Source organism: Gopherus flavomarginatus, chromosome 9, assembly GCF_025201925.1.
Source record: "Gopherus flavomarginatus isolate rGopFla2 chromosome 9, rGopFla2.mat.asm, whole genome shotgun sequence".
NCBI classification, from domain to species: domain Eukaryota; kingdom Metazoa; phylum Chordata; order Testudines; family Testudinidae; genus Gopherus; species Gopherus flavomarginatus.
This window is the reverse complement of record NC_066625.1, coordinates 24,951,753-25,023,841: the sequence shown is the minus strand read 5'-3', so window position 1 is coordinate 25,023,841 and position 72,089 is coordinate 24,951,753. Positions and strand designations below refer to the sequence as shown.

Genomic DNA, 72,089 nt, shown 5'->3' with positions numbered 1-72,089 from the left:
AGCCAGGATTTAAAAGGCTTGGAGCTCCCTTCAGCGGCAGGAGCTCTTGGCCCTTTAAATCCCTGCCCCAGCCCCACAAAGCTCAGGGTTCCCTGCAGCATCCAGAGCCCCGGGCCCTTTAATTTGCCCCTGAGCTACTTCTGCAGCTGGGAGGCCCTGGTTGATTTAAAGGCCCTGGGTCTCCCAGCCACAACTGGTACCCTAGGGTCTTTAAATCTTGAGGCCATGCCCCTTCTGGATGAGGCCACGCTCCTTCCAGATGAGGCCACGCCCCTTCAGGACTCCGGCAGTACCGGTAAGTCCTGTAAGTTACTTTCACTCCTGGTTATATGCCTCTAACTTGACAGAAGGGTCCGTGGAGAGACTGAGAGATAACAGGTGAAGCTGAAACAGGGGGTAACAGTAAAAAACCAGACACTAGCAGTATTAGCTTAAATGACTCTTTATATGAATATCAAATAAAATGTCTTTCCTAGCACATACTCTACCTAAAATGTGCTACATTTCCTCTAGTTTTACTTAAATCTCAATTGGATGATGACTGTTTAACTCATTCCAATTCTCATCTGTATTTAAAACAGGCAGGTTATTTCTTCCAGGGACTCATTGTAGATTCTGTTCAGTAACTTATAAAAAGCTTGGTTAGTAATGAGTCACCTTTTTCATATCACTCAATGTAGAGGCAAACGGGGACAGGAATTTGGTTAAAAATACTGTCCTAGGTCAGGATAGAAGAATATGAAAATTTCCTATAATGCATATTATCTGTGATCTGCCTGTAATGCTTTTTTTATCTCAGTTTCAGAGACGTTGACTTCATATCCTTTTTATAGGGTTCAGCGATCATGGTAATTATATTGTATATAGCACTGCCAGTAATCTGTGAGCCACATTAGACATTTGAATGCGCAAAGTAAGGGGTTGCTGAATGGGTTCCTGTACACTGTAAATTTAAGTGGTGCCCTTTCTGATACTAAGACTTTCTTCTTTAATTAATGCTAAACTGTTTGTGAAAACACATTTCCACAGAAGCTCAGAAAAGCAAAGTTCTTGGTAATTGTTGATAGGCCAAGTGAAACAACTCTTATATTTAACTCAATAACATTTTTCTATCTGTCTGTCTGCAATGGCATTTCTCTGTAACACAATAATTTTGAACACTGCATCCAATCAACTCCAAAATTTCAGGGACTGTTTTCGGCATCAGTGGGCAGAGCTCTATTTATGTAAGCGCCTGGGAGTAGGATTCTCTCTCATTATGGGTTTGTATCGCATCTAGCAAACTGGAGTCCAGATGTCTATTGAGGCATGTGGGTGTTACTATAATACAAATAAGCAATAAGACAAATAGGTTTCTGAATACACTTATACTTTGGGGGAAACTCAGGAATGGATCCAAATTTTGCACTTTGATTCCATCTCTCAAATATTTTTACTAGAGGGTTGCCCACTTCATTGCTTGTTGTATGTTGAGCTTTATACTCATTGAGAGAGCAGCATGTGAAGGGGCTGCCTGTGATATCTGTAGGCAGCAGCAGCAGCAGGGGGCACCAGACAAATTCCTCTGCCTGCAGTATCACAGTGGCATTCAGTGAATCTGAGTTTCCTCTCACTTACACCATGGAAATCAAGTACACATGAGAGACAGTCCTTGCCCCTCAGAATTTACAGTCTAAGGAGACAGGATAGACACAGTGTAGAAGAAAGGATGTGTTGTTATTCACACTTTACAGATGAGGATTTGAGGCATAGACACATTACTGTAAAGCACTTAGCCATATATGTATTTTTTAATCAATTTAACATTACAATTAATGGACTTTAAGCATGTGCTTAAAATTAACCATGTGCATTACTGTTTTGTTGAATAAGGATGCACTTAGAAAAGCACTTATGCCTGAAATTAAGTGATTTTCCAAAGGTCACACAAGAAGTTTGTGACAGGGCCTAGAACATTTCCATATTTTGCTTTTAATTGGAATGAATGTTTCAGCATTCCTGAATTGAAACATTTTGTTTAGGTTTGCCAAACAGAATTGAAACTGTTCTTTTCACTCAGTTCAACATTAAACCGTTTCTGCCTGAGGTACCATGGTGCCACATGAAATGTGTAGTTCTGGTTCCTCAAGTTCCCATTCTCTTCAGTGAGGTGGTCTCCCCTGCCAGACCACCGCTCCCATGATGTACCATAGTCATTCAGCCAGATGTCCAATCCTCAAAACATTTAGAAAGAAAAATTCCAACCAGCTCTCCTTAATTATGACCAATATTATTTGTTTATTGCAGTGGTCTACAGCCAAGTTGGAGAAATGGTGAGCTTTATTCAAGTAAATAACAAGCCAAGTAAATAAAACAATGCTAACATCAGGGTGCTAGATCCTTTAACATAAGCCATGAGGAAAGCCACTTGGGACAAACATAGAAATGTTGATAGTTCCCCTAGAATGTCCAAGTGAGGAAGAAGTCCATACCATCAAATACCCCAATGAGCGAGTAGTGGTTCTACAGGCAAAATTTAATCTGCTCCATGAAGTGACATAAGAATGGACACAGGAAAATGTTGGCATTTCCTACTGTCAAAAATGTTGTATTGGTTTATAGTGGGTCACATCATGTTAAATCACATCGCATGTTGTACTGCATCCCTTCACAGAGCATCAACGATTTAACAGAATTTTCTGATACCTGCTATTAGCCAGCATTTGAAGAGACCATCATCCTGCCATGGCGGATTTTTTATTGTTTATGGTAATTAATATATAAATATAAAAGAACAGGTAGTTCTGAATCATTGCCCTGACATTTGCTTTTCAGTTGTCCCATAAAATCTGGATTCAAGCTCTAGACAATTCCAGCTTTCTGAACCCTCGAATATCCAAATAGCTGAGTTTAAATTTATAGCTGTCCGAATATGCAACATTCATACAAAATCCAACTGTTTTTATATAACCCATATTTTACAGATGATTCAGATGCCCTCCCAATACTGTGTAAAACTCAAATTTCACTATGTAGCCTCCTTTTCAAAGAGTTTAAGATAGAGACAAGGAGTTATGGATTACTTGCTTTGTTCTCTCTGGAATAGTGGCTCACATCAGGTCAAAACCTGGCCTTAATTTAATAATTGGCTATATTTTCTAACGCTTTCAAGTGTTAAAAGTACTGACATTTCTGAAAGTTCATCTCCAGTGCATCCAAATATATGTTGAATTGTTGGTGAGGCTTCAGAGCAAAATTACTGCATTTAAAATTCCAGTTCAGAATTCTGATCATCATTACTCTGCTAGTGATGGGTGAATTTCAAAATGTTCATTGGTATGCTTTGCAAAGGCCCTGAAAATTTTTGTATGTTTAACCAAACTTACTGAGAAGCTTTTGTGGTCTGCATCCAACGCTTCCCCATTCCTATTATCTGCTATAGCTGATAATCTGCACCCAATGAACTCAGGTTTCTCTGTCTTTCTTGGGTTCTAGTCAGCAACTGACAGAGGTAATGCAGTACACATTGTTTCCGTCCTCTGATTCTGAAGGAAACTCGTGAGGTTAGATCTGTATCTAACACTGCAGAGACTGCCGGAGGCCCCAAGATGTAATCCAGTGAAACAGACAATGTGGAGGTCCTAGAATGGGATTAGAGGAATGCTTATATCAACTGATGATGACTTAACTACTAGTTTAGGTTGGATTTGGTTAGAGAAAGGGATGGATTTGGGAGTGGTTCCTAGTTTGTTTGTTTTTTGTTTTGGTAAACTGCTTTGCCTGTCCACATATATTACAAAGTCATTTTTGTTTTTCAGTCTCACTCATCTATTTTATTAACAGATAGCAGGGGTAGCAGAGCAATGTGCCTAGCACAAAGGGGTCCTGGTCTATGACTAGGGGCCATAGGTGCTGTGGTAAATACTAATAATAATTAATTACTTTTCAAAACAAAGCAACATAAAGTAGTTGACCTGCTAGCTGGGAAACAGTGTCAGAAATGGCTTGTATGTTGCCAAAGGCTGTGTAATATGAAATTAAATTATGTCTGTGAGATCACAAGTTTGGATCCGGACAGTGACAAAAAGATGTTTTATCATTTAATCTATTGAGATCTAATTCTTCCTCATTGTAACATATTTTTTTGATACAGGACATACTTCAGCTGTGAATTTCATTTAAGGGAGAACATTTAATTCTATTGCTCTGATTTTAGTAATAGTGGAGCAAACCACAACTCTTCTGTCAAACAATCATTTAGAATCTCTCAAAAAAAGGAAGCCCAGGTTTTCACACTTGCACTGAACTTATGTGGGGTCAGAGTCAAGTGAAAAAATAGTGCATCTGAGGTTGACATCTTGCACACATTAAAAATAAAGGAGAAGAAGAAGAGGATTTTCTTGTTCTGTGTCAGGTATTTTGGAGTGGGAGGAGAAAAGTAGAGATATTAGAGAAGAGGAGAGTGAATGGGAGGGTAGCACCGGAGCTGGAAGGAAAAGAGGGATTAAAATGAAATGATAGCACCAAATTTAAATAGATGGCAATTATAGGTACAAGCAGTGCTGGGGTGAAGAGGTGAGAAAAACTTGACCCTAACTTCTTGTCCCTAAATTAGATGCCTCTGCTGTTGATGAGATATGGTATGGTACTGCCAGTCATCATGAGACCGGATAAGGATGGCTAGCAGTATGGTTTACTGGCTGTATATTTGTATTGCAACTCTCTGGATGGAATGGAAGACCTGTTCATTATGTGATTATGATCTCCTATAGTGGCTAGAGAGCTATAGGAGCCAGAACAATTATTCCTACTACAGCAAATGGAGATTCTCTTTTGGTATAAATGGTATAGACCTGTGTTTCAGAAGATGAAGATTCTGAGTGTGTCTTCTGCCATGATAGAATACAGAATAGTAATTTGTGTGTATATTAATGTGTGATGTTGCTCTCTAGTGGCTGCCCAAATGATATGGAACCTTCAACTGCTCTCAATTAAGTCTGTTCTCCTTTAGTTCAAGTGATAGAGGCCTGTGTTTCTTGAGTTGATGGGCTGGACTAAGGTATAGGTGCTATAGGGCCATGCCTAGGGCTCCAGCTTCTGAAATCATATGATTACATCAAAATCTAATATTTCATTTTTGGTTAGATTTTGTTTCTAGCACCTGTGGCCACAAAGAAATTCTTGAAAATCTGATTTAAGTGTAAGTGACAAAGTCGTATCTGCCACCTGCCGGAGTCTACAGACAGTCTGAAACAATAGGCCTAAGAGGGGGAAACTGTCCCATTCATGTCTGTTGGGGCAATTCAAACACCCACTGACCAATGCCCTTGCAGAAGTGTCTCTGTGTGGCAGGAAGAGAGGGCAGCAGGCCTGACTAGGAGATATACCCAGTTGCTGAGTTAACTAGAGGGACCCCTCCCCCACTCTGCTGCAGCTCTACCTTTTTGAGTCAGAGATGTGATCCTGCTGCTGACCCTGAGGGGAGGATTTCCCTTCTGCTGCTTCCAGGGGGATGGAGGGCCTCTTGTCATCACCCTTGCCTCTCTGGAGCCCCTGCTAGTACACAGCTGTTGAGCCATACAGGGGCACAGCTATGTGGTTTGTCTGTTGTGGGGGGCATAGGACCTTTCGTTGCCTTAATCTGGCCTTGATCCTGGCTTCATGTGTGATATATAGAATAGTTACTAAGCTTGTTGTGATGGGGTGTCTACCCTGCATGAGGCCTGAGTAGGTAAAAAGGGCCATTTAATGCTGTGACAGGCTGGAGAAGAGTCAAGGCTGATGAGGCCTGAGGGCTGGTGAAGCCCACTGGGGGAGGATCTGGGATAGGCATAAAGAGAGGAAGTTGGTGAACTCTATAGTTTCTTCCTAGAGAGGAGGGGGAGTTGGCAAGAGATGATGAGGAGTCCTAGGGGGGAGAATAAGTCCTGGGATCCAGCCTGGGAAAACAGAGTCTGGGAAGAATCTGGGAGGGGGTGAAATAGCCTTGGGGAGCAGAGGAAGCTCCACCAAGGGTAAATCTGGGGGAGGGGTGGTGGGCAGCAGAAGATAGGAAGGAGACCACAGCAACAAGGTCAGAGCTTGACTAGACTCTGGTTGCTGGGCATCGAGTCCTTGGGATGGAACTCAGAGCAGTGGGCAGGCTTAGATTCCCTTACCAGCCACTGGGGAAGTGGCACAATCTGGGCACTAGAATGGAAGACTGCCTGAGACTGATTGTCCAGTAAGACTTGGATACTCCGAAAGGGGAAAACTACATAGTCACCTGGCAGGAGGGCTAATCCACAAAAAAGACAGCATCCTGACTCTCAGAAAGGGGCTGCAGCAGACAGAAGGGGACATCAAACTGGGCAGAGCTATTCCCCAGATGCAGCCAAGGAGGGGTGCCCCAGTTGTGAATAGAGAACCCCATGATGTTTGTCCACAGCCCATAGTTCGTATTACACTGTCTATAGCAGGGTGGACCCCTGCTCCTGACCTGAAGGGGTAAAAACAGTCCTGGGAGGGGGCTATGGTTGGAGAAAGCAGCTTTTAGGCTGGGCTGATTGGAGGCAGGGCCGGCTCTAGCAATTTCGCCGCCCCAACCACGACGGCATGCCACGGGGGGTGCTCTGCCACTTGCCGGTCCTGCGGCTCCGGTGGACCTCCCACAGGGTTTCTGCAGGAGGTCCACCAGAGCCGCGGGACCTGCGGACCATCTGCAGCCATGCCTGCGGCAGCTCCACCAGAGCCGCCTGCCACCCTCCCAGCAGCTGGCAGAGTGCCTCCGGCGGCGTGCCGCCCCAAGCATGAGCTTGGCGCGCTGTGGCCTGGAGCCGGCCCTGATTGGACGAAATGGCTGCAGCTGGGGCCACGCCCCAAACAGACTCAGCTGGCCCTATAAAGGCAGAGAAGCCAGGGGCAGACAGAACTCTTCATCTGCTGTAGAGAGAGAAGGGCCTGGCTGCAGGAAGCTAGACACAGGGTATCTGAGCAGAGCCGGGCTGGAGAAAGGCAGAGGAGCTAGGGAGCTCCAGCCTGGAAAGCCCCAGGCTGTGGCCTAGCATTGGGATAAAAGGTACTGGGGGTTGCAGAGGGCAGCCCAGGGGTAGGCCAAGGCAGCAGGTCCAAACCCTCCTTGCCAGTGATGAGTAGGCTGATACTGCAGTCTGCCCCAGGGTGCGGCGGCTAGACAATGACTGGCAGTAGCCATATACTGAGGTGAGGTGGGGATAGTGGGTGGGGGTTCCCAAGGGAGGGGAGACCCTAAGACTGAGAGGGTTACTGCCAGGGGGCAGCACCCCTTGTAAAAGGACACCTGGGTCCAGGGAGGGGCACGGGAGCCAGAGAACAGGTGGATCTCTGGCCTGCAGAGGGCTCTCCAGAGGTGGAACAAACTAATTCCCAGGAGTCACCAGCAGGAGGCGCCGCAGGGCTGAGTCCGCACATCTACACTGTCCTTGATTTAGCATGTGTACAGCTTAACTTGTATCTGAAGAATCTGTTTGTGTCAGTGGTTATGTTACAACAGCAGAACAATTATGTAGGTAAACAGCAAATATTGCAAAAGGCTTGCAAAAGTTTACAGGAGTGAAGCATTCCCTCTAGAACTCTATTTCTAGTTTCTGGGATGATGGACAAAATGCATTTTGTCCTCTGCAAAGCATAATGAGTTCACAAATGCTGACAAAATAAAGTTTGCCTAGAAGTGAGTAAATTGCAAATCACAAATCCTCTCTGCTGCCTATAGTTTTGCATGACTTTACGTTGTCACAAAGGATGGCCTACTCTGGAACTTGACCAGGCATCCTGAGCAGTTTGTTAAATCAATAATTACTGTCTAAATAGGAACCGGAGTAAAATCAGTGGGACTTTCAATGCTGCTTTGAAATTCATTTTCAGTGGCATGGAAGTGTTGCTTAAAGTTAAATTCTCTCCATGGTTAGTAGTGCTGCAATTAGGAGATTAAAATGTTAAAAATAAAAACAAATGACCCCTCACAGTATGAGCTGTTCCTTATAAGAAATAAGTCATTAATAATTATATCTATATCTATATTGAGAGAGAGAGAGAGAGAGAGAGAGAGAGAGAGAGACCTTTTCACCAGTACATTTCACAGCACTTTACAAAGGCACTAAGTATAGCATTATTCTATTTTCCATGTAGGAGTGTCAAGGAGAGTCTTGTGTCCATGCATGTGCCAGTCAGATCTTTTACCTCTTGGTTGTGATCAGGAGGATGTTTGTATATATAGCAAACATCACAGGACTATGGCATGAACACTACCATGTATCAGTAAATGAGTTTATTGCTACTATAATACTATGGTGGCAATGCAAGATTTCCTAATGTACTGATCTTGTAGATTTTCTCCCTCAAGCTGTGATTTTTTAAAATCAGAATTAATAAAACAAGCAGTTTTGGTATAGCTTGGTACTTGGACGGGAGATCTCTAAGTAATGGCTTAGAGCTGCAGGAAGTGGCAAAGGTGGTTCAATACATAGTATTCTTCCTTCTGAGGCCTGGTATAACTTCAAACTTATGTTGACATAGCTTCAGCGCTCAGGGGTGTGAAAAATCCACATCCCTGCGGGTTGCTGTTATGCCAACATAAACCCCCAGCGGGGAGACAGCTAGGTTGATGGGAAAATGTTTCTGTCATCCTAGCTCCCATCACTTAAGGAGAAGGAATTACTGCAGCAAAGGAAAAACCCTTTTTGATGCTGTAGTGTGAGTCTACCTGCAGGATTACAGCGGCATGGCTATTGCAAGGTAGCTGTGTAGTTGTCACCCCCATAACATAAACAACCCTGGAAGGAGTATGGTATCAGTGCAGCTGCTCTGTGGCAGAAGTGGGCATTGTGCTGGTGGTGGTACCATCTTTCAGATGAGAAGTGAGAGTAGTCCTGATCATTTGGGGGCATTCAAAATCACATGGCACGTCTTATGGAGGCATTAACCAGGTTAAGGTCATCTTGGGCAATAACAGTATGTTCTATCTACCTAAGTGATTCCTGTGATTTCAGTGTGACGTGGTATATTTAATTCCCTTTTTACAGTGTTGTCACGTGCTGTTTAAAGCATTGCCATGCTTCAGTCCAGAAGTGGCTGCATTTTACTAGCAGACAAAGTGGCTAGTATGTTTTATGAGTACCTAAGAGAGAGATTTTGTATAATCTGTTAGTAAAATCTGCTTTGGGATTCATTTGGATGATAGGCACTATATAAATGAAAGATTATCTTTAGGCTTCATCATAGTTGGGTAATCCTTAGAGATACAATGGTGAGATGTCTAGTTATTTGCCAAATTACTGCAGAATATTACTTGATGTGATTACCTAATTATCAGTTACACAATTCTTGCATAGAAGAAAAATATATTATCACTACCCCTTAGCCTCCTCCATGACATCAAATTCCAAGCACTAAATCACTGAATTAATTTGTAATTTTGTTTAACAATTTCATATACTTACAAATTATATTCATAATCCCAGTGCTGAAATTAAAGGACGGAGAACATGAGCTATTCTAAGGGAACAAGGGATTCTTCCTTTCTAACTCTGCTTTCCTTTATTCTCATTAATCTTTGCCATCTCCTCGTAGATCTGCTGTACAAGAGCACTTCAATTGCAGTGGAGGATAACTAGCAGGAAATATGTTTTTAATAGGAAAGACCCAAAGTTGCTGCTCATCTTAAACAAGTGGAATGGTGTCTAGAAAAGAGTGACTCGGGATCAATCACTGGACTCGAATGGAGAGGCTGTTGATCTGCTGGATGACCTTGGGCAAACCATTTAACTTCCTTGTTAAATTTAGTTTCTCTATCTGGGAAATGGGAATATATTTCCCTGACTTTGTAAAGTGCGTTGAGAACTTCAAATGACAAATACTGTGTAAGAGCTAGGTTTTACTATGACATAATCTAGGTCAATACTGCCTGGGACTGAGGAGGAAAACTACATCACTACAAGTCAACCTGTGTATCTAAAAGGTAAAGATTGTGTGTGAGTGCTCCATACCTTTGGTCCACTCCTGTCCTTTGTCTCTGATGATCTGTACTGCCCAAATCTCAGCAAAACACTTATCCAGAGCAGGGAGCAGTGACTTTGTCCTCCTAACGCAGGATCAAAAATCAACTTGGAAAAAGCTCAGGCATTAACTAGGCCAACAAGCAAAACTTCACAAACTGTCAAATGTGAAAGAGGACAGAAATAGACAGCATTCCGAATGGGTTCTCAAAGCTACAAGCAATAACCTCCTAGGAAAATCCTGCAGTGATCTGATTTTCCCTAGAGTTGTGTGGGGAGTACAGGTAAATGCAGAATTCAACTCTATGCATCTAGTGATGTAATAATAAGAAATAATTAATCACAACTGTGATGGGGCAAGGCCAGATGGCTACAGTAAAGTAGTAAGGAACAGGTATGTTAGCCCCAGGCTAAACAAATCCCTGGTACCATGGTAACCAAATGGCAATTGCTCCAGGTTAATCAAGACACCTGGGGCCAATTAAGATCTTTCTAGAAGGCAGTGGAGATAGCTACTTTGATTGGGACACCTGAAGTCAATCAAGGGCTGTCTGGAACTAGTTAAAAGCCTCCCAGTTAGTCAGGGAACACTTGGAGAAAGCACAGGAGACCCAATGAACCCATTATAACCACCAAGCAAAGCTTCGACAGTTCCAACCAGGGGATCGAGTAATGGTCCTGGTCCCCACAGCAGAAAGCAAGATGTTGGCCCAGTGGCAAAGACTTTATGAAGTGATTGAAGCCGTGGGAGAGGTAAACTATAAGGTGCGGCAGCCAGGCCGCAGGAAACGAGAGCAAATTTACCACATCAATCTTCTAAAACCTTGGCATGATCGAGAGGCATGCTTAATCACCCAGGAGACCCTTCCCCAGGAGGATAACTTACACGAACAGGTGAGGATATTACCCGACTTGATGCCAATCCAAAAGATTGAGGCAGCCGACATAGACTCATAGACTCATAGGTCAGAAGGGACCAATATGATCATCTAGTCTGACCTCGTGCACAAGGCATGATTAATCTCAACCGAGATGTGTTCTCTACAAAACCGGGGCGGACGACTCAGACCGATCTCCCTATCCTCATGATCCCCGAAGCCAAGGTAACACTGAGACCCTGCTGAATCCCAGCAGCCAAAAGAGAAGAAATCAAGGCTGAAGTAAAGAAAATGTTTGAATTAGGTGTTATTGAAGAATCCTACGGTCAGTGGTGCAGTCCAATCGTTCTAGTGCCTAAACCTGACGGTACCACAAGATTCTGTAATGACTTTCGCCGACTGAATGAAGTATCATAATTCGATGCATACCGCATACCATGCATCAACGAACTGGTTGACCGACTGGGTAGTGCCTGATTCTTGACTACACTGGATCTGACAAAAGGGTATTGGCAGATTCCCCTGGCCAAAGAAGCTAAAGAAAAGGCAGACAGGCTATTCCAGTACATCGTCCTCCCTTTTGGGTTATATGGGGCCCCAGCCACATTCCAGTGCCTCATGGATAAGCTGCTGCCCCCCCATACTAGTTATGCAGCCACATACCTAGATGATGTCATCTAGGGCCGGCTCTAGCAATTTCGCTGCCCCAAGCACGGCGGCACACCGCGGGGGGTGCTCTGCCGCTCGCCGGTCCCACGGCTCCGGTGGACCTCCCACAGGCGTGCCTGCGGGTGCTCCACCGGATCCGCGGGACCAGTGGACCTTCCGCAGGGACGCCTGCAGGAGGTCCACTGGAGCTGCAGGACCAGCGGACCCTCCGCAGGCATGCCTGTGGGAGGTCCACCAGAGCTGCCTGCCACCCTCCTGGCAACCGGCAGAGTGCCCCCCGCGGTGTACCGCCCCAAGCACGTGCTTGATGCTCTGTGGCCTGGAGCTGGCCCTGATGTCATCATCCATACACCAGACTGGGGAACCCACTTGGAGAAAGTTGAGGCAGTGCTACGCACCTTAAGGTGGGCTGGCCTCTCCGCTAATCCCACTAAATGCACTATAGGACTAGCAGATGCTAGGTACCTGGGATATATTGTAGGAAGGGGTATAGTGAAACCCCAAACTAAGAAGCTAGAGGTGATTCAAAACTGGCCCAGGCTGACCCGAAAGAAGCAGGCCCGTGCGTTCCTAGACGTGGTAGGCTACTACCGAAGTTTTATTCCCCACTTCGCCATTAGGGCAAGTCCTCTAATGGACCTGGTGAAGGTCTGAGGTCCAGACATGGTGAAATGGACCGATGCAGCGGAGGGGGCATTCATAGACCTTTGTACGGCCCTCTGTAATGACCCCATACTCATAGCCCCGGACTTTACCAAATAATTTATTTTACAAACAGATACTTCCAAGGTGGGGTTGGGGGCCGTTCTGTCGCAGATGATTGGAGAAGAAGAACACTCGATCCTCTGCCTGAGCAGAAAGCTACTCCCAAGAGAACAGAAGTATGCAGTAGTCTAGAGAAAATGCCTTGCAGTCAAATGGGCCATGGAGACACTGCGTTATTACCTCTTAGGCAAGCGATTTACTGTTGTGACGGATCATGCACCCCTACAGTGGATGCAGAGAAATAAGGAAAAGAATGCAAGGGTCACCAGGTGGTTCTTATCCCTCCAACCATTCCAGTTCCGCATATGGCACAGGGCTGGATGCCACCAAGGCAACACTGATGGTCTATCACGAGCACACTGCCTGGCATCCCAAGTTGCCCAACCCTATGGTGTTGAGCGGGGGAGTTGGGGGAGATATGTGATTAGGCAAGGCCAGGTGGCTACAGTAAAGTAGTAAGGAACAGGTATGTTAGCCCCAGGCTAAACAAATCCCTGGTACCATGGTAACCAAATGGCAGTTGCTCCAGGTTAATCAAGACACCTGGGGCCAATTAAGATCTTTCTAGAAGGCAGTGGAGATAGCTACATTGATTGGGACACCTGAAGCCAATCAAGGGCTGTCTGGAACTAGTTAAAAGCCTCCTAGTTAGTCAGTGAGGGGGGCATGTGAGGAGCTGGGAGCAAGATGCGCAAGGAGCTGAGAGTGAGAAGGTGAGGGTGTGCTGCTGGAGGATTGAGGAGTACAAGCATTATCAGACACCAGGAGGAAGGTCTTGTGGTGAGGATAAAGAAGGTGTTTGGAGGAGGCCATGGGGAAGTAGCCCAGGGAGTGTAGCTGTCATGCAGCTGTTACAGGAGGCACTATAGACAGCTGCAAACTGCAGGGTCCTGGGTTGGAACCTGGAGTAGAGGGTGGGCCTGGGTTCCCCCGAAACTCCTCTAGCAATTTCGCCACCCCAAGCATGGCGGCACACCGCAGGGGGCGCTCTGCTGCTTGCTGGTCCCGCGGCTCCCGTGGACCTCCCACAGGCGTGCCTGCAGATGCTCCACCGGATCCGCGGGTCCTGATCAGACACAGGAGGAGTTGACCCAGACTGTGGGTTCCAAGAGAGGGGAAGATCACTGAGGTGAGCAAATCCGCCAATAAGTGAAGGACCCACCAAGGTAGAGGAGGAACTTTATCACACAGCCTATTCTTACAGCATCTAGAAATCATGTTCAGTATGTGGCAGTGGCAATCTTACTCATTCTTGTCAATGACCATGACACTTTCTCTTGAGTCCTGCTTCCCGTCAGTGCATGGTGCTACAGGAAGTCTTAAAATTCCTGTAAATCTCACAGGAGTGCTCTACTCCCCTTCCCCTGAACATATACAGGCAATGAATGTTTCTAGAGTTTGTCAAAGGTGCCTTTCCTGGCTAGCACAATTCACTTTACAGGGAGGATAATCCTCAGAAGCCAGGATTTTTGAATGGCAAAGCCTGACAGACCCACTAGCAGAGCAGAGCTAATGAATCCTGCCTGACCTAATCTTCCATAACTCAGTTATCTGTTTCAATAGTAATAACATTCCTCAATATTCTGATTTTAACAGAACATGCAAGAAAGATTCCTCACGTGTGTTGCTATACTGATTGTTGCATTAATAGGCTTTTTTACCTAAAGACCTTTTAAAAAAAATGGGAATCATCCTGTTTTAAAAAGTGCCTTGACACAAAATAAAAAAAAGATACATAAAAAAATCACAGAAGTGGATCTTAGGGTCCCTCTAGTACCTCCCCCCCAAAATCATTTGCTGTGCCCTTAATGTGAATCCTTAGAGTCCATAAATGTCTTAGAATTGCAAGAGGGAAAAAAAAGATGAAATGCTGACGGATTTTCTTTTGACTCTTTAATGAAGCTAATAGGCTCCTAAGAAGCATTTGGTAAGGTGGAGGAAAAAAAACATACACACACTATAAAAAGCCTTTTTAAGTCTAACTTTTAAAGTGTTTCTCCCTGAGGTACACAGCAATTTCCTCTCTTCAGATTGTGAGAAGGCCATCAGTAAATTAAAGAAGACTAGTAAAAAGAGCTAAACCTAGCAAACAAGCACACTCAAAATATAGTGAATCCTAGCTACCACTGATACAGTAGGCCTCAGTTTACATCTACAAGATTGTACAGCAGCTCCACAGCAGTATAATGGTCTTTTGTGGTCACACATGGCTATGTCACATCTTGAGTGCTATCAGTAAAAATCTCCTTGACTTGCTAATATGTGCCTTGGCTTGTTGTCTGTTTTGCCCATGTCAACTAGGATCTTCTGTTGTTGATCATGATTGGGGGTAAGGGGAATGCTTATAACCCTTGCATAATGACAGGTTTCAGAGTAGCAGCCGTGTTAGTCTGTATCCACAAAAAGAACAGGAGTATTTGTGGCACCTTATAGACTAACAAATGTATTTGAGCATAAGCTTTTGTGGGCTACAGCCCACTTCATCGGATGCATGCAGTGGAAAATACAGTAGGAAGATAGATAGATATATATATATATATACACAAAGAGAACATGAAACAATGGGTGTTACCATACACACTGTAAGGAAAGTGATCAGTTACGGTGAGCTATTTTTTCTAGTGAATATGAATAAGACTTGAAAAACACATAGGGATCATATGATGCCACCAACACTACCTACAAATCCACTGAAGAAACAAGAAATTTCCTGGATTGCTAAGAACTGATCTCCATAGGTAGACCACTTCCCTAGAGTATATATCAACAAGGATATTTGTATGACCTTCATTACCATAATACCTGAGCAAATTACAGACCTCAGTAGGTTTTATCTTCACAACACTTCTCTGAGGCAGGCATCTATTATCCCCATTTTACAGATGGGGAACCGAGGAACAGCATAGACTAAACTTACCTCGAATGACACAACAACTAACTGTCAGAGACAAGACCACAGGTTCTGAGCCCTAATCTAGTGCCCTATCCTTTGCTGTATCTTTTACTGTGAAATTTTCTTAAGCTATAGCTTAAATAGCTCTTCCTTCTTGGTCCTTACCATCTGATGTATTTATAGAGAGCAATCCTATCCTCTCAAAGAAGCAAAGAAAACTGAGGGCCAGCAATGGCAGATCTTCTGGGACTTTTTCTGTCATCCATGAGTTCGCAAATAATATTGCCAGTGGCTCCAAGATTTCTTCACTAATTCCTTCAGCACCCCGGGTAAATAGCATCAGGCCCTGCTGACTAGAACTCATTCAAATTAGTCAGAAGATCTGACGTATTCTTCACTTATCCTAATCTGCATCCCTTCTCCTTTATGGTCTATGATAACTTTGCTAGTCATCGGGTCACATGTTATTTGTTGTATTAAAACTGAAGCAAAGTGTGCATAGAGCAGCTCTGTCTTCCTATTATCTTCAGTTACCAACTCATCTTCTCCATTGAGCAGCAGAACTTTCCCTAAGCTTTCTTTTTTGTCTGACATAATTGTGGAACCCCTTTTTGTTGTCTCTAACATTTCTTGCCAGTTGTAACTCATTCCTTGCTTTGGCTTTCCTGATTTTGTCCCTACATGCTTGTGCCATTCCCCTGTATACTTCTTTAGTGACATGCCTGTCCATCCAGCCCCTGTTTGCATCTGGCTGTTAGATGGCTAAAATATTGGTCTCCTGTGGCTCTTCTTATCTTTCCTCTGTGTCTGAATAGCTTGATGTTGAGCTCCCTAGTATTACATCTTTTAAGAACTGCCAGGTCCCTTTGATTCCTTTTCTTACTAATTGGTTTCTCCATAGGACCTCGCCTACTATTTCTCTGAGCTGGTTGAAATCTGCCTTTTTGAAGTCCAGTGTCCTTGCTTTGCTGTTGTTATGTCTGTCCTCCTTTCCTTAGGATCTTGAATTCTGTCAGATCATGATCACTTCCTCTCAAGTTCTTGACCACCTTTGCATTAGCAACTAATTCATCCCTGTTGGTCAAAACCAGATCCAAAATGGATTGCCCTCCAGTTGTTTCCTCCACTTCCTGAATCAGAAAGTTGTTCCTTTGTCCCTTTACACATGATAAGAACTTGCAGGACATATTATTGTTTGCTGTATTCATCTTCCAACAGATATCAGGGAAGTTAAAATCCCTTATTCATATTATTTCGTGTGTTAGCTAATCTTGTTAGCTTCTTGAAGAATGCCTCATACACTTCCTCCTCTTGATTTGGTGATCTATAATAGACCACCATAACATCACTACTATTCTTTTCCCTTTTTATCCTCATTCAAGTACTCTCAGTAGGTCTTCCACTCACTTCCTCTTGGACCTTGGAGCAAGTGTATACCTTCTTGACATATAGCACAACTCTTCCTCCTTTTGTCCCATATCTATCTTGGTTATCCAACCAAGTCTCTGTAATGCCAGTTAAATCATAATTTTCTTCATATACCATGACTTCCAGTTCATCCTGCTTGTTCCCCATACTGTGTGTGTAACCCTCAAGGTGCTTACTCAGGTTCATGGGGCTCTGTGTACATTTAACTAAGGGAGAAGCACGCTGTCCCTGGGAGAAAGGGGGCAGACGCAGAGTCTGGTAGACCACCAAGAGTGGGAGAGACTATTTAGAATGACAGAGCCCTTGTTGGCTTGGCGGAGGATTGCAGCAAAGGGAAGGAGGGGGCAAAGTCAAATGATTGACAAGGGAAAGTCATGGAAGAAGAGCTAGCCTGACCAATAGGAAGTGAGATGCCCTCCCCTCAGTGCCCTGGAGGAGACCGAAGCCATTTTGGGAGTTGTCTGGTGCTAACCACAGAAAGGGCAGGGCTGGCTGTGTGGGGAGCTGGTGAATCCCAGGCCTGCATGCAGGGTTTCCCCTGAGAACTGGTCTGAGGGGACCTGGAAGCAAGATCCCCTAGCTTAGCCCTTTCCCTCTCATAGGTGACTCCCAATTTAAAGAGCTTTGTTGGAAAAACATTCCCCAGCCAGGCTGAGTTAGTGCCTTGGCTCCCTAGTGAAAATCAGTCACCACATGACAAGCTCTGCTCTGGCTGCTAGTCCAGGGCTGCCCACCTATTGAGAGTGTATCTGCGCAGTAGGGTAGCAAAATAAAGTTAGGATTTTTACTATAGTTTTGTAACCTGCACCCTGAGCTCTGCACCCCTTTGTGGTGAAGGGAAATCCTGAAATCAGAGGTGGCCTGACTCCTACACAAAGAGGATGCCTGCCAGCAGCAATCATCATCCCCTCTGAAGTGAGTGAGGAGTCCACAGTCATCTCTGAACCTGAGGCTTATTCACACAGTTGTGAGTGCACCATCTTTTAGTTAGCTAGTTCGGGAGATTGTTTGGGAGACCTCCTATTCCCTGAATTGTGTCCTCAAGCCACGGGATAAGGGTTTGGAGATTTTTATTATCTGCTGCCTACTAAACTTGTGAATCTTCTGGGCTGTACTGAACCCAGTCAGCCAAGATGCTAACTGAAGCACAGAAAACATTGTGGTTACAGGTAATCAAGAGCCCCTACAAAGTGTACCAACAGTACACTAATTTTCACGTTTGCCATATCAGGTCATGTGACTGGGGAAATTCATGGGTATTATCGATGTGGGCACTGGCGACCTTTAGAATAATGTTTTACCCTGTTATGTTGTATATTTACCTCATGTTTAATATAATTACTGTCTTGAATATATTGTATGTGTTTGTGTTATTTCCTGGGATAGTCTCCAACTATCTAGAAAGTAAGCAGAGGTTGCCCTGTGCTTAGAATTTTCCTCCCAAGCTGCCCTAGTGACCCTGCCAGGAAGGAGAAAAGGGGGTAAAGGCACCGCCAAATAAATTCATATGGGAAGAAAATAAAGAAGTCACACCCTGCTGAGTGGGAAGCAGGATCCATATGAACCCAGACCTGTCCATCAAAACCCATCAGAAGACTGGCGCTAAAGGAGGTAACTGGATGTTTAGGGGGAACTACATTTGCATTCTTATACAGGCCTTGAAGATATTTTGCACACTGCCTTGTTTTTCTTCTTGCCTCTTAATGTAGTTGTGGTTTCTAGTACTTTATCCAGAATTTAGCCTCTTCCCCTTGTCTTCATTACTTGAGTCTAGATGTACATTGGCTGGATTTTTGTCACCATCCCCCACAAGACCTAGTTTAAAGCTCTCCTTATCAGGTTAGCCAGACAAGGTCCAAAGATGTTCTTCTCAATATTTGATAGATGGAGTCCATCCCAGCATAGTAATCCCCTTTCCTGAAACATCTGCTCATTGTTGAAGGAGCCAAAGCTCTCTCACCGACACCACCTGTGTAGCCATGCATTTACTTCAACAGTTCTATGGTCCGTGCCTGGGCCTTTTCCTTCATCAGGGAGCAAGGACAAGAAGACCACTTGTGCCCCAAACTCTTTTATCCTTCTTCCCAGACCAAATAGTTTGCAGTGATCTGCTCAAAGTCATTCTTGGCAGTATCATTGATGTCCAAGTAGATAAGTAGGAAGGGGTAGCGGTTCGAGGGCTTGATGAGTCTCTTAAGACTCTCAGTTGCATCCTGAATTCTAGCTCCAGGCAAGCAGCACACTTCTCAGGATTCCTGAGGAGGACAGCAGATGGATGTCTCCATCTCCTTCGGAGGGAGTCCCAGACCACCACCATCCTCCTCCTCCTCTTGGGAGTCCTGGTCATTCTTAGGATAGTGCATCCCATGCTTTTTGACAGGGTCCCCTTCTGATCTCTTCCCTCAGATGACTCCTCCAAAGCATTCTCAGCAGTAGTACCTTTGCCAAAAGCCTGAAATACATATACACAAACATTGGGCAGAAATGGAAATGACTGGAAACAACTGTACAGAAAAATCATCTTTAGAAATTGAGGCCAACAAAGAAATAATTGTAAGCATATCATTACAGAATGAGAATAGATGTCTGTGCATTTGTTATTTCAGCTATTTTAATCACACTTCTTATCCACCTCACCACTAGGTGGCAGCATAGCAATACACATCATTGCTGCTCTAAAAATACAAAAATTACAGCATTAGAAGCTCTTGAAGTAGTAGTTTACTGTTTATAAATATATTAATTTAAATTAGTATTCCACTTCTTTCATTAATACCTCAGCACTATTTGCAAATATTTTCATTCATTTGTTTCAATTTCACAGAAGTTAAAATGTTCCTATACTGTATCAGTAAAACTAGAGTAGTTATGAATAAGCTAGAGGGGAAATTTTCCCCCATCTCAGCAATTTAGATTTAAACTAAGAAGTTCTAAGAAGTGGATATATTGTTCTACCTTTTTCTTGTCTTTCTCTGAGTCTGCTTCAGTTATCTTTATATCTAGTTTCTTTATCTCATGGCATTGAAACTTACTTTCCCTTTTGGATGTATAGACCTTGCATGAACAATGAAAGAAAACAGAAGTAAAGAAACAAAGTTTAACAATGGACAAAGCATAAATTCACAAGTGGCCTTTTAAATAATATGTAGCTAGTAGATAAAGGATTTGTAAGAAGAAGAGTAATGTATGATAAGCTTGCAGCTGCAGCTATGCTTACTGGCACAATTTCTGGTGGATGGACAGTTTATGATCTATATAGGGATTGGTTCACAAAATCCAAGCCAATCATAAATCATGTGATACAAGGTAGAATGCAATGTGCATGTGTTAGTCTGTTTTAGAATATGTATATAATCTGATTTATAGTTATATATATTAGTTTTGTGATGCACCCAAACCGCAGTTGCCAGCTTTCATGCAGTAAATAAGCACCCTGACTTTCACAATAAGCCAAAAATCAAGCTAATTCCATTTCAAAACAAGGCCAAAACAAGCCAGTCCCCAAGAATCCCAACACTCTATGTGATTAGATCTCCCGGCCTGCAGTCTAGGCTTGTGGTGGACCTGTTGTGCACCCTCAACTTTCTCCCCCACTTGCCCCTGCTTGCTCCTTGCCCCTGCTTGACCTCCCTAGCCCCTGCCAATCAAAAAAAAAGAAGCAACAAGCTACAAGCCAAACAAGCTGCAAGCCAAAAACTTACCAACAAGCAACTCACAAGTCAATTAAGCCAAAAACAAGCCCAATTTCTGTGTTTTTTTTTCCCTGCAGGTTTGGCATGTCTGACCCTAACCCATCCCCTGTACCTGAGTCTGAGTTCATCCTTTGCTGGTGATTTTTCAGTGTAGTCTCCAAAATCTTGTATCTTGCTATTTTCTTTCCTCTTAAAAAAAATATATCAGTCCACAAGCAAAATTTTTACTTCAGGTCTTTCAATTATGTATGGAAGTGTATGGTAGAAGGATGCTGTATGCATCCTACTACCTGGTTTCTATTTACTATCTGAGTGACTTTGAACATGGACGGAATCACCAGGAAACAGAATCTTCCAAAACACCTCTGAAGATCTGTTGGACTGTAAGGCATCTTGTGGTTCTATCTGTTTGACTTTATTTGAGCCTTGATTTTTAGGCCATTGCAGATGAGGGGAATTCAGCAGATATACTGTACTTCAAGTAATTTTTCTAAACATAACTGACAAGTTTCCACATCAGGGATTAATGAGTGAGGTAAACAGTAGTGAATAATAAAACTGAAAACTGGTTTAGGATCAGACATCCAGGTTGCTATGCATGACAGCACTTTCAATTTTGAACATTAGATAGGAGTAGAACACCCTAGGGATTATTTTTGGGATTCTTTTTCCTTTTTTCCCCTCTCTTCTTTCACTTTACAACGAGGTACCTTATACAATATGTATATGTGTTTATATATTTGAATCCCATTTCACAAGAAGTTTGACTCCTTTGGTACAGAGGAAAGGTAAAGACAGCCATGCACCAGGCTCAGTGTCAAACAACTATAAATATGCAATGACTAGCATCCCCACTCAGAGTCAGGAAATCAGTATAAATCTGCTAGATGACAAAACAGGAGCCTCAGAAAATCCCGTGCCAAAATCACTGTATTTGTGACCAAACAAGCTCTGTCACTTCAGGGGAAATAGAACGCTGTAGTATGAAACAGTTAATTAAAAATCTGCTTAATTCTGTTTCTTACCTACATTAGCGAAAAGTGACAGGGTGTCCCTTTTGCATTAGATCTTGGATTAATTAATGTCACTGGTTCTATCTCAGCAGTCGGTCCTATGAAATAGCTGCTTTTTCCTGTACCATCCAAATTCAGAATACCCAGACTTATTTTCTAGCCCCATTATATATAGATATAACGGAGCAGCTCGGAGGCCCAGAGTACTCCAGGGAGACAGCACCATAACCCTGAAATCTAGATGTGCACAATATTGCAGCTATTTAAGAAGCCAGTCAGACTGTGTGTGTAATATTTGGCTCCCAACCGGTGACTTATACATAACTTGAATGAGTGTTTGCTTCTCTGAACTGGCTTTGAAAGTTAGGTACCTTTATCAATAGCATTCATCACAATTCAGACCTATTACGACTTTGTTTCAGGTGATGAATGGGATTTTATGGTTACTCTGAGCTCCTTTCTGTGGTGGAAAGATGCTAATAAAGTCTATAAAGGAGAAAAGTTTTAAGTCACAGCAAATGTGCACAGCTCTTATTACTTCCGTAAATGAACTAGAAAAATGTCTCATTTTGCGACCCTGCTTAGGGTATAGGGTGCTTCTCAACATTGGGAAGGATGACCCATATAAATGATGCATTGTTTTTAAAGCCAAAACATGGTTTGGGTGCTCTTAGAGTAATAATAGAAACTGCTCTTTCACTGAACATGGCATGACTTAGTGCACATAAGTTATAACCTATTGTGAGTCTGGAGAACATCTTCAGTTACTCTCATTGATGGCGCTGATATGAAAAATCACAATTTGATCCACCATATTTACTCTTTGTCACAAGAGAGAACAGACGAAGGCCCAGGTGTTTCTCACAGGTGCAGTGAATTCCCTACTCTATCTCCTCGTTTTTCAAGAAGAACTAGAAGGTGGTTTAAGGTGATTTTTGCCGGCAGACTGATGTGACATTATCACTCTTGTGTCAGTTTCTGCTGTAAGCCAAAGAGGTGATAGGTGGGGGAATGAGCATATTCCTCTGAAGGTCTCCACTGGCTTATTAACAGCTTTGATTCCCTCAAGGGGAAGGCTTGTGTGCTTTCAGAATGATAATGTGCTAAAACCTTGAAGAAAGCAGATTTTCTGTAGCCAATTCAAGTGCACATTTTAGGCACTGTCCAGCTTTGTAACAGTTCAGTAAGGGACTGATTAAAGAAAATCAAGATGGATAGCAATCTCCCATAAAAAATCAGAAATGCCACATCTTTTGATGCTCATTATTTCCAACTGCGAAGGAAATTATATTTGATGTAAATCTGTTGACTTTTTAAATGTAAAGCTATTGGACTCTGAGGACGGAGGAGGGGAAGTTTGACACTGAAAGAGCCATTTTTATGAGTTGCAGGAACAGGTATTACTGGCAGAAAGAATGAAGAAAGCTAATGTGAGGTGCCATTAAAGCTGTGTGAGCAAAGGCCTCTTTTAAATATCACTAGGGTCAAATTTCCATACTCTAAACAAAGCCCAATAAATGCCTGAGGGACACACAGAGTCTTCCTCCTCAGTCCAACGTTAGTTGGGATTTCAGGAGCAGCGGATGCGTCTTCCAGCACCATGAATACATCTCAGTGCCAAAGATGGCGCAAGGATTGTCCCTTGAGAAATTAGGCCATGGTTAATTTAGATAATTTGGGAGGCTTATAAAAGTTTTTGCCTGATGCAGCCAAATTGAAATTTGCCTTGTTGGGAGGGTGGAGAGGGGGCAAGGGAGATAAGAATCAGTCAAATTTTTTATCAAAACTTTTTTTCTTAATTAAAAATGGGGTTTTTTTCTGCCAAAACTTCCATTTCATTCAAAATGTTGCAGTTAATTGAAAACCTGGAAATTAAAAAAAAAGTCTTTTGAATTTTCTCACAGAAAATACATTCCCTTTCCCGAATAACTCAATACTCCGTATTCTCTGCTGATCATGTCCTGTATGTTTCTATCTTTGGAGACTTATGTTTAAGAAGAGGACATTACATGTCCCCTCTTTATTTACAGCCAAAAGAAACTTGTCTTCGGTTCTTCCTTGGATCAAGCATTGAATCAGAAAATCTTCCAACTTTTTTCAAACATACTTATGCTTATTAATTTTGCAAAGATTGTGAACACTATTCAAAAAGGCATTATGTAAACTTTCCTTCATCAAGTGCAGATATCATCTGTTGAGAATCTAATAACCATTCCTGGACAAGTTCAAAGCCATGTTAGTTAAGATTACTTTATGTAATAAATCTTAAAGATCAATTTATATTGAAATAGTTGAGTTAAATTTGATCACTTATAGTACATACTGCTTTCAATTCAATAATGAATTGTTACAGGTGCTATTTGACATTCTAATAAAAGTTATGGCTTAGTTGCTAGTTTTTTATGCTGATGTAAAATAGACTCAGTATCACACTGCTCATTATAGTACATTGTTATTTTCTTTTAAAGTGCTGAGCTTTGAGTATTGTACCTCATGCCTAAAAATAATTCAGTTCATTCAAAAAGAGATTTGAACAATTAGAAATCTAAGATATATGTGTCTTAAAATTGTTTTCTTTCACTACTTTCTTCCCTTTGCATACAGAAATAAACATATAACATCAAAATCAAAACAGTCTATTTACTTTGGTCACTTTGGAATCTGCCATGGAGCTTGGACACGAGTTTTTTCCTTGGCTCCCCCATTAATGGCATCTAAGTACCTTTCCTCTAGAAATCAAATACATACCATTACTCTACACTTGGATTCTGTTGACCCAAGACCACTCTAAACCTCAAGTAGTCTCAAACAGCAATAAGAAATGCTGTTTGCATACCACCAAGTCAAAACATGCTTCGTATTTTATATTTCAAATCCTATTTCAGGCCAGTAAAATTCAGCAACATGAGAATCTATGAGTTGTAAAATAACCACACAGCATGTGTAATTCCTAGTCATGCAGTAGTTTCTCATTTCAATCACATTTCTGATTACTTCAGGCCTGTTATATATGTGACTTAGAATTAAAAAGTAGAAGTCTTGCTATCAACCCTGCAGCATCGCTGAAAAACCATGGCAGATAAGATATACAATATCTTGTTCACTTTCAAATGTATGCCATGCTTATAACTCTGAATCCGATCAGGAACTGGTGGTTTACTTCTTGCTAATGCTGGGTAGTCTTTTTCTTTCTCTGATATTAATTTTCAGTGTTGAGGGGGAAAATCTACTATTAGAAATGGAAGCTCAGCCAAATTTCTGGTAATTGAAATTAAAACGACAAGATAAGAGATTTGGGAACAATCTATCTGAAGTCTCCATTAACTGATAGCCCACCTAGTGCTAAATTACAAATGCCTCTGGAAGCAAACTGAGTGCTTGCATTGTAACCAGGGCTGTAATCAGTAACAATGAATTTCAGATGAACTTAGTGCAAGGCACTTATCTGGATCATTTATTTATTTATAGATCCACATAACCTTATAGAGCCCATACATAGTAGGTTTCAGAAGCAGGGCGGGCTGGAGAATGATAAATCTGTTTCATGACAAGTTTCCAGGTTTAGACATTTGTTTTCATTTCCTATTGGAAGGAAAATAAAACCTTTTAAATATTTTCATGAAGTGGAGTTGCATTGGAAAGTCCTTTTCTGATCAAAAAGGTCAGGTTTTCTATTGCAAAGTGGCTGGAGAGTCAATCCTGGACTCCAGAAACCTTCCAGTTGAAAATATCATTGCAATTCATATCTGTATGAAATGTTTTGGCTTCAACAAAATAACTTATTGAGATGCAAAATCCTTTAGTCAAAAATGTTCCAAGTGGCTCTATTCAGAACTATTGTAGATGATGACGGTTTGCAGAACATAGAATAGCTAGTGAAGATAAATCAATTTTTATATCATTATGTGGTGCTAAAACAATAATATGAGCCTAGAAGGCCAAGGGAATAATTAGCATCTGTTTAGAAAAAAACAGGACACTAGTCTCAAATGTTACCTCTCACTGTCACCGATGAGCAATGTTGGCTAGCAGCATTTGTCCTGCTATAAGAGAAGAAGAGGGTGCTGTCTGGTTTTTAATGTGAAATGCAGGACATCATCTGCAATCCAGTTCACGGGCCACAATCCCAGGGAAATCAAAGTCTGGACTTGAACATGTGGTTCTCCCTTGAAAAGTGGTACTAGATCTGGCTCTGTAGGGTTCCATATCCATATGACTCATGGATTTCTATATCAAATTTGCTCAGTTTGCAGGTAAAATTTTGCCAGCCCCACAAGCTCATCCTGGACTCTGACTAGCATGCTGGGTTCTTCCTATCTTGTGCATTATCACCAGTAAATATAGACTGCAGATCAAGTTATGGCTTCACCTACACTGACTCATCCCCAATGTCTTCTAATGACAATTCTGGAAAAACTCACTGAAGGCTAGTGGTTTTGTTGCGTCAGTGTCCTGAGATAACTACAACAGTGGTCATGGAGTCAGTGGATACTGACTGCTGTTATATGTCATCCCTAATTTGTCACAGTCATATGTTCTACTTAGAATACTGTTTGAGGACAGTCTGAAATGGAACTGACAAGAGAAAAGCTTGACAAAAATAGTTTCTATAGGAGCACTGAAATTGAAATATGTGTAGATTAGCAAAGAGGTTACAATCTCAGCCAATCTAGTATCCTGTGAATTACAAGATGTCCTTCTGTGAGATGATCAAACAGTGGTATATACTTCTAAAGTCCTGAATAACATGATGGTTGGGACAGTGTAAAATGTTTGCAGATTTCCAGAAATCATAGACTATCAGGGTTGGAAGGGACCTCAGCAGGTCATCTAGTCCAACCTCCTGCTCAAAACAGGACTAATCCCCAGACAGATTTTTGCCCCAGATCCCTAAATGGCCCCCTCAAGGATTGAGCTCACAACCCTGGGTCTAGCAGGCCAATGCTCAAGCCACTGAGCTATCCCTTCCCCCTGCCTGAGTGAACTTATTTTTGCAGATATATGTGACTTATTACATGACATGTCCCCTTTGAATTTTGGTTTTGAAAACTTTTTCTGCTTGAGCATACATTTTTACAAAAGCAGCAAAGAATCCTGTGGCACCTTATTGACTAACAGACGCTTTGGAGCATGAGCTTTCGTGGATGAATACTCACTTCGTCAGATGCATGTAGTGGAAAATTTCCACTACGTGCATCTGACGAAATGGGTATTTACCCATGAAAGCTCATGCTCCAAAACATCTGTTAGTCTATAAGGTGCCATAGGATTCTTTGCTGCTTTTACAGATCCAGACTAACACGGCTACCCCTCTGATACTTGACATTTTTACAAAGATTTTAAAAAACTATAAAGGGCGACATTTTGCCATTTCTCCATACAAACACAAAGGCAATCCTAGAAGGAAGGATACCAGACTATATGGTCTGAGTCTGCTAAGGAAACTCCTGTTGTATGTATTGCTTTACGCTCTTATCAGTGCAAATTACTGAGACTTGGAGATTTCCTGAAGCTCCTTTAAAAATAATTCTCGTATCATTTGCTTTGTTTTGAAAAGCACTCAAATCAGTGCAAAGATGTCTTGAGCCATGGATGTGAAGGATAAGTAATGGATCTCACACACACCTCAGTATGTGAGATGTACTGAAGCCAAGACATTGTTTTTAGAAAGTTTTTCATAAATATTTCAGAGCCAGTTGAATGCAGACTATGAATTATACAAACTGGCTAGGTAGTGCTATAAAAATCAAATACACGTTCAGAAAAATGGCAGAAATACCCAGACCCCTTTCTGTCGTTTGCATGTTAATATTCTCTCCAATATTGTATACAGGTCAATGCCAAATAGCTAATGAATCTTAATGTCATCTCAGTAGGCTAGTTCTAAATCTTCTAGTTGTTTGAATGTGGAGTTGGGGGACTTTTTCAATGGGTGAAATTTTAGGTCTGTCAACCTTGACAGTGTTTTTAAACAAATCAACATTTTAAGAACTCTGACATATTATTAAGGGTCAGTGAATTCTGTTCCCAGGTGGTGAATGGTGTGTGCTTGGGAATTGAAAAGAAGCAGTAACAATAATAATTTGTATATTATGTAGTTGTCACCATGTCAGTCCCAAGATATTAGAGACAGAAGATGGGTGAAGAAATATAATGTATTGGACCAACTTCTATTGGTGAGAGAGAGAAGCTTTTGTGCCACACAGAGCTCTTCTTCAGGTCTGGAAAACGTACTCTGAACATCACAGCTAAATACAAGATGGAACAAATAGTTTAGGACAAGTAGTTAACACACATTTTAAGGGACCATTTAAGGTAGAGTGATCCATTAATACCTTTGCAGTCATAGAACAAAAGGGAAATTAGTTGTTCAGATTATTATAATAAGCCATAAATCCAGTGTCTCTGTTCAGTCCATGAATTTTAGTGTCTAGCAGAGTTGCAAAGTTAAGCTTCCGGGCTTGTCTTTTGAAGGTGTTGTGCAGGTTTCCTTTTTAGAATGAGGACTGATAGGTCAGATACAGAGGGATCATTTTGTGCAAAGTGTTCATCCACAAGTGATGGGTGTTTTTGTCTTTTATCATTTTCCTGTGAGAGTTCATTTGAGAGTATAGAGATTGTCTGCTTTCACCCACATAGTTGTTATTGGGGCAATTAGGGCACTGGATGAGGTACACCACATGTTGTGATTGGCATATGTAGGACCCATGGAACTTGAAAGGTGTGTTGTGGGGAATGTTGATCATTGTAGCAATGGAGATATGTCTGCAGGTTTTGCATCTGTTCTTGCAGGGTCTGGTGTTGCACCATCATCAAATGCATATGTTTCCAGCTGCTTATCCACTGTGACCCTCAAATCTTTTACAAAGTTATTGCTTCCCAGGTTAGAGTCCCCCATCCTATAAGTATGGCCTGCAGTCTTTGTGCCTAGATATTTACAGTTAGTCATATTAAAAGGCATATTATTTGCTTGTGCCCGGTTTACCAGACAATCTGGATTGCTTGGAATCAGTGACAGGGCCTCGTCATTATTTACCACACCTCAAACTTTGGGTCATCTGCAAACTCTGTAATGATGATTTTATGTTTTCTTCCAGGTTAATGATAGAAATGTTAAATTACCAAAGGGCTGACAACCGATGCCTGCGGGATCCCACTGGAAACGCATCTACTTGATGACGATGCCACCTTTTACAGTTATATTTTGAGACCTATCCATTTAATGGGTGCCATGTTAATTTTCTATCATTCTAAGTTTTTTAATCAAAGTATCATACCGTACCAGATCATATTCCTTACAGAAGTCTCAATATATTGTGTCAGTACTGTTACCTTTAGCAACCAAACTAGTAACCTCATCAAAAAAGGTATGCAGTTAGTTTGATGGGATCCATTTTCCATAAACCTAAATTGGCTTGCATTAATTATGTTGCCCCCTTTTAGTTCTTTATTAATTGAGTCCCATATCAGCTGCTCTATTATCTTGCCTGAGATTTATGTCAGGCTGACAGGCCTGTAATTGCCCTGGTAATCCGGTTGACTTTTTTTTTTTTTTTTTTAAATGATACAATGTTAGCGTTCTTTCAGACTTTTGGCACCTCCCCAGATATAAAACTATCATAACAGCCCCCTGGCTTCCTAACGGCTGCCATACTCCAGTTGTAGGAATGAGAGGTTACTTGAAGAATGATGATTTTGAGATTAAAATACTAGATTGGGACTAACAAAATATGTGTTCATTTTCTAGTTTTGCCAAAATCTTTGTGCAATTTTTAGTTGAATCATTTAATCTCTTGGTGCCTCAGTTCCTTGTCTGTTGATAATTCTATATTTCACAGTGTTATGAAACTAAATTCATTAATAGATGTGAGTCATTCATATACTACATTGATAGTTACCGTGTAAGTAGCTAGATAGGCTTTCTGTTCACATGAAAGCAGTTTGCTATTCAAGTGCTAATCATAAAACATAACAAAAGAAAAATGTGCATAACATTTAGCAAACTGTGATTAATGTTATTTTTAAATTTGCATCTACAGTTATACACATGGAAATCATTGTCAACATAATATATTAGATTGATTCTTAAAATATTTTTATTACCTTACACATCATCATACAATTCTTCTGGTCCTTGTAAGAGAAGAAGAAATGCAAAGATTGAGAGCCCAGAGATAACAGGGTAATGAACAAAAGAAGCAGTGGAATCCTTTGCTGCTGATCCTTCTAAAAAACTGAGGTCTAGCTTTTTGCTTCTAAAGGTTTTAAACCCACTTTTCTGCCAGAAGATCATTAGTAGCACCATCTCCAGCTGCAAGTTGAAGCTCAGAAAGCTTTAAAGCTCTGCTTTTAAATTAGTCCTGGAATACCATGTCAATTCTGTAGAGAAACACAGGGAACTATTTCTGCCAGAACAGGAATGAAAAGGACAAAATAGTTTATAGGGAGTGGAAGGGGCTTGTACAGGACTCCTAGAAACCGTTGCAGTGAGAGAGCTACTTAGCTCAGGCAATAATGAAATACTCAGGTACCCAAAACATTGTCATCTAGACAAGGCCAGTGGGACAGATCCAAAGTCCAGTGAAGTCAAAGGGGGTATTTTTGTTGACTTTGATGGCTATTGGCTCACAAGCCGATTAGGAGTGACTTGAATAGGAAATTATACTTCACTGAATGATTGGTATTTACAAGTGACGCCACTCTAAGGAGTTTGGTGTCAAGGCACTATGTGTATTCTCAAGTAATGTACAGCCAAATTTTCAAAAGTGTTCATTGAATTTAGGAATTCCAGCTACTGAGTTGCTTAACTTAAGACCTCTATGACTTGCTTGTCAGAGCTATTGAGAACTTGTGCTTTCCTAGGACCTGTGAGCGGCAAAGGTGGACTTCCCCATACAAGGTTGTGTACTTTCATGAAATATAACATGGAATCTGGCTGCAAATATAAAATACCATCAGTTAGTTGAAACAGATTAAATCTCAGAGAAACCAAGTTCCATTAAGAGAAGGTGGGACTGACAATGGACATTTGTGTATGCTGTTTATCTTGAACAGTGAGGCGTGCAGTATAAGAACTATTTGGTGGAAGTTCATACTGCAAGAACAGAAATAAAGGAAAATAAGAAGCGTAATATACAGTGATCTTTGACCAAAACAGAATAAGTAACCTTCAAAACACAGATCCTTTTTGTATTTTATTCTCAGGCTTAAAGCTTCAGTGGTGTAATTATTACTTTGATTTCTGATAGGGATTCTATTTTTCTCTTGCGATGTTTACGGCGCCATCAGATCTAATTATTTCTGTCTCTTCTGCAGTGCTTTTACGGAGGGAAGGAGCACTACCACATATATCTTTTCAAGAGACTAGAGATGAAGAAATAACAGTTGGTTTATAATGGTTTCCTATCTTCCTGGCATTCAGGCTCCTAAATTTCAAGACAAATTAATATATATAATTGGGTCATAAAGAATAATAAGGAAAAGTTTGTGTTTCATTTTCTTAGATCAGAGCACTTTGGACTCTCTTATCATTTATTATTTATTTTAATTAGTTCTAATTGCTGTGACAATTTGCATTTTAATAGATACCCAGATGGTTAAGAGAAAAACTCTTCCAGTGCCATAATCACTCTATTTCTAGAGATTTGAAATTCAGCTTATTGCAAACATTATCCCAGCTGTGTATGTTGAGACCCGCACAGCTACTGGCATTCAGATTTCTTTGCAACTTAGATTTTTCCTCAAGGTGCAGTAAACTATTCACTCCATTGGAAAACAGTCCCTCAGCACTATTGTTCTCCCAAAGGCTCACTTCCCTGCCAATTTAAAATGACTCTTCCTAAATATGGCTAGTTCAAGACTTTTATTAATCCTGTCACACTGAGCTCAAATGTTTAATTCAGTATCTCTGTTAAAACATAACTGTTGGGCTGTCTTTGTAATCTCTCCAGTGGCTACTGCAATCCTTTGGAGAGTTTGTGTTTGTCCTCTGTGCCTGATCCCTAGAGGATATGAATCTGTTGCATCTTCAGCTAGGGAGCCTTAGCTCTTGAGCTCAAGCTGTAGTATCTGATGCTTTTGTCTCCGGAGGTCCCAGAATGTGTCAGTCAAGATGTCAGCCATCACCCTACTACAGTCTGTGATGCTGAAGATAGTTTAAATGTCCCCTTCTCGTTATGAATAGGAGTCTTTGTGTTGACTACAGCTGTCTGGAGTCAGATCTTATAGTCTCCTCCCAACTCTTCTACTTGGACTAGGGAACTTTACCCCCAGGGAAAGAGGGCAAACACAAATTGTGATTGAACCGATAGAAATTCTATAAAGTCCACCATTACCCACATCTCCCATGCATGGAACGTGGGTCCCCAGATGTACTACCATTGCCCACTAGCATTACAAATCTTACAGGTTTCTAGGTCTAATTCATTGGTGCAGCCCCAGAATGTCATTCTTTTACAAAAAATTATATTGGAGTCTGGAGGAAATTCCTACACTCAGAAGTCCATTAAAACTCCAGAGGGGGAGAGATCTCTAACCCTTCTGTTGCATCCACTGGAAGATGGGATGTCACAAGGGAGGGGGTGGATATTAGAGTCCTGTTTAGGCAAAAAAGCAGTGATTAAAAATGGTTTAGTTACCATCAGAATATAAGGGAAGAAATATTCTGAGATTACAAATTAACAACTGAAAATACAAGCACCATTTGTATTAAATATATTATAAATTATAAATAAATTATATTTAATATCCAGCAGCTCTTCATCAGGATATTTCAGTGACTGCAGTAAATCTTTCCATATGAGCTAGAGATCACCTCCCTCTCTCATCTTTTTATGCAAGACTAATATGGAGAGAACTCTGCATCAGTAATTTCCAGAGGAGCAGGAGGCAGTCGGTCTCTCCTAAAAGGCATCATAACATGGCTTTTCCTTATCACCCTCCTTTTTGGCTGTGATGGAGAAGTCCCTATGTTCAAGGGAGTGCAGGGAGAGTAGATATACTTGGCTCTAGTCACCATCTATCTCCAGAAGAACTATATTTGTGGCTAAGAGATGACAAAGGAAGGACAAGGTCAATATATAAAATATTTGAAAGGGGAAACATCTAAGGACACAGCGAACTAATTTCATGTGGGACTTAGTGTTATAGCTGGGAATAGTGGGTTGAAATTGGGAGAGATAAATTTAACCTGAATATCAGCAAAAACTTCTTGACATTGTGACCTGTTAGTCTGTGGAATAGATGATAGAATCAAGCAGATATTTGATGGAAGCCTCAACATTTGGGACACTTAACACTAGACTGCACAAAAGAATAGAAAATAGTTTATAGAATGCAATCCTTAATGAAAGGGAGAATAAGAAGTCTCTGTTTTTAACTTCCATGGCTAATTAATGTACAGCTATTTCTACCTAATTAAAATATTATTAAAAGAACTGTCATAATAGCTCCATTTTGCAAAATAAATGCATAAATAAAAAATACAGGAATGATTTTACAAGTAAGAGAAATAAACTAAACTAATGTAATGGACTATATGATGGAATAATAGACAGACTGATGTATCTCCACTGATAAGGGTTGAGTTACGCCAGTGATACATTTGCTCATTATGTAACAAGAAAATTTTGTTACTCTTCAGCATCACATAGTTAAACATCTGTTCCACTTTCTGCTTTGTAGGAAATAATTAAATGAAAAATATGAGACAGACATCAAGACTAACAAAAGGGACAATCAACATAATAATTCTGAAAAATAAGAAACAACTAAAGACTGGAATTGTAGAATGCCTCAGCAATACAAAGGAGATAAAATCGCAAGCATATGCTATACCAAAGACTTGAAGCATTGGCCAGTGTGCAACTTCTCCATTCTTTTTTCTAAAGGATATCTCACCCAGATGTTCTTTTCTTATTATTCACATTTAGAATACCCACTGATGTGCCTATGAAAAGACCCAAAACTGGTATAAGAATTAGTAACATAGGATAAATTAAGTTCTTAAATAAGAAGTTTTTCAATAGAAAAAGTACACACAATAAACAAAATATCTACCCCAAAACTTAAGACTTTCAAGTGATTCCAGAAAAAAAACAACACTATGTAATGGGTCAGATTCTCAGATGGTGTAAATTAGAGTAACTTTTGATGAAATCAGTGGAGCTACACTGATTTATACCAGTTAAAGATCTGGCCTGATATAGTCAAATAAGCAAACAAGTGCTTTAATGACTACTACACAAATATTTTATTTGTTCCTGCACTGAAAATCTAACTGAGATTATCCGGCAACTTCCTCCAGTGATAGCAAAGAACAGTCTGGATCTCCATTAACAACTAAATCAGGACCTATTCCTAATCCCATTTAAATAAAAGACTGCCATTAATGTCAGTGGGTTTTGATCAATCCCTTAACCATGCAGCTGCAAAGAGCAACACATTGGAACAACTTGTTAATGACAGGCCTGCTCATTACCCCAAGATCCAACTGTGGAGAGGATCTTCTGTGCATGGAGTTCTCCTTTCCACACTGAAAGGGGAGTCCTCAGACACCTTCAAGCATTCTCATCTTTCTGCAAGTCTCAGGGAGGTGTGTGTGGGGGTGGGGGGGGAGAAGAAGTGAGTGAGCCAGGGAACGTGAGGTGGAACAGAAGTGGGAAAACCAGAACCAAATGCAGTGACTATTAATAACCCATTCTGGCATTTCAGGATCGGTCAGATACAAGGGATACATGCCTCCTTTTGCTACATCTATCCCCATACAATGAGGCAGAACAGTGCAAAGCTAATTAACTGCCATTATTTTCAATATACAGAATAATGTTTGTATACACATATAATATTATAGAAACATAAAATAGGGTTTGGGTGTATTCAGAGTTCCAGGAATTCTGCAGTTGGTCTTGTTGGTTCTTGTTATTATGGTATGGTATAGGAGAAACTCACACCATGTAAGTGAAATGTGTTGTGGATTTCTATTGTTTTTCCTGAAGAAACTGGTATTAGAAGTCTTTTGGAATTAGAGGCCAATTTTATGAATGTCCTATACGTAATGAGGATCCTGTGACTGATAGTGATTTTCTTGGCCAATAGTGAAGTCAATCTCTCTAAAAATAATTTATTTCAACAATAGAATTATAATTCTTTCCTTTCCTCATTTTAAAATGCCATTATTTATGCCATTGCACGGTGACATTTCCTCAGCTATTATGTATAATAATATTTTCTCTACTGTTAAATTAAATTAGTTCAGCAGCACTGAAATATATAACACATGAAAACCAATAGCATTATTGGAAAAAATATAGCCCATAGTTGAGTAATTCTTTTTTAAGTGATTTGTCATTCAAATGCTTTGGCTGTTGAAATTTTAAAAGGCAAGTCTACTGTGATTAAAATAATAAAGGTGGCACTCATGCCATTCTCTGTCCTTCCCTCTGAGTGCTCCAGCAGACATGTTATTTAACTGTCGGCCTTCTCAATTAAGTCAAGAAAGAATCCCAGCATAAGAACACTTGAGCCCTAAATCTTCAGTACAGACATCTTTACATTCCATTGACCCTGAGACTGGAAAGTTGATTCAGACCTGGTGCAACTTTGAGTACCCCACCCCAGCCCAGGACTGTTCTTAATGGCACCCAGCTGCCTATGATTCCAGTAGCCCATTCCAGCAGCTATGGCTTGCCAGAGAACAGCAGTCATGATGCAATGTTCCCTTTTGCCTAGCCATGTCTCCTACACCAGAGAGCTGTGAGGGGACAGTGTTGCATTGATCTGGCATAGCTGGCTCCACCCCACCTAAGGATTGCTCCATGCCAGAAGAACCAGAGAATCAGACCCAGGAACATCAATATGTAGAAGAGGTCAATGGGTCAGAGTCCTAGAGTAATCGAATAAGGGTCTCCACATGGAACATTTGACTTCCTTTTTACTGCACCATATTTATTGCTAACAGATGCTGAATCTTTGAGATCTGATGTGATTACATTTATGTCCTATTGTAGTTCTCTTCTAAAATGCTCTCTTTGGATGGAAAATATAGACGTTGTTAACCATTTTGGCTGGGGCTATTGGAGTCCTGGTGCTGTGTAACACCAATCTCTTTCATAATGTAAACATCTAATGAAAGATTGCTCATGAGGATCGCGTTGACTGCCAAAAGGTTAAAAATTATGAATGGAACAGTTAAGGAGAAGTTCTACCTATAGATCAATGAACATGGGAGAAACCTGCTTGCCAGTAACAACAAGATGGGTATTTATGATCTTCTTTACACAAATGTCCTTGTCCTTGACTCCCAGGGCTGTGATTTAGCCTCATGACAAGCTTTCTCTTCAGAAATGTACCCTCATGTGGTCTGTCAGGGTGGGGCATAGAGATGAAGGCTGAGATTTTCTCAAGGAATCAGATGCCTTGTCTATACGCACACTAAATCAGTTTGGAAACCTATCATAAACATATTGCTATTCTTGATATTCTATACTACTCTGTGTGATAGTGCTCTGACGGTTGTAAGAACCCAGCTGATGTTACAGTTGTATCCTCAAAATCAAAATATCTGAAAGAGGTATATTTGTTTAGTTGAAGCACCATTAATAATAATCTAATTTCATTATTCCACATCCATGTAAAATTTGTCATCTTATGCACACACAAGCAAATGGTCATCTCATGTTACATATACCATACACAATCACAGCATATTGTACATATTGGGTCAGATAGTCAGCATATGAGATGGGCATTGGTATCAATAGAGTTTGCCAGTTTGAAACAGTGGATGATCTGGACCATCTGGAAGTATCTCTGTGGTTCATAAGAAGTCCCAGAATATTTTACCAACCCAAGAATCATTTAAGCAGTTACAAAAATGCAACCATTTCTGGGACAGAACACAACAGCTCTTTAACAGTTCACAGCAACCCTAATGTATGCAGTCATTTAACAAAGGAAGGAAGGAAGAGACTATGCACAAGTGAAACTGCAGAGAGGGATGAGGATGAGGACTTTAGCTTGACACTGTACATAGCAAAGTTGGAATTTGTCCAGTATTGAATTTTTGTATTATTATTTTCTGCATACATGTAAATATTTAATAAAACACTTCAAAGCACATAATTATTTTTAAACACAATTTTTGCACTGTATATATTAGTTGTGGAATCAGAAATCATTGTCATTTACTGTTTACAGATATATCTGACTTATGATAAAATGAATACAGGTGGAATCCTACTTCAAACACATGATAAGCTGAAAGCACTGGAAAGGTTTGTGGATGGAAGGGGAGGGCAAAGACTATGATCCAGTGAACTTGGAAGATCAGTGCTTGTATTTTGAAGGTAATATACTTTGTATTTTAATATGTAGAACACTAGCAATATAAACACTAAAAGTAGTCCTGAAAATGACTTCTGAGTTTTCCATAAACTTACTAAATTTCACTTACTGTAACAGTTCTTCCCCCATGCTAAAGAATAAACAGTCTGTTCTTGTTCCTAGTTTGCTAACCAATTTAACAGTGCATTTATTTATTATTAATCAGTTGTGCTGTCACTTTCCCTCTATTGTTCTCAAATAAACATTTGTCTATGTCACAATGTATAAATTCTGTGTTTGCCTTTTGATCAGTGAGAGGGAAATTCGCATTCACATTTTCTTTGTTTTCATTCTGCCCCATGAAGGTATGAAGACCCATATGTTATTTTGTTACTCATGTAAGGCATCTCATTCAGAAGAAAATATTCATGTAATATATACTGTCCAAGCTTGGATCCTAGGCTTTATTAAAGAGAGATCTAGAAATCAATAAATTATTCTACTGACCAAATATTGAATGTTGATAAGCATTTAGATGTACAATATTATAGCACTGTACAGATGTAATGAATTTTGTTGTTCAACTGTTTTAATATATATACTTTTAAATGTTTTCTTTCTAAAAATTAATTGAGACCCAATTCAGCAAAGTAATTAAGCACATTTGTAACTCCACTAAATTCAATGGAAACACTCACATGCCTAAGGTTCTGCACATTCTTAAGAGCTTTCCTGGATAATAGCTATAGATAGCGTACATGTTTGCACAGCAAAGTTTTCAGTGAAAGTTGCCTGGGTGGCTGACTAAAATTTTGGCTCAGAGTTAATATATTTAAAACGCATTGTACAACACGGTCAAAAGGGTGAAATCAGAAGATAGTTAAACTGAATCAAATAACGGCTATGATGAATGCTATGCTGTACACTACATACTAGACTGTAGTTTACCATTGATCTTCCCTTGTCAAAAGTCAGACTATGTGAACTTTGAATCCAGATTGCAATTCAGTGCATTTTAAGCACGGTAAAATGAAGAAGTATGACTAAAAGTAGGTTATGCTTTATTACTATGTCGTTTCCACCTGTTTTCCAGATATGAACCAAGAACGTATTTCCCAAAATAAATGTTGCTATTCCAGATGTCTTCACTATAAACATCCCAGTAACACTTTCATGCAGACTGTAAACTTTAATTATGCCCAGAACCAGACACCTTTGGGCATTTTATTAATCTAATCACAGATGTTATGATGATTGCTGTTCTGCTTCCTACAACTCATGATACCTGTCTGTTTCCTAGTATTTATTAGGGAAATAACTCCAAAGCAGCACACTCATTTATATATATATATATTTATTGTTAGCCAAGGACTGAATTAAATTGCACTGGATGTCCAAAGACCATATTCTCAGGACTCACTCTGGTTAACTGCCATCCTGGATCCTGTTCTAAGAAAACAAATCATAATCATTCATTTAGAATTCATGTTTTGCCTTTTGTTTAGGAAGGGCTGTGCTAATTAAGCCAGTGCAACCAGAAACTGTATAGGGATCTATGCTGACTTGTAGTTAATAGCAGTTCCATGTGAGGAGAACTTGCAAAAGCAGGTGAAGTCAATGGGAGTTTTAGCATGACTTCAGTGAAGTCAGGATTTACCCTCTATTTGCATAACATACTGCTGTTTGTGTTCTTTCTCTGCTCTGTTAGTATCTGCTTACCTTTGGATCAAGCTGAACAGCAATGCTCTAAGAAACTGTGGTATTTCCACATGCATCAAACCACTTTTCAGTCCATTGCAACATACAGTTTTTCCTCCTTCAGAAGAAGCTGAAATGATTTAAAATGCACTTAACAATTTTGAAGCAGAAACTCACCTCGCTTTTTGAAAACATATACAGGATTTAATACTAAAACGTCTTTCTTTGTTTCTCAATAGGCACCAGGATAATACATTACTATGGACCGCAGACCTCCCACCAGGCCCTGTGGGCACCTGAGTGTGGATTTAATGAAACCTTAAATCTTCCTGGGTTCTTGCCAAGGTTGCTACCACACAGCTTCAGGCCAATGAAACTATATTCCCTAGATAAGTTGTGTTGCTGGGGCTGGAGACCAGGAGGACAACATAAAGGTGCTTGGAAACAGTGCGATGTTTCTAGGATCTGGGTACACAGGGCCTGAGCCAAAGCCCATTGAAGCTGAGCAAAAGATTCCCCTGACTTCAGTGGGCCCTGGATGAGGCTCAGATTCTCAGACTCCTTGGTTTAAAGGCCCTCTCAACTTTTAAATCTCCCATGACTTTTTAGCCTTTCCTATTTGTTGTGACATAAAAAGAGATTTTCTCTCTGCCTCCAGATTTTCCACGGGAAGATACAATATGATCTAAAGAAAATAAGTTTAGACAATGAAGAAGTGAAAAAGATCATATAAGAATAACTATTGATAAAGAGAAAATACAAGGAAAACTTGAACATATGTAAATAAATCAAATGTTCAAGAGTAAGTAAAACCTCGGCAGTATTAAGGAAATTATCCTACGAAGTTTTTGTCTGACATACACTTTTTCTGAAAAAGTGTGGAAAACTTGGTTAGTATCAAAAGACTGGAGAAAAGGTAACACACAGTACTTGGCGTCTATTGTTAGAACAAATATTAAGAAAAAAAGAGAGCCCCTTGAGTGTGTAGAGGATATCAAAATCGTAAGTAACACAAGGTTTACAGAATTAATCTTGCCAAGCAACTTGCCAAGCACCCTGCATGACAGCCAGTTGCAATTGCAGTCCGAGCATGTAAGGACGCACAGGGACTGCTCTCTCTGTGTGTTCTACCAGGAATGCATTGCCCCAAAGGGGGCAGGGAAGAGGCAGAACTATGCCCAGCCTCACCATTTACACTGGGGCCCAATCTCTCCTGAGCTCCCCCGAGGCAATGCAAATTTATGTAGCCTTTTAACTCAAAGGTAGAATCTAGGTTCTGGAAGGGACAAAAATGTTCTAGTACATTGCGAGGGAATTTAACTAAAAGTCATTGGGTGGAATTAAGAAAAGAAAATAATATTTGAGGGAAACATTGTAGCTGTGAGATCTATTAGGTCACAGAATTACCTTGCAATAGAAATGGTGGATGTCTTGGGACAATGGAAAAGAATCTCAGAATGAGTTGGTTTCTTCTTACACTGAACAAGGACCTCTATTGGAATGAAAGAAACAGAATTGTCCCAAAATGTTCTGTCTCTTCCTTTACTTCATCATAGAGCTTTTTCCTAAAATATTCCATGGGCTAGTCCTGTGGGCTTTCTGCTACAGATTTAAAGAAATGTATACATATTCTCCCTGTGGAACGCCCATTGCTTCAACCATGTGTAATGAATCAGGGCAAAACTGAGTGTCACCAATTATCTCGATTTTATTGCAGGTCTCGTGATATTTGGTGTTGTTCTTAAAGCTATAGCTCCTAGATTTACATGATTAGGTGATAATCTCAGGTTCCATGTATTCATAGATTCTAAGGCCATTAAGGACTATTATGATCATCCAATCTGGGTCTTGTTTAAGATAGGCCATAGAATTTTCCCCAAATAATTCCTTGAACAGATCTTTTAGAAAAACATCCAATCTTAATTTAAAAATACTCAGTGATGGAGAATCCACCATGACCCTTGGTGAATTGTTCCAATGATTAACCCTCATCCATATTCATGGAGTAATATTGTACACTGTGCGAATATATATATTGCGATAATTCATGAACTATTGGCCTTCCAACTATACTGTTTTAGGACATTGCCACCTAGGCACATATACATAATTCATCAAAAAAAATAGCATGAAAATATTTTTTTTGTATCAAAAAAGTACGTGGGGCACAAATGTACCCCAAACATGCTGTACTGCTATCCTGTAGTGGTTCTATGTAAACATTTATTTCTAGTAAGAACCACTGTAATAGATAGCATATACTAACTGATAATGCATTGCAGTGACAGTGGTTGCTTCATATAGTCACCCTTAGATATAAGGTACTGCAGGGACGCTGGTCCCTTCAAATCCAGTTTTAAGTATCCTCAACATAGAGTGGACTGATGCTGGCCTAACACTCTTGAGGGAATTTTCTTTCTAGCTATTGCATTTCAAACACTGCAGACTCAGGAGACTCTTAAAGAGATTGTCTGTGTTGTGTAATTCAGTATGGCAAACAAGCAGGCACAATATCCTGCTTCTGACCTTATAAAATGATTTGCAACTCTGAAAGCGAGCCATTGTGTCATAATATATTATATGGTAGTGACTTTGTGCCAGATCATGTTGAGAGTTGCTTTGAAAAGGAAGACCATGTTTCCATTGATAGTTCATCAAATTCATCTTCAGATAATAAGGAGCTCATGCTCAGCCTTGGGATAAGTCTGGAAGAAATGTAGTTGAGGATAACTTCTTCACCAGTATTCACCTTGCTGAAGATCTACTCAACAAAAGTTTGACCGGTGTTGGAACAATCTGACAAAACAAGCCAGATATACCTGGCGAGATGTATCCACCTTGAAGCAGAAAATAATTATCAGTATTTGGATTTGTTGAGCAAATCACCCTGGTTTCATATTTTCTTGAGAATGGTGTGATACGGTCAACAATTCATCCTGACAAGGTTGTAGAAGGAAATATAAAAAAACTGCACATAATTCTCCACTACAATGGCACTAAAGGTGAGGTTAATAACTTGGACCATCTTGAAGAATGTACTCCTGCTGGCACAACATACCTATGTGGCCAATGGTTCTTGTCTTCAATATGCTTGATGTTGCTGGCATTACAAGTTTAATCATTTGGGTCTTACAAATGATCCTGCTTGTCACACTTGATCAAAACGAAGAAGGTATTTGTTCCTTGTCAATCTAGGAAAATGGCTTGATACCTATCATCTCACCATGTCCAACAAAGCAGCACTCTTGTCCCTTGCTACCACCAAAAAAACAGCCACCATGGGACCACCGAGCATACGTAGTAGTAGATGCTGCCGCATTTGTCCAAGGTCGGCTGACTGGAAGAGATGGAGAATGCTTTGAATTTGTATGTGCTGACCACTCCAATGCTTATGTATGAAAATTGTATATAGACTCACACTGAATTAGACTCCTCTAGTTCTTTCAATTTGCTAATTAAATCAGATTTTTTTTGTCTGATTATCCACCATGACCCCCAAACCTTTTTCAGAGTTACTGCTTCTCAGTTTAGAGTTCCTCCATCCTGTAAGTGTGCCCTACATTCTTTGTCTCAGAAGTATACATTTACATTTAGCCATATTAAAATTTGCACCCACTTTACCAAGTGATCCAGATTGCACTGAAGCAGTGACCTGCCCTGTTCATTATTCATCACTCCCCCCAATTTTTGTCTCATCTGCAAACATTATCAGTGATGATACATTTTCTTCAAGGTCACTGATGAAGATGTAAATAGCGTAGAGCCAGGAACTGATCCCTGTGGATCCCTATTGGAAACAGCCCCACTGTATGATAATTCCTCATTTACAGTAATATTTTGAGACCTACTATTAGCCAGTTTTTAATCCATTTAATGTGTGGCATGTTAATTATATATTGTTCTAGCTTATTAATCAAAATGTTGTTGGTACCAAATCAAACTCCTTACACAAATCTAAGTATATTACATAAACAATATTATCTTTATCAACCAAATTTATAATCTCTTAAAAAAAATCAAGTTAGGCTGACAGGATCTATTTTCTATAAAGCCATGTTGACTTGTATTAATTAGATTACCCTCCTTTATTTCATTACTAATCAATGATGATATAAAAGAAAAGATATGGTTCTAACCCCTGTGATTGCAGAGAAAAGCTTAAACATGTGACCCAAGTACACCCTAAAGGCTCAGAAATCAGCAGCTGAATATAACAAACCTAAATATATTTTTTAAACTATCTCAAGATTTTTAAGCCCATCTCATGACTTTTTGAGTCCTGACTCATGATTTTTGAACGCTTGGTTTTGGCAATATTAAAAACTCCAGTAAATCTACTAATAGGGAACAATTGTACATTAGCAGGGAATTTGACTAGATGACCTAATAGGTCTTTTCTGTCTCTCACTTCTTTAACTCTGTGAAGACAATTTCTTCATTACCAATGCTCAGAGGTGTATGTGTGTAGCGGCTAAAAAAGAATGTGGTTATAACATTTCTACCTGCTTTGAATGTATGCTTCATGTTGTTTAAAAGATCTTGTAAATCCCAAATTCATATGAAATCTCTGTTCATGTGTAAACAAGATAATTAGTCCGTGTCCGTATAAAGTATGAGTTCAAAATGATTTTATTAAGCAGGATCCTTATTTGTCATATTTTATGGATGAGATATTTTTCTGTAAGGTCTCCTGGCCTTGACTTTTATTTAATTTTTCACATTAAATTCCTTTCAGACATGTGAGTTTTGTCAATGCTGCATATCCCAGCATCTCTGATTTCTCCCTCAAAAACAGTTTGAACAATGGGTTGTATTTCCCTGGAGCCCTGTTTTCCTTCACAGTGTGCACCTCACTCTATTCATGTGTTAGGCCTGCTGCTCAGCCTTTCAGCTGTTTTGTGTCTTTTAGCCTGTAAGCCTTATGGGGGAAAGGATTGTCTCTTGTCTGTGTTTACATGGAGCCCATCACTTTAGGGTTCCAGTCCATGCTGGGGCTTTTGAACTGACTATCTTGCAAAATAAAACATATCATTATCCACTCTGGTTTCAACTATGCAAATAAAAAGGAATCAGCTGTGTGCTGGACAGTCTCCATTTGGAAAGACTGAAGTTTTGTATCAGTTTCTGATGAGTGACAATTAAAAAATAAATAAATATAAAACACCACCACCATGGAAACTCATAAATCGCTTGTTGCAGTGAATGAGCTATCAAACAAACACAATGCATCAAGTGTATTTAAATAAATACATCTTCGAGATCATCTCTCAGCTCTTGCTTTTAATCCCAAATGTCCACAGACAAATGATACTGTGCCAGTAGCTGAACATTTTAGAATACCCGAGAATGAATGGACAGTGCTGTTTAGTCTAAAATGTAAAGCAGCCTTTATGCTGCTGACCTAATTACTTTTGACTAACTTTGATTTTCCTACATATTTAACTTTGATCATAGTTTCTTTTTGCATAAAAGCAGCTGTTTTGAGGGTTTTTCATGTATTTGGTTTTCTACGGGTTCACGATGATGAGGTGCTCTAGGTGAAGTGCTCACACATTTTAAAAGGCTCCTGGTGCCAGGCATCTCTGCATCTTTGAGGACTGATAAAAGAAAAACGCCTGACTTGACTTGTTTTTTTAATGCATGAAAAATCAGTAACATAGACTCATAGACTTTAAGGTCAGCTCTTATTCTTTTCAAATGGGCATCTTGAAGTCTGGTTTTCTTTTCTTTTTCACGTGCGGTAATTGTTCTTTCTGCTCTATCAGCAGAGCAAGAGTTATTTGCACTCAGAGTGTATTATATACAAGAGAGGGATTGCTGAATATCAAGTGGTTTCAAGGTTCTCTTCAAATATGTGGATGCCTATTTGAACTTATCATTCCATTTGGTGTAGAAATACTTGGTCAGTTATTATTTAATCATTTTCTAATTACAGAAATGAAGCCTTAACATTCCTGAAGTCTTTACTCAGGCCGTGCACCCAATTGACCTCAATGTGGGTTTTAAATGTGAGGGGGAGGGATAGCTCAGTGGTTTGAGCATTGGCCTGATAAACCCAGGGTTGCAAGTTCACTACTTGAAGGGGCCAATTAGGGAACTGGGGTAAAAATCTGTCGGGGGATTGGCCCTGCTTTGAGCAGGGGGTTGGACTAGATGACTTCCTGAAGTCCCTTCCAACCCTATGATTCTTTGAAAGAACTGAGTAAGAGTAATACGCAGGGTTAGTGTGTATGAGCTTGTCTCTGCTTAGTGGCTGGTTCCAGTGATGTTAAGGGCCTTTTATTTACTAAGGAGTTTATCTTATCATTCAGCTGATACAATCTCTGCTTCTGAGGCCCAATCCAAAATTCCCATTGACTTCAATGCCTGTTGGTCAGGGCCTTCATGATGAAGATTCTTTGTGGTCTGTACAAGAATGATATAAACACCTATAGGCAGAATGTCCTTAAATATGCCCATAGATTCATTATATATACCTTTACCCCTATATAACGCTGTCCTCTGGAGCCAAAAAATCTTACCGCATTATAGGTGAAACCGCATTATATCGAACTTGCTTTGCTCCACCAGAGTGCGCAGCCCCATTTCCCCCAGCCCCAGAGCACTGCTTTACTGTGTTATATCCGAATTCATGTTATATTGGGTTGTGTTATATCTGGGTAGAGGTGTATCTAAACAGACCTACAGTTTCTAGCCCATATGGATGGGCAAGGCATTTGGCTTATGATCCTACCATAGGTATTTCCCATTGAAATGATCCTGGTTGTAATTAAGAGTAGGTATTAACTACTAATGCAATCAATCTATCCTTTATCATTATTATTTATAATTAGTCCCCCCTTCCCTCTAAATAAAATATTGTCTCTTGTCCACTAACTTGCCGCGTTCAGTTTCAAGTTTCTACTGTTGTCATGGCTTCGGCAACAATTGTTGCATGAGCTTGTTTGATATCAATGTGTTAAAGCAAAATAGCCATGCCTAATTATTTCCCAAACTGAAAGCTCATTCCCTTCCTTGAACTTCCAGTGGAATATGGCATGGATCACTTGCAGGACTGGAGCCTAACTGTAGATTTTCATATATAAGACAGAATGAGGAACTATTGTCCCTTTCAGGCAGCCAGTCAGTAAAGGTTGTCTTGTTCTTTCAGCTTTTCTTTCTGATGACACCTACATTTTTAGAACATATTAAATAATTCATCCTAATTAACTATTGTATGTAGTTTTAAAATATATAATATGGTTCTCAGACTCTGAGTCACCAATTAAATGACATCATCTAGGATTTAACTCATTGATTCAATTACTGAAACTTGGACTTCAAAGCCATCAAAGTTTTGATTGTTTTCCCTTAATTCTTTTGAAAAGCTAATTCAGTCTGACTCATTAACTGCAGATGGCTGCAAATTTGGATAATGCCTTTAATCAAAGAAGCTTTAAGCACCTTTGATTAAAAGATTTTCACAGATGTCTATTTAACTTTTGAAGTTTATACACTGAGTTTCAATTAAAGAATGGGTTTAATTCTCAAACATTTAAACTTCCTTAAACTTTCTCAAACATGCAACAGGACTAGATTTTCCCTCTAAAATTATAGGGGATCTGAATGGTAATTGTTGTAGAGTACAGCATTTATGCTAATTCAGGGTCATTATAATAATTCCACAGCAACTGAAAAATCTGTGAACAAACAATTACATAAATGAAACAAATAAAGAGACAAGCATACTATATGGTAAACTAGGTAATTCAGCACATTAAAACACTGAGCTACTGAATTATCTAATTAAACATCATCCTGGAAGTGTACATTCATGAGTGGGAAACCAAACAAGGGCATATGTTATAATCTGACCTGACAAATCACAGCACCAGAATTAGGCTTGTAATCATTTTTTGTCAATTTTCTAAAGTTTGGAAGGGACAAGGTGTGAAGAAAGTATTATATATTCTCCTATTACTCAGCCCCTCACTAGACTCTCCTCCACCATGAGAAAGAAAGTGAGTATAGAGGTCTGCCCTATCCTACTATCTGTGACAGAGAATTAGTTTTATGTTGGCCAGAGCTAAGTGGGGGCTGCACCGATTTATACAAGCTGAAGTTCTAGCAAGATATTGTTTAGAATGGGAGCAATTATGCATGATTGCAACAAAAAGGAAATAACAATATAAATTAGTGTCCATGTCTATCAGTTTAATCTATTTTATATATTTATAGAGTGCAATTTGCACCACGGTATTGAATTGCTAGAGTTCGCTGTTAAATGTCGATTAATACAGGCAGAGACAATTACTACATCCAAATGCTAAGGGGATGTTATCAGTACTAGTATTATAAAATGATGAATTATCAATAAGCACTATGTAGCAGGTACCCAGCATGTCTAAGCTGAAGACTGAAACTGACAACAATCATCTATTTTTTGTGCCTATGTATAATGTTCCACATGGAAGTATGAATAAAATTGCATAAAGATAATAACAAATAAAATAGGTGAGAAACTTTTTATAAAACTTTGCATAATAAATATAAAATGTTTTGTTGCACTGTGTCAGGTTATCAGTGGGTAAATTATAGTTGCAATTTGTGTATATATTGTGTTGATCTCATGAGTAAAATGACAACATTATATTCAAATAAGGAAATGGTCTGTGAAGGGCACCATCATAAGTAAAATGAAAGGTATATATCATCTAAAATTGGGTATTCAGAATTGTTCACATTGGCCTTGATTCTGCAGTCCCAGCATGAATGGACATCTATTTCTATGGTTAACACATGCTGTCTCATGCACACCACATTATTTACCTCTGTAAGGTCATTTGAGGGATAGCTCTCCTGTATGTTTATCTAGGAAGCGCTACTAATTAAAAATATCTTGCATAACTACACAGACCTGTAGAACCCCAGATTCTTAGTTGATGTAACTCTACATAACCCCACTCATTTCAGTGGAAGTCTGTGCTGAGGACCTGGGTCTAAAATGCTAAGATTGCATCACCACATCAATTCAAAAAGGCAAATATCTAGTGTGCCCTGCTATTATAACATGATACACAGAAATATTACTACTGACGGTTATATTTACAAGACTAAGGTGATAGCTTTAGGAGATCAGAATTTCCTTTACATCCCATCTTGAAACATGAAGAAAAACTGAGGTTCATGCAGGGCATAAATGAAAGGCTTTAGCATCACAGAGGTCTCATCAGAGGAATAAATACCAGGGAGAGAGAGGAATTATTTAAGCTCAGTACCAATGTGAACACAAGAACAAATGGATATAAACAGGCTGTCAGGAAATTTAAAGTTGAAATTAGACAAAGGTTTCTAACCATCAGGGGAGTGAAGTTCTGGAACAGCCTTCCTAGGGGAGTAGTGGGGGCAAAAGACATATCCGGCTTCACATCTAAGCTTGATAAGTTTATGGAGGGGATGGTATAATGGGATAGCCTGATTGTGGCAATTAATTCATGTTTGACTACAAGCGATAAATATGCCCAATGGCCTATGATGGGACACTAGATAGAGTGGGATCTGAGTTACTACTGAAATTCTTTCCTGGGTGTTTGGCTGGTGAGTCTTGCCCACATGCTCAGGGTTTAGCTGATTGCCATATTTGGGGTTGGGAAGGAATTTTCCTCCAGGGCAGATTGGCAGAAGCCCTGGGGGGTTTTCGCCTTCCTCTGCAGTGTGAAACACGGGTCACTTGCTGGAAGATTCTCTGCCCCTTGAAGTCTTTAAACCATGATTTGAGGACTTCAGCGGCTCAGACACAGGTTTGATACAGGAGTGGGTGGGTGTGATTCTGTGGCCTGCATTGTGCAGGAGGTCAGACTAGATGATCATAATGGTTCCTTCTGACCTTAAAGTCTATGAGTCTATCTTTTCAGTCACACACACAGAATTTCTCTCTGCCTTGCTTATACTACATGACCATTTGGCAAGGTGAAAATACAAAGGTGTGGGTATGTGAGTTTATGTGAGAGAGACAGAAAGAGCTCCTACTGTGGTCCCTAGCATCTTTGATGGTAGAGTATTTTGACAAAGGAGGTTACTAGTTCCATATATAATGAGGGAGAGGAGCCCTTTACTGCTGATTCCTGCTTCTACCATATGTCTTCTGAAGGCTGTTGTAGCTGTCACTGCACCGTGACGACTGGAATTCTCCCACAGACTGGACACCATCAGCATGATTCCCTTCTCATTACAGATGCTGATGGTGCTTCTCTCTCTCATGCATGCGTGCACACACACACACAATAATGGAGATTCTGTTTTCTATTTTTCTCCTCCAAATATAATATTTTCATTTTTTACCCACCTCTTTAAAAGAGTTTTAGCAAATTTAGTACTGGTAAAAGGTGTTAGATTAGTAGCCCTGTATACCAGAATCCCCTATTTTTATTCTTTATTTGTATTTACCTCTGTATTGTCATTTGAGGAACAGCTTTCTTGTACACTGATCTAAGAAATATTGGTAATTAAAACAATCTTGAATAATTATACAAGTGTCTAGGTCTATAGAGATACATGAGGAGAGACAGACGCTGTCCCAGAGAATGTACAGTCCAACAGAGGAAGATGGACAATGTCTTTGAGGGGAAATAGCAGTACATAGAGGTGACTTGGGCAAGCTTGCACAGCAGGTGTATGGTCAAGCCAGCAATAGAATGCAGGGCTTCTGCTTTCCAGTTCAGTGTCCTATCCACTAGATGCAATTGTTTCCCTTCCAGTCAGTCACAGCCCAAGTACAGGCAACAGCACTGCTCAGCTCCCATCACCATCAAACATCAGCCAGCCCTCAACTCAACTGCTACATCTGAACTCCCCAAGGGCCTTGCAGACAGAGGGGCTATGCGCACTGTATCCTTACAGCTGAAAACTCCAGTAACTGTATCACCTGCTCTCACCACCTGCCAGTGTTCCTGTCTCTGGCAGACCTACATTTTGACAGACCTTTTCATATCTGCTCCACCTTCCTTTGCCTGTTGTCCTCCTGACAAACAAGATGGCTAAACACACCCCAGAGGCTTTGTGCTTGCTTACAGGCTTGTTAGTGCTTAAACAACCAGAGGTTGAAAAGGAGGCTCAGTTGCACATGAGGAGAGAACTGCCTGGGGCCTTGTTAATGCTTAAGTTTAGCAGTACCCTTGGAAGCCTCCTGTAGGGGAGAGAGAAAGCAGAGAACTTCACAATGACAGAAAGGAAGGTGCAAGCCACCGCCATGGACCAAAATGAACTGTAGGTTTCCAGTGGGCTCCACAGCTGCAGGAGGGAAAATCTGTTTCAGGAGTAAGCAAGGTCGATTGCAGAGGAGGAAGGTAATAGAAACTAAAAACAATGGTATCAAACTGTACACAGAATTTGGGAAGCTGTGCTGCAAAGCAAAAACTTGGCATATTAAAAGATTTGGAAAACATTGTAAAGCCATTATCAAAATCTAATACTTACTGAAGGATCACAATCCCCATGCACTTCTCGGAAGCTGAGATTTTGAAATGGTTTAACAAAACTTAGCAGACCATGTTTTTGCTCTGCACTGCAACCTCACAAGTTCTGCAACTGGAAGAATGATTTTTGTATTGACTTTAACAAACATTGTGACTGCCATGTACTTGTTTTCTGCTCTCGTTTCTAGTATATAGGACCAAGCACCATATATAGCAAGAGCCACTAGAGACAGTTGCCCATTACTGCCCTAACCCAGATCCATGTGACTGGGGGCCAGGGAATCAAATCCAGATTTCGCCAGCACTCCTGTGTATCGGACACTATTTTATACATGTCATGGGACTTTTCAATGATTCTGCATCATGAACATTCTCATCTTCATTTTGCATTTAATTAAAAAGAAAATTGATATGATAGATATAAGCCATTCCCACCGTTGGAAGCAGGTGCCCAACTTGATAGCCACAGCTTCCAGAAGTATGTCTGCACTTAAGTTTCTCTTATTTGGGACAGAGTCTGCCACTCTTACTCACCAGTGAACAACACTGTATTCAGTGAATGGTGCAATGAAATCTATGGGATGGCTTGTAGAGTTAGCTAACCTCAGTGTGAATAGATGTGGCAAAATCAGTCAGCTGCAAAGAAAAAGTCATTTTTGACCTTGAAGAGCATACCCTGAAAAGCCCGAATTGTAGATGCACCAGCCTTTAAATAAGGCTTCTTAGAAGTCACTGTTAGAATGGCAAACTCTAGCACCCAGCATTGCTAATTGACTCCAGTGTGTGTGGGACTTTCCTTGCTTGTTTTGTGCCTAGGTGCAGTGTAGTGCACACATTGTATGAGTCGTGTCATATTCTTTCCCAGTTTAAACTTCTGTGAGCACTATAGTCATGAAAGCTGCTAAGTCCATGGGAGTTTTGCTATTGATGTCAATGGGAGCAGGGATCTTCCTAAAGTGTAATTGAAAAAATGATTGTCATGCACTGAAGTGTAGTAAAGTAGTGAAGTCAGACAAATTAGTATTATCAGAAAGTCTGTGAGCGCAGGTGAAATGGGCAACTTAAGAATCATGACATGCCCCTGTGATGATTCAATTTACAAGACAAATCTTTGCCTTCGCAGTAATGCAAATGATTTGTTCCTCACCCACAAATCTTCATGATAAATTTTGTCATTTTCTGTGGAAGGCACACAGCTGTTCAAAAGACATCTTTTTTGAATCGCACACAATGTTTAAAATTTTGCAATTGTTTCCCTTTACCAGCAGGGCCAGTGACCCTGTTGCAGTACAGTGATATGTTTTTTAGCATGACATAGGGGACATTCCATTTGCCGGTAATCCAGAAACAAGCACACTTACTCTATTTGCCGTACCGTGAGCCCAAAGGATGCCTGCTTCATTCTCTGTGACACCTGTTAACCACCTCATTGCTGTGAAACCTTCTATACTCACTCCTGGAAGGTATTCCAAAATAGTGACACTCTGTGAAATTTTCCTCTGTGCAGAGGACCAGCGCAAGACTGATGCACCATGTAAATCCCACTTAAACTCTGTTTTGAGGGGATAAGTGAGATTAAAGTGGTACATAGACCTTGTGTTTGCCTTCTGCACAGGGGTGAGTTCCCTCCACTGTATGCGCAAAACTGCATGGAGAGTTATGTGTTTTAGTGGTGTGAGCACAGGGATTGAACGTGATGAATGCCCTGGTTCTACTACTGACACACTCTGTAATTTTGGACAAGTTACTCACTCAGATGCTCTGAGTCACTTTCTTCATCATGCAATGGGAATATGACTATTATGATTCATTGTTATGTGTAGTGAGGGCCAATCAAAGAGCCCCAATTATGACCCTGGACCCTGTTATGCTAGGTGCTGTACAAACACAGAATAAAATGACATTTGCTGCCCCGAAGAGTTTACAATCTAAGTATAAGACAAGAGACAGCAGAGAGGCAGGTAGGAGTGCACCAGGAAACACCGAGACAATAGAGTATAGCATGTATTATTAACCTCCCTCATAGCAGTGGTATGATAAGAAAGCTTTATAAAGCCCTAATCATTCCAGACCTCTATGTGACTGGCTCCCCATATGAGGGCAGCCCCACTGATTTCAAACAGATGGGCTTTGCCGCAGGCAATACTACAAATGAACTGATTTAAATATGCTCTCCCCACACACAATTATTTTTGTGTGATTATTGGATACATATTCAGAGACACTTGAACTGCTTCCAGACTGTTTGACAGGCTTTCGGAAAATGTTCTCACTTATTGCTGGAGTCAGTTTACCATATCATCTGACTTCATTTCCCAGCTTATAAAACACAGTCTTTTTATCCTTCACTGATCTGTCTTTTGTCAAGTCCAGCTTTGTATGGTCTCACACTTCTCTTTACATTTCTAGTAGCCTCCTTTGCACCTCTTAACACCCATCTCTATAGCCAGAAAAATCTTAATTTCCTGTTTTCTCTAACCTTGTATAATATACTGATATTATCATTAACAGGCAAGAGGAAGACCTAAGTTCAGTAAACAGAGCTCAGATGTCTCTAGGTATGGGTAAGCAAATGTCATAAAATATAGGCCACATATAATGAAATTGATAAAGGCAGATTGAAATACTTCTGTAAAAGCAGTATATGTATATAATCTAATCCATCAGAGATTACTTACTGGGTAAACAAATTCTTGAACACTATGGCTTAGATTCTTGGTTGGTGTAAACTAGTATAGCTCCATTGATTTCACTGGAACTGGGCTGATTTCCCCTAGCCATGGCCCCATGACTTTTTATCAACAACGTATTATGCTATTTGCCCTTTTCTGCCTCATTCCTTTTCTTTCAAAGTCTATTTATTTATGGGTTTGGGGTTTATTTCTTCAACATCCCTGTTCCTAATTTTACATAACTGCCGATTTTTCTTGAGCAGCAATCCGGGACTGTTCAGACAGTAAGGAATTTAGTAGTCAACCTGAGAGCACATGGAAGTGCCAGCCCATAATTTTGTTTGTACATTCAGTATGGTACTTTGGTACATACCTATCCTTAAGCACCTGAATTGCCCGATTAATGTCAATGGGTTTACTGATATACTTAAAGTTAGGCATGTCCTTATATACCTGGTTGAAAAGGAATCTCTACCTGTGGCTCAAATCCTTCCAAATTAATAAGAAGGTCAGATAACACTAGATAATATGTAGTGCTGCCATAAGTGCAGGGGACTGGACTAGATGACCTCTCAAGGTCCCTTCCTGTCCTACGATTCTATGAGTCTATAAAGTAAGTGTAATAGTAACAAGTGGTAATTAAATAAAAGGGAGATTCTCCTTCTGCATACAGACACCTCTTGCTGATAATAAATGTCAATGCAGCTGCAAGACAGACTGTGAATCAAATAAATATTCAGCTAGAGAAACAAATTAGGAACAAGCAGTTCCAGATTTAACCAAGCATGCAAAGAATTTAGAGATTTCCATAGTCCTTTGAGCATATCCCCAAGAGTATCTAAATGCTCCCCAAGGTTAATTCAAGAATAAAAAAGGATCTATAATCATTGTGATTTCATGAATATTTCCATTAGATAAAGTTAATGGGATTTGTAAACTACTGTTTGGTTAATCATTAGCTATTTGCTTGGGAAAATGATGCAAAATCCTGTTTATTAATGCATCAGTACATCAATGGGAACCAATAACAGAAAATATTCCCTTTTTGGAATGTCCGTGGGTATTTTTTCATGGACTAGGCCATTTGATTAAGTATCCTAATATCAGCCCTTCCAAGGGCCTGATCCAAACCCATTAAAATCAGTGGAAGGACTCCCACTAATTCCTACAGGTTTGAGATCAGACCTAATCTGGCAGCACTCATGTTTTGAAAATTTCCATTAGTTAAACAATTAAAGTTGGTGATATTTAAAGGAGTAAACTGTGTACAGCGACATAGGTATGGAACCAGCACAGGACCTAATGCAGGGAAGTCCCCAGTTGAAGCTATTGTGCACTGTCATGGGAACTTTACTTTTGCTCTTTCTTATTCTGTCCCTCCCATCACTCCTGAAACTAAAATACAAGACTTTCAGAATGACAATATATAGTTGCTCTTTGTTTGTGTAGATCATCAGATTGTACTAAAGCCAATTTAGGATTCTTTATTTTAAATGGCATGAGCTGCTGGTAGGGATTTCCTTTTTAAATCCCTAGTGGCTGCTCTAACTTCTGCTGGGGAAGAGCAGACACTTAACTAAGCCCAAGATTAAAGAGAGACAGAAGGGGTGTCCCTTCCCCACTCCTGGCTGTAGCACCTGAAAGCCACAGCTCAAAATTTGCACTCTCATTGGGATCACACTGCCGTAACAGAATAGAAAACTAAGCCTCGTGTGGTATATAGTCTCCACCCTCAGGGCCGCCCAGAGGGGAGGGGGGCTAAGAGGGGCAATTTGCCCCGGGCCCCACAGGGGCCCTCATGAGAGTTTTTCTGGGCCTCTGGAGCGGGGTCCTTCACTTGCTCCGTAGGCCCCAGAAAACTCTCACCGGGCCCAGGGCCCTGGAGCTTCTTCCGCTCCGGGTCGTCCTCAGCAATTCGGTGGCGGGGGGTCCTTCTGCTCCAGGACTCGCCGCCGAAGTGCCCCAAAGACCCGCAGCGGTGGGGGGTCCTTCTGGCACTTCGGCAGTGGGTCCCGAGGTGGGTCTTCGGCGGCAGGGGGTCCTTCCGCCCCGGGAGCCGCCGCCGAAGTGTCGGGTCTTCAGCAGCAATTCAGCGGTGGGGGCCCCCCCACCGCCAAAGATCCCAGACCCCCTTAATCCTCTGGACAGCCCTGTCCACCCTAAGGCCACGCTTTTGATTTTGCTTTTTAGTATCACTGTATATTTTTATATTGATAATTAATAAAACCAATAGAAAACTTTTTAAATGTGTAAAAATGTAATTTTTGCTGTTTCTCAAAATACATTTCCCAGCTTTATCAGTATATATTTGTCACTTTATATATGAGTTCACTGGTTGATTGCTGCTTTTCATGGCGTTGCTTCTCTCTAATACCATATTTATTTATAAATTACTCTAAGTCCTTTAAGTTCACTCATATAATAATACCAGCATGAAGCTGATTTATGTTTTAACTGTTAATTTCACTTTAACCAATTGACTAAGAGGTTTCTCTTCATGTGTATTTTAGTGGAAGTCACAGAATTTTATGTCTACTGAATAAGAATAATTTTCAGATGCATGACATTGCCAGATGATATGATGGAACCGAAGTATGAACTGTTAAAATGAATAAACATCTAATATGCTGATTAGAAAATTACACTGTAGCTGCTTCATTTGATGCTGTTTTGCTGCTTTATCTGATGCCATTTTGGCGATGGGATGGGAGGAGAAAAGCAGAGCTCTGAGCTTCTCAGTTTAGGAAGTGGAAGTAAAATAATAGAAATCTAATGATGGAATATTGAAGGATCTCAAAGTCCTTTGCAAATGTTAATTATTGATACAATGCCCCTGTAAAGTAGTAGTGGCAAATACTATCACATCCATTTTACAGATGTGACATCAACACACAGAAAGATTAAGGGACAAGTTCTGCCTGCAGGTACAGTCCTGGTCAAAAAGGGATGATGCCACCAAGAAAATCCTCTGAATCAGTATTCCCTCCCTACTTTCCTCTTGGTCTGGGAAAAGGGGTAGCTGTCTAACACATTTCTGATGCCTCACTGCCCACTGGCACTGAGTAGCCCATCTCTCCTACATAGGCGTGTGGCCCAAGTCACAGCCTAGCCCCAAGTGACTTGTTAAAGCTGGCACTGGCTCATTGTGCAGAGAGGTGCTTTCCCTTTACTCTTTCCTCTAGAGAACATTCTCTCTGAAATACATGTATATCTATCCCCAGAGTTTCTTCCTGATGTTAATTGGATTTATTCTCATTAATGTATTTCCCTGATTCTAATTAACTAAAAATTACAAACCACTGAAGTGCTACATGCCAATCAAGGTAATTGCTGATGCTGTTGAAAGAGCCAGGAATCTTAGCTCTATGCCTAAGAAATTATTCTAGTCAGAGGGTGACTCAGGCAGAGAGAACCAAGTGTATTGGTGATATGCACAGCTTCTAAAGAACTGCACTGCAGCTAACAACAAGAATTTCTTTTAGATCTTACTACCTTATAAGGGGGGCACATCATCACCTTAGGAGAAGGGAAGCTAACGAGATCTTTGGGCTCAGTCTGCATTAACCAGACACACCTTCAAGGCATGCTCTGCCTAGAAAGAGGAAGTTTAGAAAGGGAAAGTCTACCACAGGAAGGAGTGGTAACTAGGAGAAGACTGCTGTGCCTTGGAGACAGATGGCTACAGGGATATCTCAGCAAAGAGGAAGACAGTCGGAGACTCTGCTGCCCCTGAGACTGTATGGACCAGGTACAGAGTGGGGTAACCAAAAAGAGGGGGACTGAAGAAGGACCCTAACCCTCTAGGACACTAGAGCCTGCAGATAGATTGATCCCCAAAGGGGTGACTGAGAGACTGACCACTTTTGTCTTTTTTTTCTTTATACTCTGCTTCTCCCTGTCCCTGGGGAGGGAGAGGGAAAGAACTGTGTTTGTTTTTTGAAGAATCTTTAGTATGCTACAAGCAGGGGAAAGACTCTGTAAGTGTCAGAGAGGAGAAGCGACCCAAATTGTGGTCTAGTGGGGACTACAAGGAGTTCCTACCAACCATGTACCCACGTTTAGTTAAACAAAACGTGTAAATATCTGAAATGACTATCTAGTGACCTCATACTACATTACATTTCCTCAACATTTTGAAATACAGCAGATGTGGGGGCTACTGAAGCAAATCTTTGGTTCAAGGCATTGGTATCTTATAGGTGTATCTCAAAGTCCTGGTGGCTCCTCATAATAATGAATAGAGATGGTGTTCAGTCTGGTACTGGAGTCTTCAACTGCCTTCATTTTAGGAGCTTTCATTATCCAAGTGGAGAATATATCTGACATGCTCATAAGGCCATCAGTCCACAAAGCAACACATGCACTGGTTCTGATCTTTGACCTATGGGCAGATAGCAACTGCATAGTGACATAGAATCTATCCTTATCTATATATCATTTCCTTTAGGTACAGACCAACTGGGATGTGAGACAACTGTGTTGGGCTTAGAGACTCAGTGAGTTTCAGAGGAGCCTAGTGGAGATGCAAGGAAAATGTGTTACAGACTAGTGACCACTCTTAATAACTGCTCTGCTACTTTTCCATATTTGCACCGGTCTTTCAGGGGAGGAAGTAGTTCGAAAGGGATAGAATAATTTGTCCAGTCCTGAATGAATGGCAGAGACTGCTAGCAAGGACACAATTTATTATTGCCAACAATGGCACTTTCTATAATGTAGGACATCTATTTAAGGGAACTGGACTTAGATTACCAATCATTCTCTGTAGACAACCAAGCAGTTAGCAGATGACAATGACTGTAGGGAACTTCAGCTACTAATGGTGGTAGGATCCGCACTGGTAGCAACCCTGGTCCACACTACAGGGTTAGGTTGAATTTAGACGTGTTAGGTTGATTTAAAAATGACTGCGTCCACACAACCAACCCTGTTCTGTCGACCTAAAGGGCTTTTAAAATCGATTTCTGTACTCCTCTGCGATGAGGGAAGTAGCGCTAAAATCGACCTTGCTGGGTCAAATTTGCGGTAGTGCAGATGCAAATCAATGGTATTGGTCTCTGGGAGCTATCCTAGAGTGCTCCATTGTGACCACTCTGGACAGCACTTTGAACTCCGATGCGCTAACCAGGTACATAGGAAAAACCCCGGGGAACTTTTGAATTTAATTTCCTGTTTGGTCAGAGTGGCGAACTCAGCAGAACAGGTGACCATGCAGTTGCCCCAGAATAGTAGAGCATAGACTGTTTCTATGCTTCCCCTATCATCTCTGTCCTGAGGTTATTGCAGATTAGAAGGCGAAAAAAAATGCACTTGTGATGACATGTTTTCCAAGCTCATGCAGTCCTCTCGCACTGATAAGGCACAGCTTAATGCATGGGGGCATTCAGTGGCAGAGACCAGGAAAGAATTAAGTGAGCATGAAGAGTAGAGTCAGGACGCAATGCTGAGGCTAATGGGGGAGCAAACGGACATGATGAAGCATCTGTTGGAGCTGCAGGAAAGCCAACAAAAGCACAGACCCATGTTGCATCCACTGTATAACCGCCTATCCTCCTCCCTATGTTCTATAGCCTCCTCACCCAGACGCCCAAGAACGCAGGCAGAGGGGTTGGGAGGGAGGTTCCTGGTACCCAGCCACTCCACTCCAGAGGATGTCCCAAGCAACGAAAGGCTGTCATTCAAAGAGTTTGATTTTTAGTGTGGCTACAATAAGCAATGTGGCCTTAGCCTCCCCTCCTCCCCTACCCCACCCAGGCTACCTTGTCCGTTATCACATTTTTTTACTTAATAAAGAGAGAATGCATGGTTTCAAAACAATAGTTACTTTATTTCTAAGGGGGGAGGGTGGTTGGCTTACAGGGAATTAAAATCAATAAAGGGGGTGAGTTTGCATTAAGGAGAAACAGACACAACTGTCACACCAAAGCCTAGCCAGTCATGAAACTGGTTTTCAAAGCTTCTCTGATGCGCAGCGTGCCTTGCTGTGCTCTTCTAATTGCCCTGGTGTCTGGCTGCTCAAAATCAGATGCCAGGCAATTTGCCTCAACCTCCCACCCTGCCATAAAAGTCTCCCCATTACTCTCACAGGTAGTATGGAGCACACAGCAAGCAGCAATAACAATGGGAATGTTGGTTGCACCTGTCTGTTACAGCTGTCCCCCTGCTGCATTCCTTTTTCCCCTCTCCTTTCTGTTTGTCCTGTGTGGCCGCCCCTCCTGGCCATTGTGCTAACTAAAGTCACAGCCCTATTCATAGGAATGGCTTGTACAGACTAACTGAAGCCATTGCTCTGCCTAGGGAAAGGGGCTTCTTGCTTCTTTGTTTGTCTCCTTTGTTCAGACCCGGGCTTAGTGTGGGGGGCGCTGCCCAGAAATGCAAGACCTGAAGTGGCCAACTAATTAAGCATATGAGTCATACCTGTGGCTCAGAACATGCCCAGGCATGCCTATGCTTACCTGCAGCCTTTCCCTGCCTTCTCTCCTCCCCTGTATCAAGAGGAGCCAATCAAAATACTGGTGGGAAACTGCCTGAGTTTGCCTTTAAAGCTGGACATTTTCTGATCAGACGTCGGAGAAGATCCTTGCTTTGCCACCTGGTCTGATCAGCTAGGGGTTTTTGGGGGGCCCTCTCCTTGCTCTCGTTTGTTTTTGAGCGTACTCCCATTTTTAAACTCCCCTTCCACGAACAACGAATTTGTGCCTGGAGATCTCCTGATTATTGTAAGCGAATCGAGTCCTCTCTCCATCCTCCGATGCTACTGCTGTTCCTGCCTCTGTGCTTGCTGCTGTCCTGGGGATTGGTAAGAACTCCCTCTTGCAGACTCCCCCTGTCCTAGCTGCTGGCCTTGTTTCCCCAGCAGACAGACCCAAGCTAACTCCTTGGTCTGTATCTGTAATCTGTTTCTTGCTCCGCAGCGCCTTTGCTGCTAAAAATAAGCCTGTGCCGCTGCTAAGCTGTGCCTTCCTGGACTGTATCCTGGGCCGGCGGCTTGCAGCCACCCCAGTGCTGCAGCTACCACTCGCCCCCCCCCGGGGGCTGTACCCTGGGCACACACCACTCTGCCCTCTGGAACTGCTCCCCCTCCCGATCAAAGAATCGGCATAGTGTAAGGTGCACCTATTAGAATCAGGTTCTTAGTCTAGATAAGTTGTAATTTCATTTTGCATAGCTGTGGTTAAGTTAGGTTTAAAGAATTGTTTGTATTGTGCTCTGTAAGTTAGGTTTAAAAAAGAATTGTTGCATTGCGTTCTGTTACTTGCTAATTTGTGTAGTCTTGGTTAAGTTAGATCATAAATAAGATTTTGCTGTGTTCTGTATAATTGTGGTTAAGTTTGTCTTCCCGCTGCCCTAACCCCCTCCCCTGAGCTTGCCCGTGTCTCCCCCTGAGCTCCCCAGTCACTCATTGCAGTCTCTCTGCTGTTTAAACTTGCAGCCTGTCTGCTCTCTGTGTCTCCCTGAGTTTAAATCTTCCTCCGCTGCACCTCTGGCTTTGGTCTCTGCTCCACCACGTGCTCTTCTTCCCTCATCTCCCAACCTCTTTCCTCTACCACTGCCTTTCTCTCTCTCTCTCTTTCTCTTTTAATACCTTCCCCCACGTGTTCACCCTGCTCGTACTGCTGCCAAACCTCAATTGTATTACTGAAGTCTAGCATAAAACCCCATTGGTTACCCTTTTTCTCTCTGACAAACCTCACATTTTACATTTACACCACTGTGACACATTTTTATCTAGAGTTGTTGGTTATTTAACACATTTTGCCCATAACTGTTAGTTGGTTATATGCTGCTGTGACAAACCCTTTACATAGAAATTGTTAGCTACTTGTTACATTTATACTTCAGTGTTAATCGGTTACCAACTGTATTGTACCCCACTGTATTGTACCCCACTATTGAAACCCCCTATACTATTTACTAAAAGAAACCCCTCCCCAATTGTCTACCTTAACAAACCCCATACCCCTCACTATTGAATTTTCCCTGTTTTTGCATTTTCTTAATAAAGTTTATTTTGCACCCCACAAGTGCAGTAGTTGTCCCCCAAAATCCCCTACCTGCTGGCAGAGTCAGCACCTAGGTCTGACCTAGTCAGCAAACAGTGCCAGCGAGCTTTTAAATGTCCAAAGGCACATTCTACCACCGTTCTGCACTTGCTCAGCCTATAGTTGAACTTCTCCTTATTACTGTCCAGGCTTCATGAGCCATGGGAGCAAGGGGTAGGCTGGGGAAGTGCAACCGTGCGATTCTGCTGGCTGGGAGAGCAGCCTGAGGCAGAAGCCTCTAGCTCAGATGACATTCCAGGCAGGATTGAATCTCCATGAGATAAAACTTAAAGAAGAGAATGACCTGAAGTCTCTGGCTCCCATTTGGTGCTCTAAGAGGAGGATGGCCATGTCCAGGCACCCCTGATGGACCTCGCTGAGGAGGATTCCAAGGAGTCCTCCCAGAGCAGCAGTACCATGTCTGCCAGCAGCATCCAGAAGGACCAGACCAGATTCCCCAAGCTCATCGGGAGCAGGAGAGCAGAGGGGAAGTGGTGGAATATCAGAATGGGAAAGATTTTGGAATTGGGGAGCTCATGTGGGGGAAGATCAAAGGCTTCTCTTGGTGGCTTGCAATCATCGTGTCCTACAGAGTCATGTCCAAATGTCAGGCAATCTCCAGAATGCACTGGATGCAATGGTTTGGGGATAGGAAGGTCTCCGAGGTTTCAGCAGACAAGCTGGTGGGTCTGATGGCTTTTAGGAGCATTTCAACCACTTCATGTTTAATAAGCTGGTCTCCTATCGACGACCCATACACCATGCCCTGGAGGTTGCTAGGAGCTGGGCAGAGAAGACGTTCCCAGAACCCCCAGCCAAGCAGCTACAGACTAACTTCTGCAACAACAGCAAGGAGCAGTGGAGGAGGACCAGAGCAGAGAACAAATGGTTTCTGAAGTCACAAACAACAATAGGAGCCTTGAAGACAGTTGTTTATCATGCGGGAGAAAAAACCCAGCCACATTCCACCTGTTGTTTGAAGGGAACCTTTGCCAGATTTCAGGGATTGATTCCTGGAGCTCTTCTACATGTACGACAAGGATGGGTTCCAGTCCTAAGGAAAGGAACTGGTGCTGTATAGCAATGCCAGCTGCTGCAGGTGCTTCTGTGTCGAATGCTTGGAGGTCTGGTAGGGCAAGATACCTCAGCCAACGCAAAAGAGCAAGAGCTCTGGAGCTGTTTGTTACATGTGTCAACCACAGAAGTGCTATGGGGTGTTACAGCACTGACTGGACTGGAATGTACAGCTGCAAGACTTCTACACCAGCAACAAAGGACAGGAATATGATGCACCTAAAATCTAAAAAGGCCTGCACATTTCCCAGAGTCACTACCCTTGATAACAGAATGTCAATGATTGCACTGGCTGCTTGGATCACAGCAGCTCCCACAGTAGACTTGCCTACAACAACAGCTCTGATGGTGAGCTAAGCTGGCTCCATGCTTGCCATGGTATGGAGTCTGCCCGGGTAACCCAGGAAAAAAGGCACAAAATGATTGTCTGCCATTGCTTTCATGAAGGGAGGGGCGACTGACGACATATACCCAAAACCACCTGCGGCAATGTTTTTGCTCCATCAGGAACTAGGAGCTTAACCTAGAATTCCAATCAGGGCCAACTTCAGGCACCAACTTACCAAGCAGGTGCTTGGGGTGGCAACTCCGTAGCGGGGTGGCACTTTAAGGTATTCGGCGGCAATTCAGCAGGTGGTCTCTCACTCCCGCTTGGAGCGAAGGACCTCCCACTGAATTGCCACAGATGGTGATCGCAGCTTTTTTTTTTTTTTTTTTTTTTTAGCTGCTTGGAGCGGCAAAACCCCTGGAGCCAGCCCTGATTCCAATGGGCAGCGGTGACTGCAAGAACTGTGGGATAGCTACCCATAGTGCACCGCTCTGTAAGTTGATGCTAGCCATGGTAGTGAGGACGCACTCCACCAACTTAATGGCTTAGTAGGGACATATGCAATCGACTGTATAAAATTGACTTCTAAAAATTGACTTCTTTAAAATTGACCTAATTTTGTAGTATAAACATACCCTTACATGTGAAAGGCTCCATATACCACTGCCACTCTTCAGAGCCAGCCAGTCTACTGGGGATTTTTTTCTCTTTCTGAGTTGGGTATCAATTCCACATTGTTACATAACTCCTATTGGCATAATAAGATTCATTTGCTTACCTCATGAGGAGGGTGGACCTTTAAACAAGCAGATTTAAAACAAAACTCTTGGGAAAAGGAAGAAGATGGGTTTTGCAAATGAATTTCCTTTTAACCAGTTTTCAGATTGACCAAAGGAAAGATTAAAAAAAAAATCTTCTTCCATAGCATGGAGAAGTATATTTTATTGTTAACATAAAACTTTACTGAAGCCAAACATTCTATGTTTTGTAAATATCTATGGAGATTTTCTTGCCAATGATGAACATGCTGATATTCAACATGCTTTTGATCAGGCTGATGTTCTGTAAGGAAGAGTAAGGAAATTACTCCAATGTTTTCTGCTCTGTGGAGCGGAAGTATGGCTCGATGCTTAAGGACTAGCTGGAGATCTTGGTTCAATTCCCTGCTCTGCCTCAAAGTTTCCTGTGTGATCTCAGGCAAGTTACTCAGGCCCAGATCCTCCTTGATTTCAGCAGGAGTTAGACACCTCGGTTCCTTTGAGGATGTGGCCTTAGCTCCTCTCTGTCTCAGTTCCCTATTGGTAAAATGGGGATAATGGCACTCACAGGAGTGTTTGAGGATAACTACATCAAAAATTGTGAGGTGCCCAGACACTAAAATGATGGGGTCCATATAAAGACCTAAAATAAATAGAGTTACAAATTAGCTTGCAGGATTGAACTTTATAGTCATTAAGATGAAGTCTAAGGCTTTGTCTACACAAGGATGTTGCAGGGATTTAACTAAACTGATGGTGTTAGATCAGTGCGGGGGGCACTGTGTGGACATTCATTTTGTTTCAGTAATAGTGCTTGTAAAGAGTGACTTGCCCCGTGGGTTGTACAGCCTGGGGCTAAACTAGCCTGGATTATAGGATGAGCCACACCTGGGTTGGATCAGGTGATCCCAGGATAAAAAGAACAGGAAGTTGCTGCAAAGGGAAGGGAAGGGAGGGGTGCCTGGGAAACTGCATGGAGCATGAAATTAGCAGGGCAAAAAGTGAAGCAGCAAGAATGAGTGGGAGAAAGCTCTCCAGGCAGAGAGGCCTGGGAGAGGGCCTGTACAAGCAGGGGAGAGAAGGTAAAGGCCATCTGGGATGTAGACTGTGAGTTAGCATTTTGTCTTATTTTGAGGTTAATTGGGGTGACAGTGAACTGTGGGGGCCCAGAGGGCCAGTATGTATCAGAGGACTAAATAAATAGGACCCCTTCTGGGGATTTTGTTTGAACTGCCTTTGAACTATAAGTTCTTGAGGGCCCTGAAGAGGGGGAAACAGATGCAGAGTGACCTCTGGCCATGATGGGGGTGCTCAGGAGGCAGCTGCATGATATTACAGTGCTTCATATCAACTTAGCTAAATCAGTGCCTTGTTGATGAACCAATATAGTTGAGTTCTATCCATGAAGGATTGCACTGATTTAATAATTAATCCATTTCTAGATTGAGTTAAATCAGTGCAACTCCCCATGTAGGCCAGGCCCAAGGGTCTGAACCTACAGGTTATTCTTTGGGGGCCAGACCCCTGAACACATTCAGAGCCCCTTGTATCAGTCTGTGTGAAGTTACTTGCAGGATTGGGGCCCAAGGACCAAAACACAGGTAAATAGACACAGCTCCATTGAAGTCAGTGATGTAGCACCTGCTCAGACCAGACCAGAGCTATTACTGAGTTCTCCCTGGAAATTCCCCAGGTACTAATAACCAGCTGAAACGTTAGTTATGTTGTTCAGAAATGTATCAAAAGCCATAATGAGCAGAACACAGACATGAGTTTACAAACTGATGTTACTTTTTAAAATATCTTAGTTTTGGGGGGCTGAAGAGGTGGGGGGGAGTGTAGCCACTTGAGAAGTATCTGTCATTCCAGATTTTGCCCTGTGCACAGCAGCTGGAGTTTCCTGCAGGGAATTCTGACTCACTGTGCTAGAATTCTTCCTGCGGCTGCTAGGCTGACTGCTTTAGTGTGTTAGCTCTGCTGCATTTGTAGAAGGTGCAGTCTGCTCTGTGCTTGGCTATTATAGCCTATTGTACTCTATACTGGTCCTTACTCCCTGCTAAGTGTGCAGCCACGTCATGGGCTGTCTGGAGAGGGACTGTGCTTCGTAAGTGGACTTTAGCTAGCCTGATGCACCCTCCTTCCACATTGCACATAAGCAGTGACAAGTTACCTATATTAGATTGATTAATCAGAGCGTTAGCTCTTCAGGGCAGGGCTTGTGTCTGAATTGTGCCAGACTTAATGGGTCCCTGTCTTAGTCACAGTCTTAAGAAGTTGCTGTGGTACCAATAATAATAAACATTTCATGTGATCAATAACTAATTATATCTGTGGGCCTCATGCAAATAACTATTCAGACTGCATGGCAGTATGAAAATAGTATATAAAAAAGTTTTATGATTTCTGAAAGGAAATGGAAGCCCCAGCGTCTCTTTGAAATTGTTAATATCACAGTCTGAAGCTATTAGGCTGTACTTAATAACATTGTTATTGTCTCAGGAATAAAGTTGATGAAATTTTTATGATTTTTTCAAAGGAAGCAGAACATGCATATGGCGAACTAAACTGTTGCAAATATTTACAAGGGGGCAGGGCGCTAACTGGCTCACAGCTCTGCAAATGGCACCCTGAGGGTGAAATCTGGGTGCCATTGAAGTCAGTAGCCAAACTCCACTTGACATTTCAGTTAATCACTTCCCTGCCATAGCAGGGACCTCAAGCCTGGTGCACCTTGATCCCTTCTATTCTCTGCCAGTGGCACAATAGGCTGTGGGCTGTAACATTTAGATCTCATTTCAATTGTTGGGTTTAGTATGTGACTGGTGGTGGTGGCCTATGATACACAGGAATACAGACTATAAGATATAGTGGTCTCTTCTGGCCTTAACGTGACTTCTGTGGGACCAGGACTTGCTTTTAGATCACTGCTTCAAGGTTGGTAGCTATCAGAACATTGACCTCCAGATGATATGTAAAATAAATTGTTTTCTGCCCTGTTCCCAGTGAAAGAGTGTTCCTTTAATGGCAGGATTTTTTAATAGAGTGCTCCTGTTGTCAGTTCCCGCTAATAGGCCCAGGACTAACCAGGCATGGACACTGAACTGTCCTACCCTCATAAGTGAATCCTTTATGAACATGTGACCCAGGAACTTATCACAAGCATAAATTTACACACTAATAGTAATACTATTAATTGTATTCAAAGAGTTGCTCAAATTATGAATATTCTTAATTTTGGTGTATTTGCAGTTAAACAATGTTTTCTGTTTTTCCAGCTTATGGAATGGTCAATTGTCTTGAAATTTTCACCAAACATTTGAATGATTTTGTTTGTTTGTTTCCTTTTTTAAATGGAAAGGCTATTTAAGCAGCTCTAGATATTGTTAACATAGTTAGGCACTAGTATTTTGAGATCCTCAGATGAACTCCATAGTACTTTATAAGCCTTCAACTCACAACATAGCTGTGGAGCAGATACTGTATGTAAGTGTTAAGACTTCCATGCATCTGTACTGTGCAGTTTAATTTTAGGTCAGGCACATGATTCTGCAAACAGTTTTTGAGTTATGTATTTGTCTACAACATAAGCATAGATAATATGCAATGATTAATATTCAAATTAATTTACCTGTCAAATTTAATCAAGGAACATTTTCCTAAACGCCATTATTGGTTTTATACTTTTTTGCAAGAGATCAAAAAATGCTACTTGTCATGACCAATTAAATAAAATGCTGTAATACTAAACAAAACATTAAAATGAATTAAACTAGGGTCTAAAATGAACCTAATAGTTTGCACTGTTACAGTCTTAAAATATTCAAGGCCCACATTATATAATTCTCCAAGGAAAGAGAGCTTTTATTTTGAAACTAGCTCTCTACTCATCAACATTCAGGACACCATTATATTCCTTAATAACCAGATCTTACAGCTCTCCTTTGCTCAAAACTTACTCAGGCAAAATTCCCAGTGAGTGAAATCCTGGACACATGGAAATTAATGGGAGTCTTGCTAAGGACTTCATGAAGCCAGGATATCCTCTATTGATTTGCATACAAGCTTTGCCGAAGTAAATCTTGATAAGGATTGCAGAATTTGAAGTCTTGGTTCAGAGAAAAGCTGAAGAATCCAGGACTTTCTGAAGACATAGTGATTCTCAAACTTTTGTACTGGTGACCCCTTTCAGATAGCAAGCCTCTGAGTGTGACCCTCCCCCCCCATAAATTAAAAACACTTTTTATTGTATTTAACACCATTATAAATGCTGGAGGTGAAGTGGGGTTTGTGGTGGAGGCTGACAGCTTGTGACCCCACAAGTAATAACCTCATGAGCCCCTGAGGGGTCCCAACCCCCAGTTTGAGAACTCCTGCAGAAGAGCATCAGAAAAAGCTGGAAATTCACTGGAGAAACAGACAGTCCTGGGAAGTTTCAGAGCAGTCAATTGAGAGAGCTAGGAGGACCCCAAAACAAACTATAGAAGGACAAAGCATGAGAATGGTCCTATGGTTAAGGCACTGAACTCTCTCTGTTCAATTCTTGTCTCTGTCACAGATTTCCTATGTGACATTGGGTAATTCTCTGCCTTTGCAAAATGAAGGGGGTGCTGCTTCTTTTCCACCCCTGGTTGTCTGTCTTGTCTGTTTCCTCTGGGCAGAGACTTTTTTCACTACATATATGTAGGGCACCCAGAACAAGGGGGCCTCAATATCCACTTAGGAGCTACTGTGATACAAATACTAAATAGTATTTCTATTAGGTAAATGGGCTATCTAGAAGGGAGAAGAAGCATCACTGGGAACGTCAAATGTTATCAGTGAATAACACCGTGAGGTTGATATTAAAAAAAAGGTGGATGTTGGGTATTGAAAACTTTTAGCACTTAAAAAAAAACTTTTACTGAATTGTAGAAAATTGATTGGTAAAAATCAGGGTTTCTAGGTGATGAAATATTAGTTTTCAGTGCTTGTGAAATCTGGTGCTCAAATGCAGGCATAGTACAAAATGCACTTGATTCGTGTTGTCCTTGTCTTAGTTTTCATGCGGAGTTGGTGTGACCTATCTCTCCCCTTAATCACCGTTAGATGGTCCAGCTTTGCAGCAACACCAGTAGCTAAAGATGGCGATTTTCTGTTAGCTAGAGAACAACAATTTTGGTGCCCTGATACTTCTGCACTGAGTCCCACATCCCTAGTCATTCTGACAGAGCTCCTAGTGTCCACCGTTTGGGGAGGGTCAACCTCTTAGACCACTCATCTCAACTGAGGGTGAAAACTTGGATCTGCAAATTGAGAGCCAAAAAAAGTAGACATGTTTGTTCACATGTAGGACTGGACTTTCCAAACATCAAGATTTATGGCTACATAGTATGGATTCCCTTAGCAATATGTACATCCATCTTAGATTGTTTAAAACTATTGCCCCTGTGCTAACTCATATAGAAGTAATAGGTTTCTAGAATTCAACATACAATACTGCTGATTAAAGCTTTTGGGGGATAGCATGTGCTATATTTGTGGGGCTTTTAATGAACATGTACTTGTTTACACTTCAACAGTGTATATTAGTGTCAGAGATATCTACACAATATACATGAAAGGAATTCTTTAAAAGATTAAAGAAAATAAACTTGATACTCCTCTCTTTTAAACAGTTGTTTACATTCTTGGTTTTGCTCATATCTTCAAACTCTTCCACATTTCCTGTCTGAAACAGGAAACCAGAAAACTACACATCTCTTCTCCCCTTATGTTCCAGGATCATACTCCTTCATTGTTTTCCTCGCTGTGCGTAGCAGCAGAGTGAAATTGACTGACTAGAACCCTAATCTTGGAAGCACAGGCACAGACAGCTTCAGAAATCTGGATATTAGTTAATTTCACACTGTAATTAGTGTGTTTGCATTTTAAGTGGAGTGCAGAGAAGAATGATGAAAGAACCACAGAGGTGTATATAAAAGCAGAACACAAGGGAAGGGGAGAGAGACTGGAGGGTGGGGGAGGAAAAAGACAGAGATTATGTCTAGTTTTGAATTAGTCATGGTACACTCCCTTTCTGAGGAACAGGTGGGGTTTTAGGGTATTTCCTACAGGAACCCAATGTTAATCAATGTAATTACTCTGCAGGACAGGAGGCATTTACAATTCCAGAATAATATGCCATGCTCTCTAATAATTTCACATGAGATTACTGGCATCCACTATTTTGTTAGTGTTTTTTCAGCACCAAATGTAGCACAGTCTTCTATCCCAGAATGCAGATAGAAAACCAGTAAGAATATTCCAGGGAATTATTAGCCTATCAAAGATAACTCTGTGAACTCCCTGATAACTAACTGTTGCAGTCACATGTTTAAGGCACATAGGATCTGAGTGAAATACTGGCCCCACTGAAGTCAATGAGTTGTTTTGCCAGTGATTTTGGAAGGATAGCACTCCAACATTTTTACAGTTGACTAGGAATTTGGGGTATCCATGACTGGGTATCCAGTTCAAAGTGACTTTGAAGGGCCTGACTTTCAGGAAATGCATAGCACCTGCCATCTGAAAATCAGGCCCCTTTAAGGGGCCTTGGGTTTGGTACCCAGTGTTGATAGACCCAAAATCATGGGTCACTTTTGAAAACCTTGGCCATAGATTTTATTTTATCATAGACTCTAAGGTTATAAGGGGCCATCACAATCATCTAGTCTGACCTGCTGCCGCAGAACCTTGTCAACCCACTCCTATAATAGATACATAACCTTATGGTTTGAATCTCTGGAGGAAACAAGAAGGACTTTGGCCTCAAATCTTGGCATCAGAATGACTGATGGGCTTCATTACAAAGCAGGAGCTGTTTAACTGGCTTAGTAAGAGAAGAGTTGGCTTAAATGCAAGACATAATATTGTGCTAACTATAAAGAAAATACCATGTCTTTGACCATTGAGCTCTGGAATTCACAATGGCAGGGAGAGGATTTAATGGATGGAGAAAGTATGTGCAGACATATCCTGACATCTAGTACCCCTGATATCTTTAAGGGGAATTAGTAGGAAGAATGAAAGCAGAATGTCTTTTCATTTATTACAAATTAATTACTTTGATTTATTTCTGGTTACTTTCCATTAATGGTTAGATAGTAGATACACCACTAGCTAAATCAGAAATACTTAAAGGTGAGATCCTGGTCCTGTTTGCCAATGACATCAATGGGTCCAGGATTTCACTCTTTGTTTGTAGACTGGTCCTGTACTGGGATCTCCATGGTGTTCCATTCTCTGTTGTTAGCTGTAGTGCCAGCTTTCTAAACAGTACTGCAATGTCACTATAGTCCTGAGCAGATTTTCCTTGTTCAAAGGGAGAACTCTGCAAATAGTCACTATGCTTTTCTCAGAGCCATTTTCTAATGGCTTTTAAACAATAAGTTTAAAGGCATCTATGACATGCTCTGTGGTACAACCTGGATTTGCTCTTCTAGTGACAGGCAGCCCCTCCAGGCTTTGCTTTCATGAGCATTAGCATATGAAGGCACACCCAAAGTTGCATGAAGGTCCCACAACGTCTCACGAACTATATACAGGAAGACACCTGAAAATTGCCCTTGCACCCTGGAAATGTGCATGTTACACTGCCCAAGACCCCCTTGATCAGAGAAAGTTCTTTATTTGGTTCATCATACCATCAAAAGGTACAAATATACACCAGCCTTTGTGACCTGAGTAGATTTCCCCAAACTTCAATCAAAAGCACACTGGCTTAGAGAAAACATAAACTAATTTTAACTAAACAGAGAGAGATTTTAAGTGATTATATGTGGTATAAGTATAGAAGTTTAGAATTTGTTACAAAAGGAAATAAAAGACTTTAAAATGGCAAGCTAAGTCAAATTTGAAGCAGTAAGGTTTCTCTAACCCAAAAACCTCAGCAGTATGTGCTAACTGGAAAGCTTTTCCAGTGAAGATCACTCCGCCAGTTCAAATGGTTCTTTGTCTTGCAAAGGTTCTTGTTGCCTTCAGTGTAGGTGGGGGAGGAGAGATGAAGTGGTGATGTCACTGTCCCTTATTTATACTCTCCTCCAGATGCTGGAAAGGTCCTTGCTGTGCCATGGGGTTTAGGCAGCCTCTGGCGTATGTGCACGAGCAACTGTCTTTCGTGTGAGTTGTAAATCTCTTGTTTATAATTCCCCTGCTGGTGAGCGGTCAGTGATGGTTGCTTAACACCTGGCTGAGTGTTGGTCACCCCTTTGTTGCGATTGAAGAGCCAGTCTGTGGGTGTTTCCCAGACTCACAACATGTTTCAGTAAGAAACATATAACAATCTCATAACTTCATATACATACATTTCAACAGAACAGTAATGGTCAACATATTATGATGTTTCCAATGATACCTCACAAGGCCTACTTTGTACAAAATATAGCATAAGCATGTACAAATGGTGACTATGGGAGTACAGAGTGTTATTTTAAGGTACAGTGGTACATCACAGCATCCTTACTTATAAAATGGAAGTAGATAAGCTCTTCAGAGGCATGATTTCATTCACATATGGTTTATTCTGCACTACACAATAAGTGATTGGCTTGCACAATTTCCTTTAGTAAACGTTCCTCTTGCATTGGGAGACCGCAAGGAGCCAAAATGACACAGATCTGCTGGAGAACTGAGTGACTAGAATAAGACTAAGACAAGGTAGTTAAACTTTATAAGACTTTTTTTTTAAAGAAAAAATTTTGGTTTCAACAACTGTGTGTGTGTGTGTGTGTGTGTATATATATATATATATATATATATATATATATATATATATAATCTTCTAGTGTCAATAAAGACAGTGATGAGAAAGGAAAGGCCATAATGCACCTTTCAGTGGCTGTAGAGATGTGCACTCTCTCAACACAAATAAATTGACTATTGGAGCTTACACAAGTTTCTTTTCCATTCTCTTTTTCTTTAGGAGTGCCTTCAGATTGTAGGACTGATAAATGAAATTGTTTTCAATTGTTCACTTAATTAATGTAACTTCTGTTCACCATTCACTACACTTGCCTATACTGTAACTTCTGTTCCATATTGTAATTCAAACCCCATTTTAAAACACTCACTCCATTTTGTAAAAGCTTTCTCCAACCTTCATTTTTGCAAACCCTGCTGTTATCTTATTAGTTTAGTTTAGATGTGTGAATGAGGTATGTATGAATGATGGAATCAACCTCCAGCCCCAACCTGTCCTGATGAGATAAAGTTCAAATACCAACGGCTGAAGACCTAGACAACAGCCCTAAATAAAGTAAGAAGCATCCACCCTAAAAAGAAAAGGACAACAGAACAACAGAAGGAAGATCAAAGCCAGGTCCAAGGCTGAAAGTCATGCCTGCAATTGATGGGTGATCAATCTAAACCTAGAGGCAGTGTGACACAGCAAGACCTATAGA

The 72,089-nt window shown here is 41.0% G+C and overlaps 1 pseudogene; it reads left to right on the top strand.

The window, feature by feature from the left end:
* Positions 1-20,583: 20,583 nt before the first annotated feature.
* On the top strand, positions 20,584-61,817 carry LOC127058525 (DNA (cytosine-5)-methyltransferase 3B-like; annotated as a pseudogene).
* The last annotated feature ends 10,272 nt before the right edge of the window (positions 61,818-72,089 follow it).